Genomic DNA, 72,089 nt, shown 5'->3' with positions numbered 1-72,089 from the left:
TTGGTTGATAGGCTTCTGACAGCATCTTGTATTTCATCACTTGGAATTGATCTGTTTAAATTGCGTATATCTTCCTGATTCAATTTGGGCAAATCATTTGACTCTAGAAATTTGTCGATGCCTTCAATATTTTCTATTATATTGCAGTATAGGTTTTAAAAGTAATTTCTAATTGTCTTTTATATTTTTGTAGTGTCTGCTGTGATATTTCCTTTTTCATCAAATATATTAGTAATTTGAGTTTTCTCTCTCCTTCTCTCTGTTAGCATGGCTAATGGTTTGTCAATTTATTTTTTCAAAGAACCAACTTTCTGTTATGTCAATTTTTTGACTGTTTCTTTCATTTCAATTTCATTGATTTAAGCTCTGATTTTAATTATTTCTTTTCTTCTACTGATTTTGGTGTTGATTTGTTCTTCTTTTTCTAGGACTTTTTAGATGTGATGTTAAGTCATTTATTTGTTGACTTTTTCTTCTTTTAAGGAATGAACTCCATGCAATGAACTTTCCTCTTAGTACTGCCTTCATAGTGTCCAGGAGATTTCCATACATTGTATCTGTGTTCTTATTCACCCTAAGAATATTTTAATCTCCTCCTTGATGTCTTTTGCAATCCATTATTTATTCAGTAGCAAATAGTCTCCAGGTGTTGGAGTATCTTTTATTTCTTATTTTATAATTGATTTCTAATTTCATTCCATTATGATCTGATAGAATGCAGTGTAATATCTCTATATTTTTGTACTTGCTGAGAGTTGCTTTGCAGCATAATATATGGTCTATTTTAGAGAAGGATACATGTGCTGATGAGAAGAAAGTATATTTGCTTGTTGATGGATGAAATATTCTGCATATGTCAGTTAAATCTAAGTTATTGATTGTTCTATTGAGTTCTATAGTTTCTTTCTTGTTCAGCTTTATTTCGGAAGTTCTATCCAGTGGTGAAAGAGGTGTGTTAAAGTTATCCAGAATTATTGTGTTGTAGTTTAACTGACTCTTCAACTTGATGAGAGTTTGTTTGATGAACATAGATGCTCCATTGTTTGAGGCACATATATTTATAATTGTTATGTCAAGTTGGTGTATGGTTCCCATTAGCAATATGAAATGCCTTCTTTACCCCTTTTGTTTAACTTTGGTTTGAAGTCTACTTATTTGATACAAGATGGAAACCCCTGCTTATTTCTCCATCCATATGAGTGGTATGTTTTCTCCCAAACTTTAACCTTCAGTCTGTGGATGTCTTTTCCAATGAGATGAGTCTCTTAGAGGCAGCATATTGTTGGATTTATTTTTAAAATCCAATATGCCAGTCTATGTCTTTTGATTGGTGAGTTTAGGCCATTAACTTTCACAGATAATATTGAGACATGATTTGTATTTGCAGCCATTCTTGTTTATTTTTGGTATTTGTCTGACAAGGTTTCTCATTTGATTAGTTTTTCCTTTAGTGTAATACCTCCCTCTGCTGATTTTCATTATTATTTTTCATTTCCTCTTCATGGAATATTTTGCTAAGAATGTTCTATGGTGCTGACTTTCTAGCTATATATTTTTTAAATTTTGTTTATCATGAAAGATTTTAATTTCATCATCTTTTCTAAAGCTTAATTTTGCTTGATATAAAATTCTTGGTTGACATTCATTTTCTTTCAGAGCTTGGAATATGTTGTTCCAAGATCTTCTAGCTTTCAGCATCTGGCTTGAAAAATCTTCAAATATCCTAATTGGTTTCCCCATATATATAATTTGATTCTTTTCTCTCATGGCTTTTAAGATTCTCTCCTTATTATGTATGCTAGGAATTTTCATTATAATGTGCCTTGGTGTGGATCTGTTGTGATTTTGTACATTCGGCTTCCTGTAAGCCTCTTGTATTTGGTTTTCCAATTCATTCTTCATATTTGGAAAAATTTGTGATATTATTTCACTGAATAGATTGCTCATTCCTTTAGTATGGAAGTTGTTGCCTTCCTCTGTCCCAATAACTCTTAAATTTGGTCTTTTTTTATGTTATCCCATATTTCTTGTATGTTCTGCTCATGGTTTCTTACTATTTTCTCTGTGTGATCTCCATTCTTTTCGAGATTATATATTTTGTCTTCGTTGTCTGAGGTCCTATCTTCCAAGTGGTCTAATCTGTTCATGATGCTTTCTGTTGAGCTTTTAATTTGGTTTATTATTTTTATCATTTTGAGGATTTCTGTTTATTTTTTCTTCAGAACCTCCAACTCCTTATTGAAGTAATCTTTTTCTTCCTGTATTTATTTATGTAGCGTTTTATCAAAATGGTCTTTTACTGCCTGTATTTGTTCTCTTATATCATCCTTTAATTCACAGAACATTTAAGTATATCCTGAACTCCTCCGCTGTCATTTCTTCTGTTGTGCTAGCCATGGATTCTAATAATGTAGTATCTTCATTTGTTTGGGGCACCTTTCTCCCCTGTTTTTTCATACTGTTCATGTGTATTTACTTCTAGCCCTGAGGATCCTCAGAGTTATCATTTTTTATGCTTTAGGCTTATAGTGCCTCTGCAGTGGTCCAATACCTCTTCTGTTCAGCTGGTGTTCCAAGTTGGGAGTTGCCACAACTAAAGGTGGGGATGATGGTGTCCCAAGATGGAGGCGGTTGCTTGCAGGGATGGAGTGTCAGGTTGGGTGGAGAGGCCTGAGTGTTGGTTTTGGGCAGTGTGTTCAAAGATGCAGCTTGGACCCAGTGTAGGCTCTACAGTTGTTGGTGGGGCTGTCCTGGGCCTGCCTGGGCTCCACACGTCTATAACTGTGTTTTGATTTTGACATATCATATGAGGTCAGATGTGAAATTTTTCACTTAGAGCATCATGTAGGTGATCACAGAGTTGCAGATCTTGGAGCATTTCCTGTTTCATATTTTTGGATTAGAGATACTCATCTATAGTAAAAAATAAAAGCACATTGCTAAGTTCTACTGTCATCTGAAAAGTAATCTTATCTTCATTTCAACATATTTCTCTTATTAAATACCTTTCATAATTTTTATTCCTATTTCAAAGATGGGATCAGAGACGCACCACATAGGAGCCAGATTGCCTAACCTATTATAAGTTTTAGTAATCTTTACAGTACTTCAGATTATCTTATTTCATGCCTTAGCATCAGGAGAACATGGTACTCAAAATTTGATTCTTTTATTGAGAGTATATAACTGTTATTTCTACAGGTTCCACATATGAACCTGTATCATTAGCATTGTTTTATGCAAAAAAAGTAAGTAAAAATACAGAGTTTCACATATCTACTGCTATAGGACAAATTACAGTCCTTCCTCTTTGTATAGCCTTTGGCTATAAAAACAATGTGTGATCTGACTGAAAGTCAATTGAAAAATTGCTCTTTATTGTTTGTTGAATGTGGAATTAGTTTAGCACTTTTTATCTGTTTAATAATAATCCCAAGAGGAAGTACAGTAATCAGTGCCTTCTGCCCTGCACCATCCCAATAATTCTCTGCACACCTTCACACTTGTTTTGCTATGCCCATAATCTACCTTTTAATCTGTAATGAACAAGTGTTACTCAATTACCCCGAATATGTATATCCTGGGGGATATTTTAAAGATAATATTTTTCATGTGGTTTACTTAACTAAAATGTCACTTTTCCATTTTAAAGTGTTTTAAATTTTACATATTAAAACAACAGTAAAATTGAGTATGAGATAATTAGTATTACATTTTATAACCTCTTTTTTCTAGGTATTAAAGTACAATGGGTTACCATGAAAATCATCTTTTCAAATGCTGCCTGTCTTATAGAAGTGCACTTATTTATTTACTTACTTATTTTTGTGTGGTGCTAGGGGTGAAATCTAGGGCCCTGTGCATGCTAGGCATAAATTCTATTACTGAGCTATATCCCCAGTTCCTGAAGTATACATTAAAAAACTCAGTTTGGCATTGTTGGAAGTGACTATTTCCATTATTTCTTTGCTTTTCCTAATTTAGATTCTGACTGTTGTGTCTGAAATAATTTATTATTGATTATTTTACTATGGAGATCTAAAATGAAAATAATAATGGATTTTTCTATGAGAATGGAAAAATGCTAATCTTCATAAGAATGAGAAAAGAAGAAATAAAGTCATGGTATTCATCCTAAAGTCAATTATAAAGCAAAAAAAAAAATAAATTTGATAGCACATTTTACCAGATTATTTTGATTGTGTTAATGACTTTAATATTATTAGGTGTTTTTCTGTTTCTATAAGTCTACCCATGCTTCATAGATTTTGCTGACTTGCTCCTGCTGTTTCTGGAAATAGCCACCTGCTTTTAAATGTATCATAATCCACTATCATATTGCTTAAATTTAAGAAAAAACAGAAGAATAATAAAAACAGTAACAGCATTTAAAACTAATTTTTCTTCTTGAAGAGAATGCAGGGTGACTATCAGAAACTATATCAGATATACCCAGGTTTAAAAAATCATGGAATATAGACAAAAGCTTATTTACTGTAGATCCTTTCTAGATTAATAATCTTGCTGGCATCCTTTGGTGCCCTTGCTTTATGCTGGGCCACCAAGCCTGCTCACTCCAGAGATCAGCTGCAGAAACTCTGCCTTGGTGGCCTGATGTGATAAACAAAGATAACTTCAGCATTTTATTGTTAGTAAGTATAATGTATAATGATATATTAGGATATAGCAATAATTGTAATATATTCTTCAATCATAATTTGGTAAACATTAAACCAATCATGATATTATGTGTTATTTAATTTACCACAAAAATTCTAGAAGGGTTACATAAGTCTCATTTCTCCAATGAAGAAACAAGTTAAGAAAGGTATAGCAACTGGCCCAAGAATGATGTACTATAATGAGTTCCAGACCTGGGATTTTAATTCAGGATGGTGCAATTTGCCAGAGGCCACATAGCCATTAAACTGTGTTATCCAGGTTTAAATCATTAAAAAGTTTTCTGACTTTGTTGAGATTCTTATCAGCTCACTTTCACTCTGAAACCTCTAATTTATAGTTCAACATAAATGAATTATAGGGGGCTGGGGATATAGCTCAGTTGGTAGAGTGCTTGCCTCACATGCACAAGGCCCTGGGTTTAATCCCCAACACCACAAAAAAAAAAAAAGAATAAATGAATTATATGACATACTTTCTCCTAAATCCAAGGAATAGTTCTTTTTGCTTTGTTCCTGAGTGGTCTTTTATTTTTTTCTTCCTGCTTATCATTATCCTAGCATGCCAATGTGTGCATTTGATGCAACCCATTCTGCAGTACTTTTGATACTCAGATAGTTGTTGACATTCAGGCTCCTGGTACAGTAGTTCTCCCTGGAACTTAGGAAGTTTGGGAAGTAGAAGAATGTGTGTGCCTCTGACAAAGCAGAATGCATCTTCCTTGTTCCCCATTCCCAGCTGGGAAGGCCATTTCCTCAGGTTCCAACATAAACTCAGCCTCCACAATATAAATGATATCCTAGACCTGGTAATGTAGAGGTACTCTGAAGTCACTGGAGGTGAGAAGAATGTATTTTAGTGAGGGAGATGAGATGTAGCAATTTTATTTTTTGAGTTTTATTCATTTTTTGTGAAGAAAAATATATATTTCAATCCTTTAGAACAATAATCACCATAACCTTAAAACAAAATAATAGTGATGCTTTACTGAGTATAGGTGTCCACTATATGCTAACCACTTTAAAAGGATTAGCTCAATTCATGCTTAAAATGGTCAATACACAAGGCAATATTATTGTTCCCAGTATACAAATGTCTCAAGTCATTTTCTTTATAAACGACAAGACTGACAGTTGAATCCATGTCAGTCTTACTCTGAAACTAATGTTTGTAACAGAAAGTAAAGATGCTGTTTCCTCTATAGTGTTAAAGTATGCAAACTCATAACTTTCATAACATCACTTAAAAATGAATGGATTCTGACACTTAATGAGTTTGGGAAATGTTAACTGACCTCTCCTTAATTTCATTGTGAATTTACAGACTTTCTCAAAGAATAACTTTAAAAAAATAAAATTCCAAATGACTTAAAAAATACATTGATAAAGTAATATTTGAAAACTTAACAAACTGACATAACAGAAAATAAAAAAGAAAATAGAAACTTTGTAAAAGCATAAAGAAATTGAACTGAGCTTCAAAGGGATGAAGCAAAGTACTTTAAGAGTACCACCAAGATTTTATTAGACCACAGTGATCTGCTTTGGAAGCCTTTGAAGTTAAATACCCCTAAGAAACTTGAAAGTATGCAGCTTAGAACCCAGAATAAAACTCCTTGCGGCCTCTAATCATCTACTTAGACAGCTTTTTGAATTACAAAAGAAAATCACATTTGGACCTGGCATGTATACATTACTCAGAATAAACCACAGAGAATTGCTAAATTATTGAAAATATTGATCTCTCCATAAACAAGCTAATCTTGATTAGATAAAACATTAACCATCTCCTTAAGAAATGGGGAAATGTGTCAGAAAATTATGGGTTTAAAACTTGACACCACCGCTTATTGACTATGTGGCCTTAGGAAGACATCTTAATCTCTTATAGTCTAGAAGTTCATATCTGAAATGAGGCTACTAATCTCCACCTGCTAGTGTGGATAGTGAGAGTGATATTAATAATGTTAAATGTTTGTTACAGTGATAAGTATATAGTATGTCTTCAGTAAATCCTTATTATATCAAATATGATTTTTCAGATTCTAAAGTTTAGGTACCAAATCAGAATTTTGGAGATGCATCAGAGTCCAAAGGGAATTCACCTATAATTTTAGAATTCTTCCTTACTCAAGAATTATTTTTTACCCTAATATAATCCATCCTAGTTAAGGCATTTTTCATTTCTTTTATTCTCTAGTTTATTAAATTATCAAGCATAGTTGGAGACACAAAGTATATTTTTACTTTACAAGCTCTTCGTATCTACAGTTTAAAATTTGAAAAATAGAAGAAAAAGTGGAAATACTGATAATCCCATAAACAGCCACTTTCAAACATGTTTTAAACTTTTCATTTGTTTTTCTTTACGTATTTTCACAAGAGAATTCAATGAATACTTGGTTAACCTTAAATACACGTTAAACTGGTACAGTCATTCAACATGCTGTATTAACTCCACATTTTCACAATATAATTCAAGGCTTGCCTTTTAATTGACATGGTTACTTACAATGTAGACACATGGATAAGGTATATTTCTTGCACATAGTTAAAATTCCTTTTGTTTTCATCCTTAACCAAGTAAGACTGATTTACTTTGGCTTTTTCTTTTTCTTTTAATTTTTCTATGAACTGTCTTTTAGTGGTGATTCTCCTTGCCCCAGGTTCTGTGGACCTGGGAAATTCTGAGTGCATTATCTTTGTCCAGCCAGCTCAACTCCTTCTTCTGATCAACTCAGGTACTAGCAAAAAGCATGCATTTAATTAGCTAAGGCCCGATTCAACTTCCTACAAAACCTGTAGAGTCTCTGAGATTCCTGAGTACATTTGGAAATTTTACCCTTGGTCTTTTTTGTTTCTTCAATGGTACATTAATGGTACATTAATGATTCACCTCTGTCTATTTAGATGAATGCAAATAGTTATACTCCATTAAAATTGATCTAACCAAATTTCATTTTTTCCTCCAAAAGGTTTTTACCTGAACCTTGAGCAAGGGAAACTTTTATTCTGCTCAGACTAGTAATTCCTCTGTTTGCAGCCAAATACAATCTCCCCTCTGGAAATATAGTATAAACCCTTATCCCCCTGGTATCAAAATCAAGGAGCTTTATAGAAAATGAAAAGGAGCAGCTGGGGGATCATAAATGCCAAGTTTAATTAAAAATCTTTTCATTTTGTGGTACTTCATATACATGATTGTGTATTCCGTGCAGATTGAGAGGGTTCCTAATTACTTTGCTCAGTAATGTCGGGAAGGATTAGTTTCCACCTGGAAATGCAGGCACCAACCCAGTTGCTGTTGTTCTACTGGTGAGAATTATAAATCTAGTGCGTGATAGTTCTGTAAGGTAACGGTTTGATTCACAAATCTGATTTTCATATAGATCTTACAGACATAGTCTTACTTGCTGAAAATGTATATTTGGGAAAACCCTCTCATAACACATAGACTTGGGGTTATAATTTAATAAAGAGTGCTGAATTATATGAACTCTAAATATTCATAGTTCATGGAACATAAGTATTGAATGGAAACATGAAGACCATCTGTTTCCCCCAGGATCTCACAAGGAAAACTCACATATTCATAATCACAGAAGGGGTAAATGGTAAAGCTGGGCTGTAAACTCAGATTCCCACATGGTATTAAATTCCAGGTCTAGTGTCTGTGTCTCCAATTTGATTTGTTTTTATTATATTGCCTTTAATGTAAAGATTCTGGGAATTATAATCACTTATATATCAGAGATGGCCTTAAGACAAGTAGACCAGGAAAATATATCTAACTGTATTTAGTATAAAAATTTTCTGGAGAGCTAGAGAAATGTTTTGTACATGGGATTTGTATTAATGAGACACCATGGCATAATGAAAAATTAAAGGGTGATAACTGGAAAAAGTTTACTATGTTTAAAATAGATAGATTACAGTTTCTTCAAAATGCCACATGGAGGTATATGGATTTAGTCTGTGATGACATTGTCCAATAATTTTTGAGACAGCCTTAGAAGTATCTCAATTCATGGGTGTGATCACTGATATTTCAGCAACTCTATACTACCATGTAATTATAAATTGTACTTGTTAAGTAAATAACCTTCATAGCATTCATAGCCATTTATTTTATTTGATGTATCACAGGTAAGTTAGAGATGTTTTTATTTATAGAGTAAAAGAGCCAAGCATGCTTCCTTTATTGTGTTTAGAGTTGGATCTTCATGAGGTGTCATAGTGAATGTTCATACAGTACTTTTGACAAAAATTAGTAGTTAATTGAAGTATTACACCATTAGGTCAATATTAACTTCTAAGTAGTCTTGATTGGTTTACTTCCCAGGCACTTTGTTAGATTGACTAGTCTAGACCTACTTCTGTGGATTTTCTTATTTTATGCCACGATGGTATTTGTTAGAGCCCCCTAAGAAATGTCTGAGAATCTTAGCACATTGAAGAACTTGTATGGATCAGATGTGAAAGGATTAATTAATTCTCCCTACCTTTCTGTGAACATCACTCAGGCATAGACTGCATGCTGCATGTGGAAGAGGTAGCCAAATATCTTTCCATTGTTGGCTCCTTACTTAACATTGTGACCCAGATTCCTTGAGCTAGAGGTAACACTAGACAATAGAAAGTAAGAAATTGACATTGAAGCCAAGATAGGGTTCAAATTCCAGTTCTATTTGGTATTTAACATTTGGCTTGAAACTGTAGTTAACTCTTCAAACCCACAATAATAATCACAGCAATTTCTTAGGAAATTTTAGAAAGATAATTTAATGCATTAATCTATGCAAAATACTTAGTACATGTATGGAACAAAATAAATGAACAATTACAGTCAGATGTAATGAGGATAATTATGATAAGTAAATATCTTCCTATCCTTAACCACTGAATCCCAGAGAAATCAGCAGGTTAAAACCACCTTTTCCATTCTGGTGTGTCTCCTAAAAGGAGTATCCAGACCAAAAATAAAGGAAGGTTGAAAGGAGAGGAAAGAGATTGGCAAGAAAAAGAGGAGAGATAGAGAGAAAGGGATTTATCAAGACCTTTTATAGTAAGGCTGCCTGCTTGACTCTTGATATTTCTAAATATTTCTTCACCCTAGTTGAGAAAGTTATATATCTCTAGAGAATTCTACTGTGGGTAAGGATTTTAAAAAATATATTGGAGTGACCTTTCTGCTTCTAAAGAAAACGAGAAAAAAGAAAAAAAAATCCATTCGTCATAGGCTGCAAAGCAACAAACTCTCTGTATCTCTCAGTTAAATTGAAAAATACAGTTTATAAATCTTTGAAGGGCATTCAAAGAGTTGAAAAGCTAAACACTAAAATTTCATCCTAAAAGGGACAAAAGATTGGGATGTAAAATACTTTGTTAGAAAATGCACTCTGATTGCTCATAATTTCAACAAGGGCAAGAAGTTACATATATTTTATAAAAATTATTTATGTGAACACAGAGACTGAATTTAGCCAAATCAAGGTTTTATTGAATATTATTTGTTATGTGCAAGGTTTATTAGGAGGGAAACCTCCAGATTTTTTAAGTGTTCATTTATTGAGTGTATAAGAAATGCTGTTAGATACCTAAACACAAAAATGTATAAGCAAGCCCTTGAGCAATTCACCTTCTGTGGGAGCAATGCACACAGTTCTCCCTGAGTACTTTGCAGGAGCCTATTTTCGAGCACTTGTCACATGCTATCATCAGAAAGCATTCATGTGTCTGTTGCAAACACTTCACACTGAGTTTTCTAATGCCAAGTGTTGTGCTTTCCCCAGTGTTGTTTCTCAGAACCTGGCACAAAGAGCTTCTAAATAAATCTTTGTTGGGGACCAAAATAAATAAATAAATACTGAAGGAGAAGCATTGAGCTCTGATAAAAATATGGAGGGTTAAAAGTCTGAATGAGGACTTCTGCTTCTAACTGTAATTGAGTAATGGGAACTCAATTTATGCTTTCACCTGAAACAACTAAAAGGACGAGATAAATAAAGCAACAGTTCAAGACAATGAAGGATGGTGATCCTTTTGAGCTGAGTAATAAATGGAATGGCCATAGGATTAACCAAGGTCATAGCCTGGGGAAAGTTCCCAGGATGCAGTATTGGGGGATGGAAGTCCAGTGGACTCTGGTGTTCTCCCTGAGTTGAGGAGATAGATCTAGAGAATGTGTGATGGAAGCATTTTCGTGTGACTCTAGGCTTTTAGAGTACAAGTCACAGTGAGGACAGAGGCACAGAAAACTCCCTTTAGCACTCAGCAGGGTTATGATTCGTGCTTGCATCTGGGGTGTGAGGAAATGAACCCAGGGCAGAGGAGGAACTGTCCAAAATGATGAGAGAAAACTATCCCTGCTTTTCACATTGGATCTGGAATATTACCTATTCCCATTAGTCAGAGTGCAAGACCTGACAATTCATAGGGAATCAGATAGCATGTTCAAAAGGGCCTTCCCTCAGCTGATGGATAAATTAATCATCATTAAAGTACTTTTGCAAAATAGTGTATTTATATGTTTATCTTCCATTTATATCACTAACTTAACTTATAATTACTTTTTTAAAACCTTGGAGCATCAATGGTTCATGGATATTAGACTCCTTTGAAAGAAAACAAAATAATACTGAGGCTTAGAGTTCTAAATCAGTAGCGAATGGAAGAAACCAGATTTTAATTGTGCATTTTTAATAAATATTGTCATTTCTAATAGTTCTTTTTTTAAAACATATTTTTTATTAGTTGGAGGTAGATACAATATCTTTATTTTTTTGTCAGTTTATTTTTATGTGGTGCTAAGGATTGAACCCAGTGCCTCATGCAAGCAAGGCAGGTGCTCTACCACTGAGCTACAGCCCCACCCCTGTAATAGTTCTGATGTTAGTGTTTCCTAACATGATTTACCTCTGTCTAGTTCTGATGTTAGTATTTCCTAACATGATTTACCTCTGTCTTATTCACAGTTCCATAACGAATAAGTAATTATCAAAGTTTGCTTTTATAATCTTGGATGTTTAAGTTGTTCAAATCTACCTACCATTATATCACTAATTTATATCTACATATATGTGGGTGTGTATGTATTTATATAATTCTAAAATGCACTGACAGAATTATGTCAGTGTCTGTGTTTTGCTATTTTGTATATTTGCCAATACCGCAGGAAAATACTACCCCAATCTAAATTAGCACATACAAAGAAAGAAACCAAATTTTTGATGCCCTAGAATAAGTATTATACAAGACTTCATAAATTTTGACATTGTGGATAATCTGATATAGATGAATTTCCTCATCTATAAATTGATTATATATATATAATCAACTTTAAAGATGATAGGGTTTTTTTTTCAATTGGGCACTTTTTACATACATTTATTACTTGGTGTTGCTGTTGAAAGTGTAAACTTACCAGGTGAAATCCACCAATGAGTGCTCTCCTTTGATGCCACATGCATCACAATTTTCTCTTCAGACGCTGTAAGAAGCAACACAAGAGCAACAAGTAAACAAGATTCTTCATTATGTGTCCCTTATCAAATAGTTGTGCCAAATGTGAAGCCCTTAAAAATGAAGACTGTAGTGAATTAAAATATTTCCATATTTCCAGCAAATTAATATAAAAAATTGACAGGGAAATGTGGTATTTAGCACAGTAACTTCAATAAAATAGCTATGTTTCTTACTGAAACATAATAGCTATGTGTCTTCTTTAGTCTGGAAGCAAAATCAATATAAACCACTATTTAACAATAATTCACAGACCACCAAACTTTATAGATTTGCAATTGAAATTTTCTCAAGTAAGCAATTACGAAATAGATTTTATTTTCAATTAGAATAACATGTTCATTACTGAATAAGTAAAGGATAAGAAAAATAAGTTAATAAATGAAATTAGATACCTGGTTGTAACTGAAGTTTATCCAATTAAAAAATAAAATGTGTTATTTAATATGTCCCTAGTGTTTAGCCAATGCTGAATTTGGAATATTTAGGAAATCATCTTTATGGTTCTCTTCTTGGTGTAATTTGAGTTGACAGTGTAGAGCTTATACAATTCTCATTCAGTGAACAATCCAATATCAATATTAGCTGTACAGAGGCATGAGCCATAACCATACTCAGAGCTAACCTCAATTCTTGTAGAAAATTCTTAGAGGAAAAACATTCAATTATTTAATTACCTACCATACTCCTGCTTTTTCAGTGTTTGCACTGCTCTTGTGGAAATTAATGTTCTGGTAACAATCTTCACTATGGAACCAACAGTAAGAAGGAACAAATTTAAAAGCAAGCATTGGATCAAAGTGTTGCTAGTCATAGCCAAACACAACACTGGAAGCAAAGAACCTGTAGTGAGAGGCAGACTGATAGGATTCCTCTGTGAACACCAAAAGTGCATAGTTTCTGTTGCCAAGAAAATTTGGAGCCCTATAAAATACATGTTGGAATACATGAAAATAGGTATTTTTTTTCTTTTTGGTTTTGCTTTTACTTTTGCTTTCAAGTGACTTGTGTTTTAATGGTTAAGACTCAATTAAGTTTTGAGTTAAAAATCATTCTAAGACATTATCCTATTAATTCCATGCATACTTATTAAATACACATGTTCAGAGAAGAGGCAGTATGGAAGAGATAATGGCTAAAGATTTTTCAAAACAAATAATTTATACTTGCTGATACTTGAAGCAATATCAATATCAACAGAATACATAAAAAGAAACCCACTCTAAAACATTATTATTTAGAGAATTAGAAGTATATCTATGATAAAATTCTTAAAGTCACTAAGAGAAAAGACAGATTATCCCAAATGAACAATGTTTAGTATAACAAAAGACTTCAAAGAGAAATAATAAAGGCAAGAAAACAATAGAAAATTATTATTTTTTAGAGACTAAAAATGAACAAGAAGAAATAGCTTAAGTTAGAATCTCATATATAGTGGAATTATCTTTTGAGACTATGGAATAAAAGTGCTTTCAGATAAGTAGAAATGGAGAGAGTTAGCCATCAAAGTACTTTATTGTAAGAATATAATATATTTTAAGGAAAAAATAAACAAATCCCAGAAGGATGATCTAAGATGGAAAAAGTAAAAACAAGGAAAAAATTAAGTATGTGTTCAAAGTTTAAAATAATACTAATTTCATAAAATAAATAATGTTTAATTGTGACATTAATAAAAATTATAGAATTAAAGTATAAATACCTTGCTCATTTAGGTCAGGAAATAAATGATTACACACTGGTTATATTCTTTTGTGGTCCTTACATTATTCAGAAAAGTTATGATATTTAATAATCTTATAAGTCTATTAAATTGGTAATGGACTTTTAAGGCTAACTTCTAGAGGCATACAACTCAATACAGAATTTTCAAAGCAGTAGGTGGAACAAAGATATAGAAGAATGAATGTTAAAAGTAATAAAATATGTTGATAAACATAAATATGTACACATAACCACATATATAACTATGTATGTAATTATGCATATGTAATATAGCTAGTGAATGTATACATGTACCTAACTATCTATGTACAATGATACTTAAAATTTTATAAAATTATGTATATGATGTGTGTCTGTTTGTACATATGTATGCACAAGAAATATTGAAAGGACTGATCTTTCCATTTATAAGGGATGTTTGAAATGAATCTTTTTTTAAAAAAAAAAAAGAGGTAGAGAGAGAGAGAGAGAGAATTTTTTTAATATTTATTTTTCAGTTTTCGGCAGACACAGTATCTTTGTATGTGGTGCTGAGGATCATCGAACCCGGGCCCGCACGCATGCCAGGCGAGCGTGCTACCGCTTGAGCCACATCCCCAGCCCTGAAATGAATCTTGAAAGCAAAACTATCTTCAGTTTAAAGAACAATATTTTAAGAAAGCAAGTAAATAGTTTAAAACTTTTTTAAAAAGAGAGAAATATGATCTAGAAAACATTAAATAAAAGAATATGACACTATTGAAATAATGTCTGATAACATAGATTGGGACCTCCCAAAATTATTACTCCCCAAATTATTAGTGATAAACTGATTTTTAAGGAAAAAATGTCTCATTTATTGAGAACATTTTAATGTACTCAATAAATATCTTCAAGTATATTAAAGGCAATATAAAAACCTCCTAAGAGGTGATGAATCAACCATCATCATGTTTGGGTAAATAGTAAAACACTTTTTTTTACTGATAGGCTAAACAATTTTTGTAAATATGTAGATTTCAACTAAAAATTTAGTCTTTAAAATAGACATTCACATAAATTATTACTCAGTAGCATATTAGAAGTCTTAAGCACATCTTGAACATTTACAAAAATTGGCTGCAGAAAAGGACAAAGAACCGTTCTCAACTTTGAGAATGATATTATGCAGTCCATGTTCCCATTTCCCACCAGCAAGACAAGACATAACCCTGTGATATTGATATAATAAGAAATATATATGTATATATGTATGTATATACACACAACGTGTGTGCACGTGTGTGTATTCTATCTCTGCCCCTGGTTCTTGACACAGAGCTGATATATCCTTGTAATTTCCTAAGTGATAGAGGTTCATGATGCCTCTTTTGTTCTATTTAGTCTTTGACTTGGGTTCCTGACAGAAAGCACCTAATTCCTTGGAATTTCCTGGGTGATAAGCCTGGTTTTCCTTTTGCTTTGTTTTAATAATGAGGCAATGCTTGGTGGGCTCCTGGATCTCCTGGATGGGGTTGTTCATCAGAGACCAGTTCTTTACCAGATGCATGGAACTTTCAGTCCCACTACACCCCTATTCTCTGCAATAGGAGAGGGGTTAGACATTGAATTAATGATGTAGTGACATGCCTCTATAAACCCCCTTCACAATAGGATTGTGAAAGCTTCTAAGTGGATGAACACATATTGAAATGTGGAAGCTTCAGCTTCTTCCCCCATATCTTGCCCCATGCAGGTCTTTCATCTGGCTGTTCATCTGTATCCTTTGTAATATTCTTTATAATAAACTAGCAAATATGAGTAGAGTGCTTTCCTCAGTTCTGTAAGCCACTCCCACATATGATTCAGACAGCAGAAGAGGTCATGGGAATCCCAATTCCTAACTTCAGTACTTCAGAATGACTGAAAGCCTGGGCTTGTGATTGGAATCTAAAGTGGGACAGTTTAGTACAAATGACCCCTTAACCTATGGGGTCTGATGCTAACTCCAGGTAGATAGCATCAGAATTGATTTTAATTATAGGAGATCTAGCTAGTGTCCACTGGAGATTTGAGGTATGGGGAAAAGTTGTATGCACACACACACCTGGTGTCGGAATTAAAATATTGTGAGTGTGTTGAGAACATAAAACAATTTTATTTTTTTCTTATAGATCAACATATGTTTAAAGTTTTAAAAAACATGTAGGGAAATATACACTTAGATACTGTTAATGGTCAAATAATAGCATCGTGATAAATTTTAAAAGACTTAGAACCATATGGAAGCAAAATTTTCAAATTTGCATAATATAACAAAAATAGTATTTTGGAGAAAAGATGTAGCATCCATGACTATCTACAAAATGTAAAAAATTGAAACTGAATTTTATAATGGTACATATTTAATGTTCTCATTGAAGTGAAATTCATATAAATATATAGTTAAACATGTTAAAGTAAACAATGCAGTGCCATTCAGTACATTCACAGTGTCATGCACCCAATACCTTCATCTAGTCCTAAAACATCTTACTTCCATAAGAAAACCCATACCCATTAAGCATTAGTCCCTATCCTCCCTCTACCCAGGCCCTGCAAACTGCCAATCTACTCTTTGTCTTGTTTGCTGATTCTGGATATTTCATAAAGATGTAATCCTAAGATTCATGACTTTGTGTGTGGTAAATTATTTTTAAAAGAGTAACACAGCATAGCAAAGAAATTAGAATAAAGAATATAATAAAACTAAAGACTGAAATGGAATAAAATGAAATCAATATTATATGAAAAAACTGATACAATGAATCAGGGAGGGAAGTAGAGAGAAAATTAGAAATAATTACTGTTGCAAACGAAATTATAAAATTAAAAGTTAATGAGGTTATATGAAATTTTATGTTAAGTAAGTCAGTACAATGAAAAGAAGCTCAACTTCATTAGTATTGCAGAAGATGCCAGTAAGACTCCTGTGAGAAAAAAACTCAATAAGCAAAATGAAGGTACCTGACTTTGCTAGTGGGTGTGTAAATTAATCTAATGAAAGTAGAAATTATTTTAACATTATTTTTATAATTGAACTTGTACATTGTTATGGTCCAGATATTCCTTGTTGGAAATATACATTTATTATCAAATTTATTCACTAAGAGAAATAGCAAAAATGTTCATAGCATCACTGTATGTAATAGAAATGAGAAATAGAAGGAAAATGGAAACATTCTCTTATAGTACAGTCATACATATTAAATAGTTCTGCAATTGAAAAATGATACAACATATAAAATGGCTATGGGACGGTATTCTTAGGTTAAAAGAGCAGGTCCCAGGAGATAACACACAGCATGCTGGCCCACAAAATTATATATGCTGGTTGGAGATGCACACATCTGTGTTTTAAAGATGGCAGAGTAGTTCTCAACACAGAGCTCACCTCTGGAATTTGAGGTGAAGGAGGGGCAACCACAAGGTAAGGGTGGAATGCTGTTGCTTTGATTTTAGACTCCTGAATATTAATTTCATTACTCCAATTCTTTTTTTCATTGGTTCTTTTTAGTTATTCATGTCAGTAGAATACAGTTTGATAGAATTATACAAGGATGGAATATACCTTATCCTACTTAGGACCCCATTCTTTTGTATTTGCGTGAAGGTGAGAGTCATGAGGTATATTCATTATATGTACAAAGGAAAATGATATCAGATTAATTCCACTTTCTGTCTTTCCTAGATCTCTCTCTCTTCCATTCTCTTCATTCCTCTTTGTCTAATCTTCTGTATTTCTATTATTTCCCTCTAGCCCCTTATTGTGGGTTAGCTTCCATATATCATCGAAAACATTTGACTTTCGGCTTTTTGGAATTCGCTTATTTCACTGAGCACAATAGTCTCCAGATCCATTCATTTAAAATGGCAAATGTCATAAAGTCATGCTTCTTAATGGCCATTATGTATATATACCACATATTCTTTATTCATTCATCTGTTAATGGGCACCTAGGTTGGTTCCATAGCTTAGCTACTGTAAACTGAGCTGCTATAAACATTGATGTGGCGATGTCACTGTAGTATGCTGATTCTAAATCCTTTGGGTATAAACCAAGGAGTGGGATGACTGAGTCAAATGGCAGTTCCATTCCTAGTTTTCTGAGAAATCTCTATAATGCTTTCCAGACTAGTGGCATCAATTTGTAGTCCCACAGGCAATGTATGAGTGCTCCATATTCCCCACATCCTTGCCAACATTTATTGTTACTTGTATTTTTGATAATTGTCATTCTGACTTGAATGAGATAAAATCTCAGCGTAGTTTTAACTTGGATTTCTCTAAATGAGAGATGTTGAACATTTTTTTATATATTTGTTGACCATTCATATTTGTTCTTTTGAGAAGTGCCTGTTCAGTTCCTTTGCCAATTATTGATTTGGTTATGTTTTGTTTTTATTTTATTTATTTTTTTTTTTGGTGTCAAGTTTTTTTTGACTTGTTTATATCTCCTGGAGATTAAAGCTTTATCTGAACTGCAGGAGCAAAGATTTTCTTCCATCTGTAAGCTCTCTCTTCACACTGCTCTTCATTATCTCCTGTCTGTGAAAAAGTTTTTTAGTTTGATGCCATTCTATTTATGGATATTTTTAAAGAATTTAACCTTTATTTTATTTGTTGTTGTTTTTATGTGGTGTTAAGGATTGAACTCCGGGCCTCACCAGTGCTAGGCAAGCACTCTGTCACTGACCCACAACCTCAACCCCTACTTATTGATTCTTGATTTTATCTCTTGTGCGTTAGGAGTCTTGTTGAGGAAGTCAGTTCCTAAGCTGATGTATTGGAGTGTTGGGCCTACATTTTCTAGTAGTTGGTGCTGGATTTCTGGTCTAATGCCTGGTTTCTTGATCCACCTGGAGTTTTGTGTAGGGTGAGAGATAGGAGTTAAATTTCATTCCACTACATATGGATTTCCAGTTTTTCCAGCAGCATTTGTTGAAGAGGCTATTTTTTCTCCAATGTATATTTTTATTTAGTCAGGATAAATGTGACTATGTTGTATCCAATTTGACCTATTTAAACATTTAAGTGATAACTCTCATGTTTATAGGCATTCATGAGACTTGAAATAATGAAGAAAATGATTTTAAAGTATTATATAATATATGACCAGTAAATATTAGCGATTACTGCCTTTTTTACTCAGTGGTCTAAAAAATTTTATATGTTAGTAAAAGCTGTTGCACACATGGTTTTAACATGTATTTATCTCTTGATCATGTTATGCTACTATTTGCAGTAATTATATCATACCAATACATTATATGCCTTACACATATATACAAAAAGATAGTTTAAAAATATGTGGAAAGATAAGCAATATTTTAAAATTAATAAGCTTCCTTAACGGTACACAGTCTGTAGTTACAAATATAATTTCATATTTTGAATGCTACTTTGTTTCCCTGGGTTTAGAACCTTTTCTAAATATTCTTTAGTAGAATGAAGAATTATCATTTTCATTTCACAATGTGATGGACAAAATTACATCTCAAAGAAATGGCAAAGCATCCACTATGCCTTCTTGCTTTCATTTGTATTATTAGAAATTATTTTAAATATTCATATGTAATATTTAAAGCTAATTGTTCATTTGAGAGGAGTTAATTTTATTAAGGTAAAAAAAGTATCCATAAGTCTACACAATGGTTTGCAGTTTACAGTGATATGCTGGAAACACATGGCAGTTTGAGGACCCCAACTACCTTTCTTCCTGAAACTAATGGGACATCTGCTCATCTGAAAAAGAGAAAAAATCAAGTGCCAAACATAATCTTAAATATCAGAAGCTTATTTTCCTTTTCAATAATGTGGATGAATTATTTCTAAGTTCTAATATTTTCTCTATATACCTAAATGATAGTTGTGCGGTGCACCCTCACTTTGGGTTTGCTAATTTCATAAGTAAGCCTAGTTGACCATCAATCCCAGCCTGCAATCTCAGTAATGGCATGTTTTATTTTGGGGATATCATTTGGTTTTCTTCTAAATATTAAAAGCCTATGAGGTGGAGCTCATTTGGTTAATGTGTTGATTTACTCAACAACTATTTATCAAACCTACTGAGTTCAGCCTATCAGACTTACTCCCTGACTTCAAGAAGCTTTTGGCCTAGTGGAGAAGGCAAATGAGTAAACAAATATGATGCAGTTTTCTAAGTGCTATTTTGGAGATATTCCCATAATGCTATGGAAGTCCATTTATCTTCACAACACTCTGTGAGGTCAGAGGGGCATTAATATTACCTCCATTTACAGATAAAAACAGGTCAAAGGAATCACACAAAGCCCACAAGCCTGTCATGTGCCTGTGCTAACACAGCAGTTCCTTTGGGTTTGTGGCCCAGGGTCTCTTCCAGTGGCTCATGCTCACTGCATTGATTTCCTAAACCTAGACATGGCTGAGAGAATGTTCTGCCCTTCTTTCAAACTTCTACATAGTTTTCTCTTCATGAGAACCCAAATGTGAAGTTTAGTATAAAAAATCTATAAATCTATGAATTTAGTATAAAAATCTATGAAATAAATGAATAATGTTGATAATTGGTGATGAATTTATGAGGATTCGTTAGAAAATTAATTTACTTTGTAGTGCTATGAATTTCCATAACAAAATGTTTTAAATTATCATCTCCAGGAAAGGTACATGAGTTCTTTTACTTTTCACAATTTGACCAGGCCATCATGATATTGTGTCACATTAAATATTAAGATGTTAAAAATCTCTCTTGCACCAGCAGGGAGAAAAACCTGTTAGGCCATTTTATGTGTCATTTTTATGATTGCAAATTGTGCATTGTCTATATTCTCCACCACTGTTTTTCACACTAGTTTGGACAATATAACCCTAATTCAGAAGCATTCTAGTTAGAATTTTAAAAAGAAATTGTCAATCACCCTAAAGATATTGCAATAATTAATTCGAATGAAAGATGATAGTAATGAAATTATCATAAAATTTAAAGAGCATGAAAAGCATTTCAAAACATATTTTATAAATTAATTTGAAGCACTAAAGGGTAGTGATGATTTCCTATTAAAACCTAAAGCTCTTTAAATTTGAGTATAATCCTTTCTTATGAGCTACTGATTTATAGTCTGTATAAGATATTTTCAAGAGAGTATATTTCATGGGCTGTATTTAAACATTTGAATTTCTAAACTATCAATCTCTTCTTCATTTTCTCACATCATTTGGTAACATTCATAAATCACCCCAAATTTTAAGCTTATCTTACTATGATCTAATGAATCACCACTGAAATATTTTTTCCCCAAAATTTCATAGAATTTTATTGAATGAAGAAAATCTGAGAAGGGAAAGGCCAACCAGCCTTTTGAATTAGGTTACTTAGGATTTCAATGAAATATTAGATCTCTGTTTCTTCCCTTATACTTGCCAGGAAGGAATTTAGGAGCTTAACTGTAAAGTGATTAAGGTCAACATAGCAGATATGAAATGCTAAAATCTTTTGGTTGTTTTAGTAGTGAGCCTGTTGGAGTTAAATTTTTCCTTTTTTTTCTGATATATATATTTTTTTATTGGTTGTAGTTGTTACTCTTCCTTTCTCATCCAAAGAATAAAATACCTCAGTCACATTGAATTCCTCATGTCCAAAATCTTACTCTGATACCAGATTTACGAAGAAAAATCTGTGTTCATAGAGCCATAATGTCAGAGAAATCTTAGAAACCATCTCTTTTAGTTGCCTTTTTATTAAGTTAGGGAAGATGACCCTAGGAAAAGAAGTAACCTATTGCAATCTCACTGAGACTTGAGAAAAACTGGGATGAAAACCCAGAACACTTTTAAATCTGAACACTTTTTACCAATTTTATTCCTTATCCTGGTACTCTTATGATTCACCATGGAATAAAAAGAGAACAAACAGAGCCTGCAAATATTTTTTATTATTTTATTTTAATTCTTCTACGTCTTTATTATCATGTCATAAGTAGATATTCCTTGTGGAACATTTGATATAGCAACTGGGGGAGGGGTGAAAATTTGTTTACCTAGACCTTTCATTACCTATCAATAGGAAATTCACCTGGATTATTACTCTATACAATAAACTCATTCTCTTTATTTAACCACCCACCCCATCACACAGAAACATATAGAGGGATTCGCTAATACCAGAACCCTGTGGGTCAAAAACCAACCCATTCACAATATCAATATTCTGCAAAGGGATCTAAATATCTGAACGTTCTAAAGTTGTTTTAGGAAGTGAAAGAGATGAAGCATAGACAGAACACAAAACAGAGGCAGAATCAGATTGTAAAACTACAAACATATGTGCTTATGTGGGATGTTAAAAAGCCAATTTGTGTAATAACCATGCAGTTTAAGATGACAGAAGCAGAGATGTCTTCTGCTAGCCTCTTATTTAATCCATATGTCTTTAATTTTCTCAAAGATACAAAATCTCACAGAAGCTTTATATACTTTTGAAGTCTTATCAATGATTTTTTCTGATTCATCTCTGCAATGGATCGAATATTTGTTTCCCCAAATTTATATACAGAAAGCTAAATGAAAAGTCGATGGGATTAACAGGTAGGATGCTTTAGAGAATTCTTTCGATCTTAAGTCATGAGGGTAGTGCTCTCAGGAGTGACTTCAGTACCATCAAGAAAGTGACCTAAGAGAGTTCCTTTGTATCTTCCACCAGGGGAGGGCCCAGAGGGAAAGCACCATATAGGAATCATGCATGAGCAGGGAAGTGGACCTCATCAAACATTGCCTCTGCTGGTGCCTTGATCTTGGCCTTCTCAGCCTCCAGAACTGTGAGAAACAGATTTCTATTGTTCAAGAGCTAAACAGTTTATGATATATTGTTATAGTCATCTGAGTGCATTTAAGATAATCTCATTAAAAGGTCTAGGAATGTAGCTCAGTGGAGTTCTGGCCTAGCATGCAAGAGGCCTGGAGTAAAATCCTGGGCACTGCCAAAAACAAAAACAAATCAAACCAAACCAAAAACCACGTTGAGTAGCCTAGTACTACCATGTAGAACTTTTGCATTGTGGCATGAATGTGAGGTGCATGACTAGTGGGGGTGACATTAAATCTAGACAATTATGCATCACAACTCATTTCAAACTTCAGCATTGATGGCAGAAAGAAGTCATGACAAAAATAAATATTTTAGAAGACATATTTAAAATTTCAATCTTATCTCTATATATTATATTTCATTTTCAGCTTAGTTTTCAAGAAAATAGCACTCTTAAGTCCAGAAATCATATTTTATTATGTTAGTCTAATTCTTTCCATTGCAAAGCTAACAACACACATTTCATAATGTGAAATCCTTTAAAAATATTAGCATGCAGAAAATGTACTTTACTATTTGAATTAATATGCCTGTCTTATTCTGAATATTCAGATCCACTTTCAAGAGGTGTGAAATAGTAGAAGCATAAATAAATAAAAATATTCATTGTTGCATTTCATTAGAGCTCAAATAATGAACAGATAAGGAAATTTCCATAAATTGATGTGTTGAATTTTAAGATCATTTTTATATTGAAGCCTGTAATTTTCATTTGAATATTCCTTTGATCAAATAATTCACTTGTTTTTTTAATAAGGACCAAATCTGGAACAAGTGTGTGTGTGTGTGTGTGTGTGTGTGTGTGTGTGTGTGTGTGTGTGTAAAATGTTCTTTGTTCCATAGAAAAGGTTTTCTTTATGGTCTGAGGTAGAGATTATGGCATGGAAGGTACTTGAGACACAAAGAGATCCCCTGTAGAGCTGCTATATCTAGATGGACCTGGGAATTGGAAAAAAAAAAAAAAAACTAGAAAGGAGTCCTTGCTTTCTTTGCTGATAGAGTGGATTCCACTTCAAAGCCGGAAGTGTATTCCCTTCCTACTCCCCTTCCACACCTTTTGCTGGTTCTTCTTGTTAGCAGAATTAAGAAGACAGCTGGCAAAGAACCCAGTGTCCCAACCCCATAAGTATGAGATGATTATAAAATGGTGAAATTAGGTCTGTGCAGTATTAGGGAAATGGCTAGCTTAGTGTTTCCAACTCATGTACAGAAGATGTATGTAGATAATGACCCACATTGAGATAATTAAATAGTGGAAGCAACATGAATGTTCAATAGGATAACAAAAAATAAGAAAAGAGTAAATTAGAATATCATGTAGTGCATATAAAAACAAGTTCTTAAAACATATAATTCATTTTTATTAAGTAATATCACAAAACAAAAATGGCACTGTATAGATGTTTATGAAACAAATCAGTAACAAAGACGTTTTCTTCTGGGTAACATGGATGTGAATATAACTTAAAAGGAATTCAAAGGAGAGTTGCTTGTATCTTTAACAGATTGTTTCTTTAAAAAATATAAATGGAAGAAACATGGCAAAAATGATGACATTATAATTGAGTGGTACAGGCATTAATGCTGTTAATGTTACCCATTATTTTTTGAATATTTAAATTATCCCAGCATTTCTAAAAGGATGAAAATTTAAAAAATGTGAAGTATAAATCAGTCTTGCTAATTTCTAATGATTATAACTTGGTCAGTCACTTATCATTTCTGAACCTCATTTTTCTTATTTTAAATTTCCCACAGTGTCCTTGTGAGGACTAGAGATAATGAATGTAAAGTATCTTTCACTGGAAGGCCCTCAATAATGGTGACTCTTTTATTATTATAATTAATAATATTTTGTTCCACATACAGCACCCATTTATTAAGATAAATGAAAATGATTGACATCAAGCAATTGAAAAATAGATTTTGTTCTTATTTTTCATATAGTTTTTAATTCTTCACTAATGCTTAAAATGTAGTTATTTATTTAATAAGCTTTTTAATTTAAATTAAATTCATACATAAAAACTTTAAAACAGAATATTTATAGGATATGTGAAATTTTGATACATATGCATTGTATAATATTTAAATCATAGTAAATGTCTATCTCCTCAAGCACCTCCTATTTTTTGTGAAAATATTTAAAATCCTGTCTTCTAGGATTTAAGATACATAGTTTGTATTTCAGTTTCATGGATAATAAAATTGATGCTCAGACAAAGGAAACAAATTGTGTATGTTCACCCATCCTTGTCTGTAAAAATATGCCATATTGGATTCTTTTACCTTTAACACTTAACCTTTTACAAAATAAGAAGGCAAATGAAAACGTAGATTATATTAATAAAACAGAATGCAGATTAAGAAGGACAGGACATACATCTTTCTTTGCCAGGGGTAGACTTGTTTTATTACGATTGTCTCAGTATAATTAATAGAACTCTCTTTTATTCTTGAAAATATCAGTGTGAATGATAAATTATATGTTCATCTCACAGATTCAGTAAAGCGATAGACTAGCTTTGGTTCATGCTGGCAACATCATTCTGATGTTAAAATTCTAAGGAGAATATTAACAGAATATAGTCAATCTGAAAAATAATTAGAGACCTAAAAATTGTATCGTTGAAGTCCTCTTTAAAAAAAATTCAAGCATTCTTGCAAAGGAACAGATTTTGGGAAATGGTACAGGGTATTTTTATTCTTAGTGCAGTTTGGGGGTGTATTATGAGTTTACCACTGAGCTACATCCCTAGTCAGTCAGATATACACACACACACACACACACACACACACACACACACACACACACATATACAGGGCCTTGTTAAATTGCTGAGGGTCTCACTGAATTACAAGGGTTGGCCATGAACTTGAGATCCTTCTACCTCAGCCTGTTGAGTCACTTGGATTGTAGGCACAGGCCACCATGCCTGGCTTATTTTTCAAATTCTCAAAGAACCATCATGCAGAGGAAAATTCAGATGTATTCTATGTGGCTTAATGGAGCAAAATGAAGAACATCACTGGTTGGTAAGGTGATACACATTTTATGCTCAAAAAGAATTTTTTGTGTGATTTTTTTATTGATCTTTAATATATCATCTCAAATAAATTATCTGTTGAAATTGTTCCCAATGTTTTACTAGGTTTCTTCTCTTATGATTAATTTCTTCATATTCCCTATTAAATCTTTTGACAGTTATATATATATATATATATATATATATATAATACATATATATATATATATATATACACACATACATGTGCATGTAAATACATACATAAATATGTATGTATTATAAGGACTAATTTCACAAGGCTTTGAATTGCCTTTTAATTTTTATTATAATGTCTTAAAAATGTTTACTAGCACCTCATAATTATACTCAGTAGTGAAGTTCAATTTAACATATTCATACATGTGTAGAATATAAAATGTTCCATTTTAATCCCAGTAATTTCATTTTCCCTCACACACACCTGCTCCCCTTCCTTTACTCTGCTTATCTTACTTTTGTATACTTATTGTTTTTTAATTGGTACTTTACAAATATACATATATATTTGTAATATATATATTCACTGTGGCATATTCATATATCTACATAGCATAATTTTGTCAATTTCATCTCCAATCTTTTCCCATTGCTCCCCCACCTTAAATCCCCTTCTTCTGCTACACTGATCTCTCTTCTATTTTGATGACTAAACAAGACATTTTTCAAAAAAAGAAATGCAAATTTCCAACAAATGTATTTTAAAATGTTCAAATTTCAAGTAATCAAGGAAATGTAAACCATAGCAACACAGAGATCTCATCTCACTCCAGTTAGAATGGCAATCATATAGAAAAGGTACACTCATACATTGTTGATGAGTTTGCAAATTAGTATGACTTTGTAATGCAGTGTTGATATCCCTATGGAATAACCATATGACCCAGCTTTTTCACTCAATGGTGTTTATAAAAAATAATTAAAATTAGCATACTACAGTGATGAAGGCATGTCAATGTTTACAGTATCACAATTTATAATAGCCAAGTTATAGAAAGTTATAGAACCAACCCAGATACCTGTCAATGGACAAATAGATTTTTAAAAAATGACATATGTATATTACATATATGTATATGTAATGGAGTTTCTCTCAGCCATAAAGAAGAATGAAATTATTGAATTTGTAGTTTTTGGTAAATGGAGGAAGCTGGAGAACATCATGCTAAGTGAAACAAGGCAGACTCAGAAAGTCAAAGGTAAAAAATTTTCTCTCATATGTGAAAGCCTGAATGAAATTAGAGGAAAGATAAGTGGAAGCGATTTCATCAGAATGTCTTTTAAAAGTCAAATGTTATAAATTTTGATGATGTTACTCAATATGGCATCCTGTACTTCTGGGTGCAAACTTTACTTACTGTTTCCTATAAAATCATAAACTTCTCATATTTCCCTTATTAAAGAGAAGTCCTAAATGTTCTATTGCAATCTCTGGAGCCTCCTCTTTTTGCATTGAGATTTTTATAACTCCAGTTTCCTGTAAATTCATATTTATACTATTTTCCAGTTATTATGCAGAGGAGAACTAGGGGTGACTTACATTTTAAAAGTGTTCTTATTTTGTGTACAAGTACGCATTCTTCCCTACCCCCCCTTCACACACACACACACACACACACACACACACGCACACACACACAGGAGTTCAGACTACATTGTCTTCATTATTAACCCCTTTTCAAACTTTTATTTGTTCCTCTAGTTTCATCAACACAGGGAAATTATCTCATTTGTTCTTTTCACAATTTCTATGAGATAGTAAAGGAAATATTTAGTTTTAGCTCTACTTTAAAGAAAAATACTCAGAAGAAATTTTCTTGCTTAAATAATGTTTTTTTTTTTTTTTCAAGTGCTAAGGGTTGGAACCAGGGCCTCATGCGCTTTAGGCAAGAGCTCTACCACTAAGTTACACACACCCCCAGCAGAAAAGGTAATTTTTATTGGTAACGTGGGAGAAAAGGAATAATTTTAGTGAAAGATGGAAACATTTTATATATCTAAAATAAATATAGACTTTACATAATCAGTGCTATTTATGTCATAGAAAAAGCATCAAAATTATCATTTTTATTTTACCAAACTATTATTTTATTTTTTGTTAAACTTATGGTTTGAAAATGAGGTATCCTCAAAAGCTCCTGTGTCAATACATAAATATTCAAAGGGGAAATAATTATTATGACAATGTAACCTAATCTACCCATCCAAGTTTGAATGGATTGAGGGGGCTGTAACTGTAGGCAGGAAGGTCATGACTGAAAGTGGTGGGTCACTAGAGCCATGCCCCAGAAGGGTACATCTGCTCTGCACTCCTTCCCTGTCTGACATGATCCAAGCAGTGTTCCATCACCATAAACTCGCACTACAAGTTTCAGCCTCATCCCTACCTCAGAGTGATGGAGTCAGCACTCATAGTCTGAATCTCTGAAACTGTGAGCCAAAATAAACAGTTCTTCCTCTATGTTGATTTTTGTCACAGCAAAGGAAAGGAATATAACACAATTAGCATATTTTAATTGTATATGTTGAATTTCAATGCAAAATTTCAACAAATACACATACATGTATTCATCAAATTCAACATCCCTTTACACATCTTTCCCTCCACTAGCAATCACTATTGTATACTCAGATCCACTTTATTTTTTATTTTTTATATTTCTTTTTTATTCTAATGTGTTATGTATGATAGAAGAATGCATTACAATTTATATTACACATATAGAGCACAATTTTCATATCTCTGGTTGTACACAAAGTAGAGTCACTCCATTAGTGTCTTCATATATGTACTTAGGGTAATGATGTCCATCTCATTCCACCAGCTTTCCTAACCCCATGTCCCCTCCCTCCCCCTCTCTCCCCTTTGCTCTATCTAGATTTCCTCTAATCCACCCTTGCTCACTCCCCAAACCCCATTATGAATCAGCATCCTTATATCAGAAAAAAACATTAGTCATTTGGTTTTTTGGAATTGACTAACTTCACTTAGTATTATATTCTCCAATTGTATCCATTCACCTGCAAATGCCATAATTTTATTCTCTTTAATGCTGAATAGTATTCAATTTATGTATATATACACCACATTTTTGTTATCCATTCATCTACTGAAGGGCATCTAGCTTGGTTCCACAGTTTAGCAATTATGAATTGTGCTGCTGTAAACATTGACTTGGCTGTGTCCCTGTAGTATGCTGTTTTTAAGTCCTTTGGGTATAGTCTGAGGAGAGGGATAGCTGGGTCACATGGTGTTTCCATTACCAACTTTCCAAGGAATCTCCATACTGCTTTCCATATTGGCTGCACCAATTTGCAGTCCCATCAGCAATGTATGAGTGTGCCTTTTTCACCCTCATCCTTGCCAACACTTATTGTTTTTAATATTCTTAATAGCTGCCATTCTGACTGGAGTGAGATGAAATCTTAGAGTAGTTTTGATTTGCATTTCTCCAATTGCTAGAGATGTTGAACATTTTTTCATATATTTGTTGATTGATTGTATATCATCTTCTGAGAAGTGTCTGTTCAGTTCCTTGACCCATTTATTGATTGGGCTTTTTTTTTTTTTTAGTTCTTTATATATCCTAGAGATTAGTGCTCTATCTGATGTGTGTGTGCTAAAAGTTTTCTCCCAAAATGTAGGCTCTCTGTTCACCTCACTTATTGTTTCTTTAGCTGAGAAGCTTTTGAGTTTGAATCCATCCCATTTATTGATTCTTGATTTCAATTCTTGTGCTATAGGAGACTTATTAAGGAAGTTGGGGCCTAATCTGACACGATGAAGATTTGGGCCTATTTTTTCTTCTTTTAGGTGCAGGGTCTCTGGTTTAATTCCTAGGTCCTTGATCTACTTTAAGTTGAGTTTTGTGCATGGTGAGAGAGAGGGGTTTAATTTCATTTTGTTATGTGTGGATTTCCAGTTTTCCAAGCACCATTTGTTGAAGAGGCTATCTTTTCTCCAATGTTTTTGGTGCCTTTATCTAATATATCAATTCCACTTTATTTAGCTTCTACATATAAGAAAGAGCATGTAGCTACTTGTCTTTGGTGTCTGGCTTATTTTGCTTAACATGATATCTTCTAGTTCCATGCATTTTGTTGCATATGTCAGGATTTAATTCTTCTTTATGGCTAAATAACATTCTTTGTATGTATACCATAGTTTCTTTATTCACTCATTTATTGATGGGTGCCTAGTCTGACTTGGTGTCTTAGCTGTTACAATTTTGATTGACTCACTCATGATCAGAAAGTTAAAATTCAGAGGAACACGGATTAATATTCTTCCCTTTGTGCTGCAATTATTCTTGATAAATATTTTTATTTTGGAAAGCGCCAATGCATTTTACTTCAAAAAGATGAATGTTAACATTGTAAAAGAGGAGAAATCATCTGCACTGGAACCAACTCAGACTTATCAGATAGCCAAAGAAAGAATCAAGTATATGTGTATGTGTAGGAGTGTGTGTGTGCGCATGCACGTGTGTGTAAGGGAGCTGGAGGGGAGAGAGAGAGATATGGGGTGGGGAAGTTGTGCAGGGTTTGTTCATAAACTGTATGCACACTTTTATTTATGATCCAAATGAGCATTGCCATAGGAACAGTAGTAAAATTATCAATGTAAAAATTATATTAAGATTCCTTTCTCAATTAAAGAGTCATTATACCAAGAAAGATTTGCTAAGGGGATTACATGACTTTTATATTCTGGAGATCATTTAAAAGATAAGAAGAAAGTAATTCAGATGGTTTTAAATATTAGATATACATTGAATTCTTCAGATATATATTCATATATATTGTGAACTTTAATGACAGAAAAAGAGCTAAGAATCAGCAAATGAATTCTCAGTCATCTGCTGGTATAAGGTAGCCTATTACATAGTAATGTTTATATGCATGGGCACCTTAAATTTTGATGCTGATTTATAATTATAAATCCTAGTGAAATGAATTTCACACAGTTCAGTTATCATGTATAGAGAAACACAGATGTGACAAGTAGCTCTACAGTTTCACTTATTTTGTAATCATCTTGACCAGCTAGGTATTCTTGATGTCTCTACTTTAGTGATTATCAACCCTGTCTGCACATTATTGTTCCCTGAGGAGCAATTTTAAAATAGCGATGCCAGTGTTTTATGCCTAGAAATTCTGGAGTTTGTCTGGGATGAGGCCCATGTCATTTTAATAAGGCCCTCAAGTGTATCTAATGTGCAGACAAGATTGAGGCCATGGCTCTTTTTAACAAGACCGGTTGTGTTAAAAAGAAAAACAACGTCAAAAAAAGACCTGTCCACTTCCACATTAATAGTTTATCTTTTAGTATTACTGCTTAGTTGCAAGAGTGGTTCACTTTATTTAAGAGGTTTTATATTAGATTTTGAGGTGGAATAAATGAAATTAGATTTATTTCTATGTACTTCAAAGATGGGAGGAGAAAATCTGCAGAGTTGAGAGGAATAGCATATAGAAAAGAAAAGGTATCTTATGAGAAAAGAAACAGCTATTTCTAGGAGTAATGGGATAATATAGAAAATACAAATTTGTGAATCTAAATATTATTATACACTTATATTTAGATTATTTGAATTTATACATTTATATTTAGATTCTTTGAATTTTCTTCATAAGGGAGGTTGTCTCATAAAATTAAGTGTGGTCATCTATTGAAAGAGTACTTCATAAAGTTTTTTACCATCAAATTATGGAATCAATCTAACTGTATCTCCAAGTATTTAAACTTTCAAGATAATGATTTCTTTTATTTATGGAATCATTGTGAATTAAGGGAGTAAAAGCATCCATTCCTAGAGAAGATGCAAACAATTTATTTCACTCTGACTTTACAATGTGCTTCTGAAAACACACAGATCAAGATAAAGAGTAACATTTTGAAAAACATTAATCCCAACATCAAGAAATCTTTTCTGTGCGAGATCCATTTTCTCCACTAGGAGTGTCCAACATTTTTATTTTTGAACAATACATCTAAGTGATTTTGGAGGGCAGAATCGTTGCTACAAGCCATCTTTGCACTATGTATACTGTCATACAAATGTTGTGAACTTTTCCTCACATTAGTACTTTGAGAAGATGTTTAGTTATGGGCTTCTATTATATCTGAATACTTTAAAAAACAAACATAATGAATTTAATGAAGAATAGGAATGGGGTAGAGAGAGAAGTTGGGAGGGGAGGGGAGGGGGGATAGTAGGGGATAGGAAAGGTAGCAGAATACAACAATTACTATTAGGGCATTATGTAAAATTGTGGATGTGTAACCGATGTGATTCTGCAATCTGCATTTGGGGTAAAAATTGGGAGTTCATAACCCACATCAATCTAATGTATGAAATATGATATGTCAAGAGCTTTGTAATGTTGTGAACAACCAATAAAAAAAAAAAGAATAGGAAGTCTTCTCCTAGCACTTTGCACTAAAATAAACTATCTTCCTCAACCCATCCACATAAAGTTGTCCAAATTAGCATTGCTCAAGGATTTTGTTGTTATAAAGATTCATGCTCCTCAATCACTGGTTAGCTATTTGTGTACATAGTCGCTTTCTTAGACCAGCACACTTCAACGGAATAAGTGAGACATTGTGTTCTAATTATTTTTCTTCTTATCCTACATTATATCAATTTAGATAATCATGGGGAAAATATAAGCATACACAGAATACTCATAGGTAGTTCTCATTTATTTAAATTATCTATGTTAACTGATTATGTAAAACAGCTTATTTTTCTTTTTGTACTAGGAAGATATACCTTTAAAAATAGTGAATCATTTTATTTTCCAAATTTTTGTAATTATAATGAGACTGCATTTAGGGAGTAGCTAAGATCAGATTACCACTCCACAGTATCAATGCAAAGAAACACAGAAACCATTTTGCTGATAAAGGTTTTAGTAGAGGAATAAAAAAAGAGAGAGAGAGAGAGAGAGAGAGAGAGAGAGAGAGAGAGAATCAAATGATCAGAGGTGAAAGCATTTTTTTCCCCAACCTGGCTCCCTGTGGATTTTCTTTGTGACAAAGTCTGGTGGGTAGGAGGAACAGAGACAGAACTAAAATGAGCTGTAGCTACCTTGTCAGGCTACGTTTTACAGCTTCCTTCCTAGTCTGCCATTTGAGTTGGCCTGGCCAAATATAGTTTTCTTAGGCTTTATCTTCGCAGAATTAAAGAAAGGTGACCTCATTTACACAAAAATACTGGTAGGAAATAAATTTTCCCTGAACAGCAGCCTATTTGCCCACTACATAAACCCTATTCAGAAAGAACTGTGCAGGGACAGTTGAATCTGAATGTGACATTATTGAATTGAATGCTTGGAACCTTTTTGACAACAGAAGTTTGAAATTTTTTTAAATGTATTTTTCTTACAAATAGTTCAGATAAATGTTAAAATTGCCATTTCTGTGAAAGACTTAGTCTTATCAGAGGATATTATTTTATGAATTTTTAAATCCTATTCATATATTTTAAACAGAAAAGTAGAAACAGGTACAATCCTCATGTAGTATCTTTAAATAAAGATACTTTGTAAAACTTTTAAATAGAAGCAGTTAAAAGAGTGTCAGGTTTAAGATAGGGCTAGGCTATATTAGCAATTAGTATTTTTAGAGTTGTTGGAAATCATCCTTTCCATGAGTGAGGATTAATTTTATCGAAAGAGAAATAGATGAAATTTGGCCAATGAGACCCTGCTCAGAGACAAAATTTTGTACAATAACACTTGTCCCCAAAGCACTAGCAATGGGGTTGCCAACAGGAGGACTGGACCCACATCAGAATCACATTGAATTCCATTTCATCATTTTGCCTGGCCCCACTTTTTTTTTCCTACTAGTAGTGTTTCTTAGAAAGCATGGAAGATAATTATTAACATCAAATTAATGTTCTATACTTCAAGTGAAAGTGTTAGTGGTGGTAACATAGGTGTTTTTATAATTAGATAGTAAAACACACAAAAAAATGATTTGAAGTGAAGACTGATGAGACAAAAAAGGTCCTTTTTCTCTTGGAGAAGGCTGAAAGCAGATGTTCATGCATGACTGATTTAAAAGAGACTATGATTGAAGGCACAATAAATCCTACTGAGGATGTCTGGAAGCAGCCATCTACCAAGGCATGGAGTGGAGTGTGTGTCTATGCAATTTTAAATAAATATATCTTTATGGAAAAAACTCATTTTTTTTCAAGTTTTGAATTTGAGTGACAAAATATAATTGATAATGTGTGTTTTTTCTATGTCCCTGAGGCTTAGAGAAAGTTCAACATGAGAAATATGGAAATTTTTAGATTATTTCAACATCTGATGTGTAAGAGGGAAAAAAATGAGGCAATAAAATGTGGTTTAGGGAATCTTGATTGTCCTGAACAATACAGAATATGTGGCCAAGGAACTCATTGTTGGCACTTCCATGCAATGGAGAAAGTATTATGGGTTAACTGGAGATCAATCTAGTTTTCAAAAATTATTATGATTCCTGCTTAGATTATGGATATGGGATTGAGTCATATTTGGCTTTCTCAATTTTGTCAGTTTTAAACTGTCAGGAATTCTCTAGTGAAACATTTGCCTTATGCAGTCAGTTAATACTTCCTCCAAGGGGGCTTTTTCTGTAGGCTCTCTGGAAGTGGTTTACATGATACGGCTCATTACAGGAAAATATGTTTCTTCCTTGACCTAGTTACAAAATTCTCTGGAAGGAATTGATTAAAATTGCATTCCATGTCTGACAGTGATGTTTAAATTCCTAAATATACTACCTGATGTCCTTGTAATATTATGTACCACTTTAGAGGAACTTACACACATTTTGCTAGGAACTAGCTGTAAAGGATGTACAGTTGATTGGAGTAAGAAAATTTGTAAAAGACTAGCTAATTAACTGTAGTTTATTAATTTATGATACAATTTCTATGAAGACACCAGGTATTTGCCACCATATGTGAGTGATTCCAATGAGTAATTAACAATTTATTCAGGGTTATTAGTTCCAAATAATAGAAACCAATGCCCGTTAATGTGAAAAGAAAAAGACATCTAACACAGGAGCATTGTGTAAATGGTGAAATTTACCTCTGTGCTAGAAAGCTATGTTTGGAAAGTACCCTGATGGAGAATAGGTAAAGTCAAAGTCCTGCAGCTTATGATGCCACCATTAGAACTGCTGCCAGGACATAGAAGTCTGTAATGCCTGAACACTTGCTGTCCTGCCAGATGACAAGCCTTGATTCCACCATTTTCCCTGGGAATCATCTCTACCTGATTCTTTGAACCTCTGCTTGACTCTCTTAGGACTTAAGTGCCCAATTCTCTTCCCTGACCCCCTCTGGCAGCTATTTCATATGATCTCATATCTCCCCCAAACCCCTGTGCATTAGATAATTCTAGCTTTCATTTGATAATCTTACCTCAAACTTCCCAGGTTTGAACAAACAAAACAACAGCAGCAGCATTCAGAAGAGAACTTGGATGTCATCATACCACCAAATCTATGCACTGATAGTCATGTATCTGAATCCATCTATTCTGTCTCACTTAAAATTTGAAGAATGGACTCTTCTATTTATATCAAATCCTTCCAAATAAGCAAAATACTTAACTAATTCATTCTTTAACAATGTTTTGAATTTTCATGCATCTTTCACCAGGGTATTTTCTCTTCAATATTCCTTTATTTTCTTTCTGTTAAAGTGCTATCTATACTAATAATAGACTTGTTATTGAATTATATTTTTCTTTTAGTAGTACAGCATAATATTCTAAATTTATATGAGTGATGTTAATAATATTTATGTGACATGATAAAAGAATGAAAAATCCTGCTGATCTTAAACTGTACAACTAAGTTAATTTGATTGAAAGATAAAGTGACTTCTCTAAGATAAAGTGATTACTCGAGGTACATTCAAGATTGTCCAATGCTAAAAGTCATCTTCTTAGTGCAACTAGTGCTCATGATATTTCTTAGCTTTAATGTTATTGTCCCCAGTCTGATGTTGTCCAGTGTCAGTTTCATAGTTAGTGAAGTCTATGATAATAGAGCCATGATTCCAAAGATAAGAAACCAGAACAGTTATGAGGACTTCAATCACTAGTAGTATTAGTTTGTAAACATTATATCATCATATATTTCTGACTTATCTAGCTGATTATGCATCTTTTAGAAGAGAGAAGAAAACAGAAAAACAGTTAAGAATATTTATTTAACCTAGTTAGAGAAATCATATTGAAGTAGAAGGAGTAGAATATTTTGAGAAAACGAATTATTAATGAGAGTTAAAAAATAGATGAGTCTGATATGATATTTACATCACAAAATAGATTAATAATCTATAATTAATAACTTTATAAAATTAAATGTATCCACCCTCTATTTAATATAAAAATTATGTAGTACTTAGGTTTTTTAATTTGTGCATTGATCACTTACACAGAATAGTGAGTTTTATTGTGGTATAATTGTGCATACATTAAAAAAACAATTTGATCAGTTTCATTTTCCGTTATGATTTTGAGGTAAGTTCCTTCTGTTCCTAGATTATTCAGGGGTTTTATTATGAAGGGATTTTGAGTTGTATCATAGGTTTTTTTCTGCACCTATTGAGATGACCAGTGATTTTTGTCCTTTGTTCAGGTGCTGAATTGCATTTTTTGATTTGCATACATAAACCAGCCTTGTACCCCAGGGATGAAGCAAACATAATCATGGTGTTCAATCTTTTTAATATGTTGCTGAATTTTATGTTAATATTTTATCAAGGAATTTTATATCTGTGTTCATCAATGATATGAGTCTGTAGTTTTCTTGTTCTAAAGTGTCCTTATCTGGTTTTGACAGGGTGACAATAATTTGAGGAGTATTGGAATTAGATTTTCTTTTAGACAGTTGGTAGAATTCAGGTATGAGTCTGTCTGGCCCAGGATTTTTCATTTTTGGGAGTCTTTCTATTACTATTTTAATCTCATTGCTTTATATTGGTCTGTTCAGATTTTTTATGTCCTCTTTGTCCAGGTGTGGTAGTTTGTATGTATCTAGAAATTTATCCATTTATTTTAAATTGTCCAAATTTTGGAATATAAATTTTTAAAATAGTCACCAATAATTTTCTGGTTTTCAGTTGTGTTTGTTGTAGTTTCACTGTTTTATTCTCCAGTTTCACTAACTTATATCTTCTCTCTTTCCCTTTTGGTTTGTCTAGGAGTTTATCCATCTCATTTTTTTTTTCAAAAGACTAAGTCATTGGAAGTCATTGGTCCTTTGTATTGTTCCTTTACTTTCTAATTTGCTAAATTCAAGTTCAATATTTAATATTTCTTTCCTCCTAGTTTCAGGATCTGTTTGCTCTTGTTTTCCTAAAACCTAAAGATGCATCATTAGGTTACTTACTGAAGATATCTGACTTTTTTTTTAAGTAGGCACTCAGAGCTACAGTGAACTGTAGCTTAGAACTGCCTTTTCTGTGTCCCAGATTTGCTACCACGTTGCATTTCTATTTTTATGTGATTATAAGAATTTTTAAGTGTCTTTCTCAATTTCTACACTGACACACTAATTGTCTCAAAATCTACTCTTAATCACTATGTATTTGAATAATTTATATAGTTTTTCATTTCAAGTTTTACTACATATGGTCTGAAAATATTCAAGAGAGTATTTTAACATTTTTTCCCTTGTATTTTCTAAAGCTTGTTTTGTGGCTTAAAATATGAACAGTTTTGAAGAAAGTTCTAAGTAGTTGAGAATAAAGTGTATTGCATTGTTGTTGAGTAAAATATTCTATAGATTTCTGTTAAGTCTACATTAAAGTTTAAGTGTGATTTCTTCTTCCTCCTCCATCCCCCCCCCCCTCCTTCTCCTCCTTCTTCTTGATCTAGATCACTTGTCTGTTAGAATGGTGTGTTAAAATCTCCCATTCTTATTGTATTTAGGTCAATTGATCTCTTCATATCAAATAATGTTTGCTTTATCTAATCAAGTACCCCAATTTTCAGAGCATAAATATTCACAACCATATCTTCTTTTTCACTTGTTCCATTTACTAGTATGTAATAACCTTCTTTGTCTGTACCTGTTAATTTTAGTTTGACGTATGCTTTGTCTGATATGAGAGTGGCTTGTTTTCAGATTCCATTTGCTTTGAATATCATTTTCCATCATCTCACAATCAGTCTGTGAATAGCTCTTCCTGGGAGATGTGTTTCTCAGGGAGAATTTCCAACTGGTTCTTGATTTTTAATCAACTCTGCTAGTCTGTGTCTTTTAAGTGGAGAATTAAGATAATTTACCTTTCAGTGTTAGTATAGAGAGGTTTATTTTGCTTACTGATATTTTGTCTTATTTTTAATGTTTGAATTTTTGCTAAGTTTCATTTGCATATTTATTTTTCTGACATGACCTGTTCTTGCTCATGCTATCTTGGTTACTTTTCATCTTTCTCTTAGATGTGTAAGATGCCTTTAAGTATCTTCTGCAATATGGGTTTAGTATCAAAAATTACTTTTATTTATACTCATCTTGGTGGGTTTTTATTTTTCTTTCCATTCTGAAGGATAGCTTTGCTGGATATAATAATCTAGGTTGGCAGTTGATTCCCCATGCCTCCTCATGGTTTGAAATACATCACTCCATGCCCATCTAGAGTTTAGAATTTCTGTTCAGAATCCTGCTATTTTTTTTTTTGATGAGTTTTCCTTTATAAGTGTCTTGGTACTTTTGTCTTTTAGCCTTGAAAAGTCTTTCTTTTATGTTGAATCCTTAGCATTTTAACTATGACACGTCTTGGGTGGTTGTTTTCTGGTTCTATTTGGAATTCTAAATGCCTCCAGTACCTGCATGTGTTATTCTCAAGATTCAAGAAGTTTTTTTTGCTATTGTTTACTGCAGAAGTTTTACATGTTTCTGTATCTCCTCTTGTTCCTCAAGACCTATTAGTCCTATCTTGGCTTTTTAATATTATCCCAGAGCTGTTATATATTCTGTTCATAATTTCTTACTCATTTTATTTATTACTATCTTTGCATTCTAATTTCTGCACCTTATCTTTCAGTCCTGATATATTTTCTACTGCTTGATCTAGTCTTCTGGTGAGATCCCCCACTGAGTATTTTATTTTATAATTTTTTTTATTTCAAAGATTTTTTTTACAATATTCTCTTTATCCAAATCCTCTTTTATATTCTGTATTTTCTCCTTATTTCATTCCTTAGATCTTCTTTGAATTCATCAATCATTTTAGTATTCAACTTGTTAAAGTTTTTGTCCATCTTTGCTGTTTATGAGATCTATTCTTGGAGGGTTATGAACTTTTGGAAACATCTGGTTGCCTCATTTTCTCATATTTCTTGTATTTCTCTCTTTTTTTTTCCCCACGGCCGAGGTCCAAACTCAGGGCCTTGCCCATGCTAGGCAAGTGCTCTGCAACTGAGCTAAACCCCCAGTCTCTATTTCTTGTATTTCTATGTTGACATTTTCACATCTGCTTTAATGGATATCTCTTCCACTATTATGTGAGGGTTTCTTAGTGCTTTCTCTGTGCCCTGGGCTTGGAGAATATCTTATTCAGTGTCAAAGTACCTACTTGACATGATTGAAGTGCTATGATCAATCCCTAGCATGACTTTGAGAGGAGACAATATTCAGAAATAACTGCAGTCACTTCAAAGCAAATCATATACCAACAATTCATAAATTACTGAAATGTTCTTCAAAATTTCACTTGTCCAAAATTTTAAAAGGGGAGTAATATTCTAGGATAAGCTGAAAAAATAAGTATCAGAGAAAGTAAAATCACTAAACTATATATGAACATTAAAAGATAAAAAGGAGAAAGAGAAAAGTGGAGGGGAGAGACATTAGCAGATAATTTAGTAAGAGAATGTATAAAAAAAGATAAAATAAAGAATAAATTCACTTAATACATTGAAACATTAAATAATATAAAATAATTGGATGAAAGTATGCAGTATCAAATAATGGGGGAACCTATCAAATGAGAGAGTGGTTGGGCATGGTGGCAAAATCCTGTAACCCTAGTGATTTAAGAGGCTTATGGTGGAAGGATTGCAAGTTTGAGGCCAGATTCAGAAACTTAGTGAGGTCCTAAGCCATTTTGTGAAATGAAAAAAAAAATAAAATAAAACCAAACAACAACAACAACAAAAAAGCAAAACAAAACTGGACTGGGGATACAGCTCAGTGACAAAGTGCCCTTGGGTTTAATCCCCAATACCAATAAACAAATATACAAATACATCAAACAGAAGACAGTACTAATGGGGGTGGGTGAAATTATTATTAAAGAGTCAAATTGTTCTTTGCTGAGCTATTTGAAATAGAGAGATTTCCTACTGGACCTTACAGATTTGGAGTCCATCCTGTTTGGGGAGGCATAGTAAATATGTATACCACTTTGGCTAGTCCTCTATGTTTCTCTAGGAGTGGAGACAGCAACCACACCAGCCATCTCTGTGGTGGTTTGAAGAGCTGTTTAGGTCTTCCCTCATCTAGCTCAGTTTTCTGCTTTAAAGAAACCTCAGGGTTTGGCATCTATCCACATTGACCTCATTCTGCTGACTTTCAGTGGAAACCTAGTTGGCTCCTACAGTTACTTTGTATATGTAGGCATCTAATAGCTCTCTGGAAAGTCAGAGGAAATGGTTGTCTGGTATATTGGTCACATCTCTCTCTGGCTGGGACTATAGCCTATATGCATACTGTATAAATACCACATATACCGGGGGCCATCAAAGCAGGTTTGCACTCATCTGTGCAATTTCTGGGATATGCAGAGCATCACAACCTATGGCCCTTGGTGTCATAGGCCCTTGGTGCCAGTGTTCAGTGGTCCTCATCATGGATGTGTGCTTTTCCCCAGGCACCACGTTCCCTGGCAGTGTCATGCCTTCTGTACCACTCACTCCACCAAGTTCCCCTTATCAACAGCACTGGGGGAACCTCAGAGGCTTCAGCTTGCAGTGAAGGTTTTCTACATTGTTGTTCAGAAGGCACTTTTCAAAGGCATTCCCATGATAGTATTTGCTGGTGTCTCTAGGTGGGATGAAGCAATGGGGATTTAACCCCTTCCAGAACTGTAGGCTTAAGTGTGGTCACTACAAAATGACGACCCACTACAGTTTTCTGCTGGCAAATTGAGAGAAACAGAACACCTCTTATTCACCAGAAGAGTTTCCAGCTCTGTCCTGATTCAACTTAGCCTGACTTGCTCTCTACCACTGTTTATAAACTATGCTGACCTCTCCTCCTCTTTCTCCCTTTATTATACCTCCTGATAGACCTGCCCTGAAGCTGCAGGAGTAGATTTAGGGTCAACAAAGTGTTTTCTCTTTTATGTTCCAGAATTTCTGAGTCCCTCCAAATCGCCAGCAGTTCAGTGTTATGTTTCAGTGTGCTTTCTCTGTCACTCACCTGTTGGATCCAGTTTTTTCTCACTGCTTTGATTCCAAACTGCAGATGAATGAAGATCTGCTGCCTATCTCATCTCTGCCATCTTGGTGCCTTCTGCAATTCTTAGTTAACAATACTTCATGTATTTCTATTTTTAAGTTATTACTTATATATAGACATGAAAATGATCATTAAAAATTCTAATGCTATCCTATGTAAGTCTGAATTAATGTACAGAGAAGATATAGACAATGTAGGGGTTGTAAGCACATGACATTATTCAGAAGATTCTGAGGAAAGGGATGAATCTCATTTTTACTAGTGCAAAGTAAGGACCTCTGCAAAGGACTGAGAGAAGATGGGGTGCTTTATAATGAAAGTACTTCTCACCACTAAGAACTTTGATATAGAATTGGTTTCCAAATGCACGGAACACTAAAAATGTTGATATAGAAATTTAGAACATATGTCTTTCTTTTAGGTTCTAGGAGGCATGGTGGGAGGTGGTATAAGTAACATTCAGTGAGTGGAAGATACTTACCATCTATCAGTAAGCTATCATAGTAATGATGGAAGAAGATTCTGTTATCTCCATTTCATCAATGGCAAAACTATGGCTCAGAGAAGCTCAATAAATGTTTAAAGTTTCTCTAGCCGGATGTGTTTAGCTCTCTACCCTTTCACAAGGCTTGTCAGTGTGATCTTTTAATCAAACTGCAAATATCTACATCTGCCTTATGGGCCAGCTATCTTTGACACCACTTACAGATGTCAGCCAAATGTGTTGAACAATTATCACCCTGGTAGAACTCTAAGCCAATACTTCAGGTTACTTTCTATAGAAGATTATCTGAGGCCCTTATTTTGTATCATTAAACAGATCTTGCCCAAGAAATTAATCTCCAGTCACCCTTTGTAATAGGAGCTTTAACAATACATTCTTTATCTGGTGTTTCTGAGAACTCTACTGCCTCACTTCACTTCCAGTGTTCTCTGTATTTCCCAAATATACCACTTGCACTCAGACTGCTATATTACAGTCTCCTTCTGAAGAAGCCTAACTGTCAGATCATCACTTGACATCACATATGGCCAGGATTTAAACCAAAGCCTAGCTCCAAAATCTGTGGCTACTCTCTGGTGCTGTATTATTTTCCTTTACATAAATGCCTACTAATGCCCCTTTTCACTCTAATAAAATTGTGTGATTCTCTGTATTATATGTTCTTTTTTTAAAGTATATTTTTAGTTGTTAATGGATCTTTATTTGTTAAATTATTTATATGTGGTGCTGAGAATTGAACCCAGGGCCTCACACATGCTAGGCAAATGCTCTACCACTGAGCCACAACCCCAGCCCTATATGTTCCTATTAATGATTTTAAATTTCTCTGACCAATGAAGAGGCTAACTTTGCTGTTTAGTTCTCACTATTTAGAATAAGTTGATGTAAACTAATAATATTACCAATGTAAATAATTAGAAATTCTTTATGATCTGGTTCTAAACAAAGGAAATGTTTGAAAACTCGGTAGAGGTATTTGTTTTTTATTTAAGTCTCCTGTATTTAATATTCAGAAGAAATTGTTTACCCATAAATCACCTATTATTATCTATAATTGCTGGATATTATTAGGCATCATTAGCATGCTTGTACAATTATTTTATTTTTTGTTTTAAAGACATTTATGCTTTCATATGCTTGAAAACCCAGTAATATAATATATATTATATACATATTGTATATGTATATAAAATAATACACATACATATAATTTTTTCAATTTATTTCTACTGGTTCTTTTTAGTTTTACGTGACAGTAGAATCCATTTTGATATAATTATACAGGCATGAAATATATCTTATCTGGGTATTTAACATGTCTAACCTTCAAATCCGGGTTTTTTTTTTTTTTAAATGGCTCTCTTGAGCTCTTTTATTAATAAATGCTATGAAATTTGTCTTGATTAAAAGAATAAAAACAAACATGGAGCCAATTCATATTATAGGCATGATTTTAGTCATGCTTTATATTGATTTAGGTCATGTGAAGCAAAACACAAAACTGGAGCTATATGATAGCTGTCAGTGAGATGCGTTAAAAGGCATCTCTCTTTGGAGAACTCTGAGAGAACAGAAACAAAAATTAGAATGGATCATACTTTATCAAAGTTCCAGAGTTGGAAAATATGCCCATTTTTATTGTGGTTTATCTTTTGCACTCTTTTGGGAGTGTTATATAGCACTTTATGAGATGATATTCCATAGGTTATACCCCTCCTATACATCCATGCAAACTGGTCAACCATCAAAGAGAAAAAAAAAAAACTTACCTTATGAAACAGATTTTGAGACATTTGTATTTCTTGAAATTTCTTTGTTATGTTAATGTGGTTTATTTATTTATCATGAATTGGTTCTATTTTTACTATCTGGAACAAATAGGAAAATAAAACAATGTGTCATCCCTAGGATCAACGACTATTAGTTATGTAAAGCTGACTCTATTTTTTTCCCAAAGCAATGGCGGTTTTATCCTCCCAGTTAAATATTAATGTCATAGGAAAATGGGCTATGAGCACCTTGGCATGCTTCAGGATAACCTCTTTTACTGTTCCTTCTCATTTAGAACTGTAGAGTTACTACTCTTGGAAAGAACAAGAAAGGCAAAAAATTAGACAAAATATGTGTTAGGAAGAAAATAAATATTTTATATAATTTTAAGAAAGAAACTGAAAGTGATATTGATTAAATAAAGCCATGCAAGGAAGTATTTAAAGAAAATAACACATACTGATGTGTGATCTGCCATTCAATATCATAGGATTTTTTTTTTTAATTCACCCTACAAATTGCACTGTAGTAATTCTTAATGCTTCAGTAGTATTTTCTTAGGGAATATACTAGAGTGACCATTTGCAGTTTCCTTCTAAGAATTATCCTATGCCATTGTAATAGGGCAGAGCTATCTATCTGCCCTGGGAACATAATATCAGAATCCAATGGTAATATTTCCTTGCATGAATAGTATTAGTTTTTTATTCTCCCATGTCTATAAGCCAGGAAGAGCACCTGACATTTAATTGATGTGTTTCAATGTTGTTGAAAAAAGAAGTAGATCATGGATGTTTGTTAATTTAAGCTTTACTCTCTAATGCCATTGGCTCAACTCTTTGCTGCTTCTGAATTTTATGTGAGGTCAGGCCTTCTCTCATCTAACACCTTTAAGGAAATAAAAAGAGAAATGAATGAGAAGCAGATGTGGGAGACTCAGTGTTTGCTGATCATTTATTACAGTTCTTCCCAGCACCTCCTGGCTTAAAAGGGAGAAAATCTTTCCATTTATAGAATGGATTTGGATTCTGTCTTCATCATATTTTCCCAACTTGAGAATTTGAATTGTCGATGGAATAAGGATGTTACTCTGATGTTATGATAAAATATTCATTAAAATTATCTAAACTCACTCTTTCTATTGCCTTGCTTTCTATTTTCTTCTGAGGCCATAATAATCAGAGTGTCCTCACAATTACACTCAAATTTACTTTGAATACCATCAATGACTTCCATTTTGATGTGTGTGTGTGTGTGTGTGTGTGTGTGTGTGTTATACTTGAGCCTCATCTTGCCCATTGCTCTCAGAAATGAAGTCTGCATCTACTCTCACCTTTTGAGAGGACGTCATTAGCAACTGCACCTAAGATATATACCCCATAACTTCATCCCATCATTTCACTCTATTTTCCCCATGGTTTTATAATTATCTGTCCTTTTTCTCTGCTTCTTTCCTTTGTTTTATCATCCCCCCCATAAAAGCCTACCAATTCTTATCAACCAGTGCATATATTCAATATTATTAATCAGTTTCCCCCCAAAATAATCTGTATAATTAATAGAATCCCAGGCAGACTAAATCTTCAGATTATGTAGAGGAGAAAAGGTGAAAGAATAGAAGGGTGGGGGGTGGGCAATAAAGGGAAACAAAAATGATTAGAAAACAAGGTATATTTCAAAATTAAAATGATAGAAGTAGAATGCCAGTAACAAAGGAATAAATAATGACAATATATTAGGAACTCTTAAATAGCATCCAATGCATAAAGTTTTATGATATGTTTTAAAATATAATACAGTTTTAAAGCAATAAAAAAGAATGAGTGAGTGATCCATTTGAATAACATAAACTATATTTCTAAATTATTACATATTAAAAAATTCATACTGAGTAAATAATTAGATGTAATAAAATAAATATTGGCATATTTTCTAAAATATTTGGGTTTAGGAGGTCTTCCAAAGTAGAATACACAAAGGCATCAAGGAATATAAAAGTTTGGCAAAGTAATGATAATGGTTTTAAACTTTTGTTTATGAAGAAAGATACCATCAGTCAAATAAAAAGATAAGTCCTAGCATGGTAGGAAAGAGAAAATTAAGATTAGTCATGCCTAAAGTATTCCTATAAGTCAGCAGGGTAAATATCAACAATCCAGCAGAAAGAAATGGTCATTAGTAAATAACTGACAAAAGTAATGATGTGCCCAACCTCACACATAGTAAAGTTCACATGAATTATAATAGCACTGAAACCTTATTTATCCATCAGATTTATAAAATTAAAAAAAAATCTGAATTTTCTGTTGAGAAAAAATATGAGCAAACTTTTAAATAGTGACCAGGAATCATTTTTAGAAAGTAATCAACATTTCTATCAAAATTAAAATGTGAATACTTTCTATCATTCTCTCTTCACCTGCTCTATATATTTGCACCAAAAAAGTTTTTACAACATCAACTCTTAGGAAATTTTTAAATTAGTTAAATACTTATCCATAAAGAATGGTTAAAAAAAGTTACTGATTTGTATGATTTTATAATCAAATCAGTTACCAACAGAAAAAAAATGGGAAGACAAATATTTTTGGCCATTTACCTCTGACAAATTTTGTAACTGTTACCTATTAAATGATATGCAGCTTTCTCTCTTCACATATGTGTGCTAAATATGTATGTGAATATAAGAATAGTGAAAAACTGCAAAGTGTTGAGGAAGTTTGGATTAAACCATATGTATTTCTTTGTCATGGAGTCTTATTTTCACTTCTGCGTGGAAAGATTTTAATTTTGAATTTTATATATCAAATATTTTTAAAATCAAAATTTTATGCTAATAATTTTTCAAATGAGGATAAAGAAATAGCTCATTGGTAACTCTAGTTATCTTGTATCTGTGAAAACTAGAATTACCATGATGATCACACATAATGTACTAATTGCTGTACATATTCAATTTTAATTTTATAGATGAAAATATTCAGATAAAAAATTTCCAGATTTATAGAATTGCTACGTGAAAGATCTGAATTGAACTTTTTTTTAAGATTCTTTCTATACTGTACTGCCAAGTTATCTCAAATATAACTGCTAGTAATAGTTTGTTTCTTTAAAAGTTAATACTTAAAATATATTTAGATATTTAAATGTAATCTATTATAAATATAGAATATGAAACTATTATTAGAAAACTAAAATACATCAAAGAGATTAAATAAATTCCTTTGATTTCCTAAGGACTTATTTTGTCAAACAGATTATTTAGAGTTGCTCACAAAAGAAATTGGGAAAGCTATAATTTTTTTTAAAAAAGTTTTATTTGTACTTTTTAGTTATATATGAGATTGGAACATATTTTGATATATTATACTATTATACATACATGGAGTAAAATTTCCCATTCTAGTGGTTGTACATGATGTGGAGTTACACTGGTTGTGCCTTCATATGTGAACATAGGGAAGTTATGTCACACTAATTCTACTGTCTTTGCTATTCCATCCCACTTCCCTTACCTTCATTTCCATTTGTCTGATAAAATAAACTTCTATTTTTTCCTCCCCCAACCCTTATTCTGTGTTAGCATCTGCATATCAGGGAAAACATTTTGCCTTTGGTTTTTTGGGGATTGTTTGTTTAATTTAGAATGATAGTCTCTAGTTCCATCCATTTACCAACAAATGCCGTAATTTCATTCTTGTTTATAGCCAAGTGATATTCCATTATGTGTATATACCCACATTTTCCTTATATATTCATCTGTTGAAGGGCACTTAGGTTGGTTCCATAAGCCTAGTTATTCTGAATTGAAATGCTATAAATATTGATGTGGCCTCATCACTAGAGTAGGCTGATTTTTTTAAGTCCTTTGGATATATGCTGAGGAGTGGGATGCTGATTTTTTTAAGTCCTTTGGATATATGCTGAGGAGTGGGATAACTGGATGGAATAGTGGTTCCATTTCAAGTTTTCTGAGGAATGTCCATACTGCTTTCCAGAGTGGTTAGACCAATTTGCATTCCTATAATCAGCAATTTCTTTTTTTCCTACATCCTCATCAATATTTTTTGGTATTTATATTCTTGATAATTGCCATTCTGACTGGAGTGAGATGGAATCTCAGTGTAGTCTTAATTTGCATTTCTCTAATTGCTAGAGATGTTGAACATTTCTTCATATATGTTTTACTGATCATATTTCTTATTCTGTGAAATGTCTGTTCAGTTTCTTTGCCCACTTATGGATTGGGGTATTTGTTTTTTTGGTGTTAAGTTTTTTTGACTTATTTATATATCCTGGAGATTAATGCTCTGAGGTGCAGGTGACAAGGATTTTCTCCTATTCTGTAGGCTCTTTGTTCACATTGTTGATTGTTTGCTCTGAAAAAAGCTTTTTAATTTGATACCATCCACTTATTGATTCTTGATTTTATTCTTGTAATTTAGGAGTCTTGTTGAGGAATTCAGTTCCTAAGCCAACATGATGGAGATTTTGGGCCTGCTTTGCCATCTAGTAAGCTGAGACCCTCTGGTCTAATGCCTAAGTCCTTGATCCACTTTGAGTTGAGTTATGTGCATGGTGAGAGAGAGGGGTTTAATTTTGTTTTGCAACATATGGATATCTAGTTTTCCCAGCATCATTTGTTGAAGAGGCTATCTTTTCTCCAATGTATGTTTATGGTGTCTTGTCTAATATGAGATGACTATATTTATGTGGCTTTATCTGTGTGTTTTGTATTCTGTAGCATTTCATGTCTATTTTGGTCTAATACCATGCCATTTTTATTATTTTAGCACTGTAGTATAATGTAGGATATGGTATTGTAAACCCTCCTGCTTCACTTTTCTTGCTGAGGATTGCTTTTGTTATTCTGGGCCTGTTATTTTTTCCAAATGAATTTAATGACTGCTTCTCCTATTTCTATGAAGAACATCATTGGAATTTTAATAGAAATTGCATAAAATCTGCATTTTACTTTTAATAGTATGGCCATTTTGGCAATTAATTCTGCCTATCCAAGAACATGGATATCTTTCTATTTTCTAAGTTCTTCAATTTCCTTCTTTGGTATTCTGTAGTTTTCATTATAGAGGTGTTTCACCTCTTTTGTTAGATTGATTACCAAATATTTTATTTTTTTGAAGGCTCTTGTGAATTGGATAGTTTTCTTAATTTCTCTTTCAGTATTCGTCACTGATATATAGGAATGCAACTAATTTATGTGTGATAATTTTATATCCTCCTATGTTGCTGAATTCATTTATTAATTTTAGAACTTTTCTGGTTGAGTTTTTGGTCTTCTAAATATAGACTCATGTCAGCAACATACAGAGATAGTTTGAGTTCTTCTTTTTTTCTGATTGCTCCTAGGGTTTCAAGGACTACGTTAAATAGAAGTAGTGAAAGTGGTCATCTCTGGTTATTCCAGTATTTAGTGGGAATGATTTCAATTTTTCTCCATTAAGAATGATGTTGTTCTTGGGTTTAACATATACTGCTTTTACAATGTTGAGGTATGTTCCTACTATTCATAGTTTTTATTGTGTTTTGAGCAAGAATGGATGCTTTATTTTGTCAAATGCTTTTTCTGCATCTATGGAGATAATCATGTGATTCTGTCTTTAAGTCTATTGATGTGATGGATTACATTTATTGACTTCCACATGTTGAAACAACCTTTATCCCTGAGATGAACCCCACTTTTTCATGGTGCACTATCTTTTAAATATATTTTGGTATGTGATTTGCCAGTATTTTATTAAGAATGTTTGCATCTATATTCATGGGAGATATTGGTCTGAAGTTTTCTTTCTTCAATGTGTCTTTGTCTGGCTTTGGTATCAGGGTGATAGTAGCTTCATAGAAAAAGTTTTGAAGGGTTTCCTCTATTTCTATCTCTTGCAATAGTTTTAGGAGTATTGGGGTTAGTTCTTCTTTGAAAGTCTGGTAGAGCTTGATTGATAATCTTTCTGGAACAAGGTATTTCTTTGTTGTAGGCTTTTGAGGACATCTTCAATTTCATTACTTTAAATTGATCTGTTTAAATTTTCTTGTTTATCAATTTTATTTTTTCAAAGAACCAACTTTTTGTTTTGTTGATTTTTTGAGTTGTTTTTTTCCTTTGTTTCAATTTCATTGATTTCACCTCTGATTTTTATTATTTCCTGTCTTCTACTACTTTTGGTCTTGATTTGGTATTCTTTTCCTAGGTCTTTGATGTATAATGTTAAGTTATTTATTTGGTGACTTTCTATCCTTTTAATGATTTAGCTTAATGCAATGAACTTTGTTTTGAGAATTACCTTCATAGTGTCCCAGAGATTTGGATATGTTGTATTGCTATTCTCATTTACCTCTAAGTATTTTTTAATTTCACCCTTGATTTCTTCAGCTATCTATTGGTCATTTAATAGCATGTTATTTAGTCTCGATTTGTTAGAGTAGTTTGTATTTTTTATTTTATCATTGATTTCTAATTTTTTTTTCTGTTATGATCTGATAGAAAAATATTGAATGTATTTTTTTTTTGAATTTGCGAAGAATTTCTCTGTGGCCTAGGATATGATCTGTTTTAGAGAAGGATCCATATGGTGCTGAGAAGAAAGTTTATGTAGTCACTGATGAATGAAATATTCTATATATGTCTATTAAGCCTAAATTAGTAATTATATTTTTTAGTTCTATAGCATCTTTATTTAGATTTTGTTTGGAGAATCTACCCAGTGATGAGAAAAGGGTGTTAGATTCACTCAGTAATATTGGGTTGTGGCCTATTTGATTTTTTAAATTGAGAAGGGATTATTTAAAATATGTCAGTGCTCCATTGTTTGGAGCATAAATATCTGATTGTTAAGTCTTGTTGATGTAGAATTACTTTAAGCATTATGAAATGTCCTTCTCTGTCTCTTCTAAATAACTTTGGCTTAAAGTCCACTTTATCTGATATGAGGATAAAAACCCCTTGCCTCTTTATGAGATCTTTATGAAGGATATTTTTTCCCCATCCTTTTATTGTCAGTCTGTTGTTGTCTTTGCCAATGAGGCGAGTCTCTAGGAGACAGCATATTGTTGGTTCTTGTTTTTTAATCCAATCTGCTTTTGATTGTTGAATTTAGGCCATTTACAGTCAATGTTGTTATTGAGAAATGATTTTTATTCCCTGCCATTTTGATTTATTTCTGGTTTTTAATTTAAATTAGTTTCTCCTTTGATTAATTATTAATCTACTATAGTTCCTCTCTCTGCTGGTTTTCACTTTTATTTTTCAATTCTTTTTCATGAAATGTTTTGTAATGAAGGCTTTCTTGTTGTGAATTCTTTTAAATTTTGTTATCATGGAAGGTTTTCATTTCATCATCAATTCTGAAGCTAAATTTTGTTGGGTATAGTATTCTTGACTGGCATCCATATTTTTCAGAGCTTGTTATAATTTCACAACATCCTAGATTTGAGGATCTAGATTGGTTTCCTCTCTGATCATAACCTCTCATCTTTTTTCTGGCAGCTTTTAAAATTCTGTCTATATTCTGTATAGACATTTTCATAATAATGTGCCTTTGTGTGAGTCCATTGTAATTTTGTATATTTGGAGTCCTGTAAGCTTCCTGTTCTTTTTATTTTCCATTTCATTCTTAAGGTTTGTGAAATTTTCTTATATTATTTCATAGAAAAGTTTGTGAATTACTTTGTTTCGGATATCTGAGCTTTTATCCTAATACATCTTTTTATATTGTCCCATATTTTTAGAAGTTTTTTTTTTTTTTAAAGAGAGAGAGAGAGGAGAGAGAGAGAGAGAGAGAGAGAGAGAGAGAGAATTTTTAATATTTATTTTTTTAGTTCTCGGCGGACACAACATCTTTGTTGGTATGTGGTGCTGAGGATCGAACCCGGGCCGCACGCATACCAGGCGAGCGCGCTACCGCTTGAGCCACATCCCCAGCCCATAGAAGTTTTATTCATGGTCTATTAATATCTTTCCTCCATGGTAAACTTTATTTCAAGTCTATATATATTTTGACTTCATTGCCTGAAACTCTGTTTTTCAAGTGGTATAGTCTGTTTGTGATGCTTTCAATTGAATTTTTAATTTGTTTTTTTATTCCTTCATTTCTAGGATTTCTGCTTAAGTGTTTATTTCCGAAACTCTATGTCTTTATTGAAGTGATCTTTTAATTTCTATATATTCTCTATAATTTCCTGTTTGCATCATGCTTTATTTACAGATCAGTTTAACTATGTATAGTCTAAATTACTTTTCTGACATATCTTTCCTTGTAATGTTGATGGACTCTGTTATTAAAATATCTTGGTTTGTTTGGGACAATTTGTTACCTTGATTTTTTATGTTGTTTGTGTGTATACCCATATAACAGTATGGATCTGAGGTAGTAGAATTTCTACTCTGGACTTATTGTGTCATTGAAGGTTTCTCTTGCCTGACTATTTAGGAGAGACAATAACAATCAATGCAAACATTATACAGCATTAAATCAAATAGTTCCTGCTATGACATCTACAATGTTAACTGTCATAATAATCAGAAATAATATAAGTATTGCCTATAATAATAACAGTAAGTTCACAAAAGGATTTACAATTTTGAATGGTGGACAGTGATAGAACAGAAGTGATGTACAATATGATGCTTATGAGGGAGTAAGAGAATAGATAGAAGTAAAAAAAATAAAGGAAGACTGAAAGAGAACAATTGAGATTGGCCATTAGCACAAGAAAAGAGAAAGACAACATAAGCAGAACTCCTAGAGGCAGGGTTTAGGCTTCATTTGAATCTAGGAATGCCAGTTTCTCTGGAGATTTTTCATAGGTGCAATTCCAGGGCCCATCAATTACTGGTCCGTGCTGAAAGCATGAACCCCAGAAATCTCCCCTGGGTTCCACTCATGTGATAAAGGAGCCAATACTTGGTCCACTACATTATCTGCAGATCCCACATTTCCTGGTCTTGTATTTAGTCTCCAAACTCAATCTCTGTTGCTCCTGCCCTTTTGAATTCCTGCATGGTGCATCTCTCCCAGCCAGTCCTGCAAATAACCCAATTGGAAGGGACAGGGGGAGCTGCATGGGTTTTCATGACCAGCAGTTCCCTGTGTAAATCTCTCTGATCACTTAGGCACACTCTATGTCATGCAGTGTGGGTTTTGCAGGCCTGTATTTTGGGCCAAACTTGTGTTTGCCAGGAATTGGCTCCCCTAGCTGCTGGCTTCTGCTTCAAGGCTGCAAAATTTTTCCTTCTTCTGTTCTCCATAAGCAGCCAGGAGAGAGATGGCTTCTTTCCCACACACTTATATTGTGCAGAAGACTTTCAGTGTAGTTGGGCAATGTCTTTGATCTCTAAATTCTACACATGGACTTGTCTAAGGCCTCCTAAAAATGTGGGTTCCTTTATCCCTCCACTTTGCTTGTAGGGGGACCGCTCTGGCTGGTGCCTCTGTTGATGGCAGAAATGATGGCATGGGGGATTCCTTCCTTATTTCATTTCATCCAACCTCCTTATTCTTGATCTGCTTTGAATGTCTAGTATTAAATTCCAGCAAGGTACCCACTCCTCCACCATAATTTTTTCACCCATCTTACTGAGAAGATGCCTATCTGCTTTCTTGGTTTCACACCACAGAGCATCCGGAAAAACAAGCTTTCTTTCCTATTTTGCCATCTTGAAAACCACCCCAGAAGGTCTGGGGTTATGGCTCAGTGGTAGAGTACCTGCCTGGCATGTGTGAGGCACTGGGTATGTTCCACAGCACAAGAAAGAAAGAAAGAGAGAAAGAGTGTGTGTGTGTGGAGAGAGAGAGAGAGAGAGAGAGAGAGAGAGAGAGAGAGAGAGAGAGAGAGAGAGCTATTTAAAAAAGAAAAAGAAGAAGAAGAAGAAAGAAAACCACCCCAGGGAAGCTGTCTTAGCATAGAATAAAATAAGCAATATGTGTTCTCCTAAATACAATCCCACTATTAGAGGTTATTTGAATTCACCATTGACACTCTATAGTTGCTTTAGATACCAGGGTCTATATGTAAAAAAACAAAACAAACAAACAAACAAAATCCAGAATATCTATAGGAATTAGACCCAATATGGATTTCTTTGTATAAGAGATTCTTTGGAGAAAAGTGCTTGTGAAAAATAAAACAGGGAGAGCAAGAGTAGGCAAGGGTTGCTGCTAGAGCTGGATACTGATCTGCCATGTATGGAAGGAGAAGAAAGAAAAGAGGAGATTATGTTAGAAAAAGCCTCAGATTGTGGTGCTGCTCAGAGAGTCTCAGTTGGCTCATCAGGAAGCTTTGGCACAAGATTGTCTCTGAGAGAGTTAACATTAAGCAGAAATGGCCAAATTCCTAGTACATCATCAGGCTCAGCTGTGTTCTGGGAGCTGCCAAAGGTCATGGCCTTAGCTTAAATATCAGAATGGCTTCTGAAGGTGCTGCACTGGAAGCTCTCAGCTGACTGCTCCTATTGGTGGCTGGTCCACTTTTGAATCTGAGCAGCTCATGTCTCTGGCTGCCACGTCACATAACAGGTATCTTTACAAGAACTTTAAATGTAACTTTCTTAGAATTGCCTGTTGACTGTTTAACCCTGTGTTATTGTACACAGTTTCCTGAGATCAGGATGTAGTTGTATTTTATTTACATTTTCTATTCAACATTAATAAGAATAGATGAACTAGTGACATATTACAGATTCATAAGAGTAATTCATCCCATCCAGCACCCTTTCCCTTTTAAACCACAGAGAAGCAGGAAACAATGTCCTGGAGGACTTGAATCACATTTCCCAAATCACTTGTCAACAGCATGCAGAAAGTATCTAAATCAATGAGCCATGAGGTGTTTGAGAAGGTCAAGAGAAGTTCACTATGCAAATGTAATTATTTTCCTAATTGAAACAAGGGGCAAGGGGGAGGGGGAAAAGGGGGGGAGAGAATTGAACAACAGCAGAGGAGGTAGAGAGGGAAGATGGGAGGGGAAGGGAGGGGAGGGGGGATAGTAGGGGATAGGAATGGTAGCAGAATACAACAGTCACTAATATGCCATTATGTAAAAATGTGAGTGTGTAACAGATGTGATTCTGCAATCTGTATTTGGGGTAAAAATGGGAGTTCAAAACCCAATTGAGTCAAATGTATGAAAGATGATATATCATGAGCTCTGTAATGTTTTGAACAATCAATAAAAATGATAATAATAATAAATAAAAGTAGACAAATTGATTAAAAACAATCATTTCAGATCACTTGAAATGATCACAGACAGGACACTTCAGACATTTGCCATGTTGGTTTGAATCCTTTGTACATACACAAATAAATAATTGGAGCTGGTTATATTTACAAAGACAGGCTCTCCTATCTGTGTTGACCTGCAACTTGAGTATTCACTCACTCAAACTGTACTGACAGATCTATTTCTATATCAATACATATTGCTCTTTTTCTTTTTTTTCCAGCTGTGTACAGTATTGTTGTATCATTATTTACTTATTAAATTCCTTTTTTGACTTAAAGAATGTATATGAAAAATGTGTTAGATTGCTAGCCACTGGAAACAGATCTCTACATTTGTGAAAGTTGTCCTATCTGATCACATCCTATGATTGATTTTAGAGATGACTAATATTTTAATAACACTGAGAATATTTTTACAGAAAAATCATTTCAATAAGTATATAAACTAAAGTATAATTCATTTATTTTAGCCAAAAATCATTTCTAAGAATAAGTCATATAAATGTAAAAGTTGAATTTTTTTACTTCATAATTATCCATTAAATATATTTATGGGTAATACTTCTTAAAGTGTTTCAAAACATATTGATCCATATCTCTTCCTCTGTGTTTAAGACAGTACCTCATAGGGAGGATGATCAATAAAAATTAATTAAATGAGTGAATAGTTATTTCAAATATATAGCATACTCAGTGAAACTTTTACATTCCACTGATATCCAAAATATATTGGGATTCAATATGGTTCAACTATTTCTTTCAACTATGGAATTCAATATGGCTCAACTGTATATATGTTTTTACACACATACGCGCACATATATTTATAGTTTATGTCTTACTTACATTGGATATTGAGAATAGTTTGTCATTCACATCCTTTATGCATTGGTACCTTGGTACCTCTTTGGTGGGTAGCCGAATCAGCAATTTGCAATGGTCTTCACAATACAGTGCTCCAGGAGGAAGCCTACAAATGACACATTCTTTCACCTTTCTCATAACTGTCTGTTGCTATTAGTGTCACTAATTAATACTGTGCCATGGAATCATTAGCATCTTTCCGAAAATTAGTTCTCTTATAAAGTTTAGTGTAAAGACAATTTAATGGAATGAAATGATACTGTGGTAAGTTGACCCTGTATGTCAGCATTTCATTTGTTTTACATCTTCTTACCAATGGGTAATTATGTTTTTGTCTTGTTCTTTTCAAACCCTATGTAGATAATCTAATAATCATAAACACTTGGTGGTGTTTAATTGGAATTCATCGACTATATTGACTATATTAAATATCCATGCTGATAAATTGTGACACAATAAAATACAATTACTTTGAATATAAACGTAGTGTTTATTATATGTTAGGAATTATACTGGGAACATTATTTTCTCAGTTAATCCTAACAATGTAAATGAGGACTAATTTTTATTTTGTTGATGAAGAAAATGAAAGTAGAACGTGTAGCAGTAATTTCTGAATAAAATTTGTAGAAGAATTAAAATCTTGTCTAACCCTAAAGTCTACATTCTCAACTATTAAGGTATAGCCCCTGAGGCAGCAAAGCAGTTTGGAAACCTACATGTATTGATAGTGACTCCGGCCTTGTTGACCACAGAGCATTCACCCACCAACTGATGAACAAGAGAAGCTCTTAGGTACTTTATTCTGACTCTTCCCACATTTTCCCCTTCTGTACTTCCGGTGTGCAGCCCTGGATATAAACCTTGGCTTATTGCTGAGAATTGAGTGCTCATTCTGTTCTTGGCTCTCTTGTGTTTGTGCTTGGCCGTCTCAAAGTCTGGCAGATGGCCATGGATGTGGACATGTTTCTAGGTTTGCTGGGGGTTCAGGGTCCCTGGAAGCCCACTCAAATGTTGGTGAATTGAGGAACCTGCCAATCAGGTTTGCCAGCCTCCCCTCCAACGGGAGTATTTAGAGACAAATTTGGTCTGTTTATTATTACTACTGTATTATGAAAGAAAAGGTCTTTGTAAGAAAGAGGCTAAGGTGGGTATTTTTTGCATTGGCAGGGTCTGAATTGGCTTAACAATTTGTCTGTGGACTCCGCATCTCTAGCTTTTTCCATTAAAATGTTTTCTTAAGATAAAGCAAGTTTCCCATGAATGCTGGGATTCTATACTTTAAATTCACCATGATTTGGGGTTCCATTCTTTTGTTGGTGGGTATTTCTTCCTAGATTCCTTGTCTGGGTAGCCTCTGACTGGCTACTATGGTTATCTTCAGGAGAGTAAATATTTTGAATTCATATATGGGAGAGGATGATTTACCTTCTTGAAATGTACCAAAAGAAGATTATTGTTTCTTCATTTGGTATTAGTTAGAACAAAACTCCATGAAGATGTTCTGGAGAGAGATTTCTTTTGGCTCATTTCCTAAAATTCTTCTTTAATAGGGGCACCTTTCATGTTAATGGGGATCCACTTCGTGTTTGGAATATAAACCTTGCTGCTCAACCCCTGATAGCTTAGTTGAAAATTGACATGTTTACTGTCCTCCCTCCTCTCTCTCTTCCCCTCCCCAACCATGGAGAAAAGAAAGATTAACGTTCTTCCATTAACTACATAAGAGTAAAGAAACACTCAAGGATGTAAGTTAAACATTAATTAGATGTACTGATAATGATACTTGTAAGAGAACCCTTGTGTCTCCCTTGGTTAAGTCTTGTGTTTTCCCTGGCAGTTAGGATGGTAGCCTCTGTGACCTGAGTCCATTGCCTTTCTCCTTTACTAGCAAAGCAATAAAATTTTTTTTTGTTTTCTTCAAAACCATGTGCTCATTATTGGATCAGCATAGTGGACAATGACCAAGCTTTTTATATCACTTCAGGGAATGTTTGGCTGGTAAGCACTGGGTTAGGAGCCAACAACGTCTGGTTCTGGGATTTCAAGCTTTCTTGAATTTCGGAGCCCTTTGAAGGCCACAGTCACGCCTTTCCCCTTCTTAATAGCATTCACTCTCTTACCTCTGTTGCCCGACATCACATCAGGACTTTCCAGCCCATGTGAAAACAATGAATGCAAGGCAACGCTCCTGTTTCAGAAAGTGTTGTGTGAAGAGCCTGTGCCTCAAAGAACCACTGGCTTTAAGACTTGTGGCGTCCTTGCAGACCACAGAAGAAAGGGTATAACTCAGAGTTTATGACAATCCACTGCTGAGTTCCACATGGACTTTCACCATTGCCATGGAAGCTTGTGTGGATCCACTTTACCCATATTTGCCATATTCCTCCAAAAGAATGAAAAATTCCTTATGATATGCTTACAGTGGATACCGTAGGTAGTCAGTGTGTCATGCAGAGTCAAGTGCTGTGGGGGTTCATATTTTACTTTTATTTCTCTATACTTGCTTTTCCATTCTTTCTCTGCAGTGTTCCCACTTCAGGAGTTTTAAGCTTCCATGAGGCCCTTCTCCTGCTTAAATTTTTATCACAGCCTAATGTAGTCTATGCGAAAGTTCATTCTATTCCTCCTTCCATCTGATTCCCTCTCACCTAGTTGTTAGAAGGAAAGCCAAGATTAAATTCATTTCAATTTACAAAAACCTAAGAGTTCCTTAAAATAAATTTTTCTTTATATTTAAAAAGGAATTACCACACCACAAAAGACAAAATTAGAAGACTAGTAAAAGGGGGTTTTCTGTTTTGTGATATTCCAGATGTTTGAGGTCAGGCACATACTTTAGAGAAGAACAGCCTTTCCAAATATTCATAATCACACTACAGAAGTGCCTACTTCCTTTGCTTACCTTTGTGCCCATAGACTGTATAGTCACAATATTAAAACAACACAAAACACGAACCTTTCAGTTTTACCAGTTCATTTTCTACTAAAGGTCAATTGCCAATTCCCTGGTGTATCTTTATATATTTTTCCACTTTTACTTTTGTCTCTGCAGTGAAAACTTTGTCTTTAACCCCAGGAATTTTAATGATATTCTGCTGTTTTGGGAATGGCTTTGTTTTGAAAGTTAGTATTCTGAGAAACTTCAAAACCATATAAATCAAACCTTAAAATGTCCATTCAGCATTTCTTTATGAACTGCCATTAAAAAGCTCTTAATCCTCAGCTATTAGAGTAAACCTCCACCCAACCTAAGGGAACACAGTGTTTAAAAACTTAGCACACTGTCTCCCTTTTATTATTGACAAAGCAAATGATAATACTCTGACCAGAACAGATCAGGGATATGTTGTAATGTTCTTAAATCTCTCTTCCCAAATCACCTTCCTTCTTTTCTATTCACAATGCCAGAAAATCGTGTTATTCTTCCTAGAGGAATCATTCTAATTGGATGCAAATTCGAGTGGAGATAGGTCAACGTGGCTATGACAAAAAGGTGCCAGGTAATTTCATAGAAAAAACACTTAGGAGAATTCTGACTGGTCCACAAACCTCTCCTGGTCAGTGAAATGGGAAGCAGAGAATTGTCTCCAGAATGAATATCTTTTTCGTGCATTTAATTATACTTGTCACTTTTCCACCAGGCTCTTCTTTCGGTTCCAATATTCCAGTCAATCTACAAAACCACTCTTTCGATTCATTTTTACTCTACTTCCCTTTCATTATTTTTGTATTTTCCCTTCCCTTTTTTTATACCAAGCTGTCTATTGGCCAAAAGGTACAACCTGGGCTTAAGGGATACATTGATTTTTCTATGCTTAGTCTTAATGCATATGGCCTTAGTTGTCTTTTAAAACTTACCTGAGGTCTTGTTGAAATGTCTACTGTTATTTTCCTAGTTTAATAATAAATGTTGAGACTCAGAATATTAAATACATTTTTCAAGCTCTCAGCACAACTAGAAGGTTTCTGAATTCAAAATCTGTGATCTGAGCGAGTAAAGTATTTGTGGGTCGTGTGATGGGTTCTGGGAAGGGAGAGAGGATGACTTACTCTTTATCTAGATAGAGATGACAGTGCATCTTTGCTGTTGGGGGGCTCTGCTTCAACAATAGAATTTATAAAGCTGCTTTACCTTTTAGAAAGACCATTCACTTTATCTCTCTTGAAGGATGAGTTTCCAGTCTTTAAATCACTGAGAACAAGAAGGCCAGAAGGGTGTGGTATGCTGGGGAACTGAGTACTTAAAATGAGATTTGAATGATCAACCCAAAAGAGCCAAAACAAGGCCTCCTTATTCTCTTCTGTGACACCAACAGCTGGCAAATGGTAGATGCATAGTGGATATTAAGGAAAAGGAGTAAGTTATAGGAGATGATATTAGAAATAAAGATGTGCCCATGAATGTTCAAGATTTTAGACTCCCGGCAATATAATGGCTACCTTTTCACACATGGTGACTTGTGGTTGCATGAGCAAACTCAACATTTTTCTGAGCTCTTTGGTAAAATAATAGCTTATTGAATGCAAGCATTAATATGAGAGTTGTAATCGCTTGAGTGGCTATTGGAAGAAGCAGAAATATGGAATGAATTGGTTATGGGAACAATGATAAGTTGCTATATGAGTTTCATACTAAATTATACCCTAAGGCAAAGACAGTATAACAGCCTTTGGAAATATTAAAAAACTAATTAAGAAGGATTATATCTTTAATATTAAGATTTTACCAAATATAAAAGTAGTCTAGGACAATATAAAGGATTGATTTAAGTGTATATTTACCCCTTTGCCTCCTAAAACCCTGGATAACATTCTTGCTACACCATACATTCTACTAAGCAATTTGCTGTTTGAGAATTTCAGCTAGAAAGTACTTAACCCTAGAATACATGGAATACTTTCTCAATGTTTCTTGGGTTATCAGACTACTAGTGATGCCAAACTAATTTAGACTCTAGATTGATAAACATTGATTTTTTTTTCCAAATTTAAGTTAACAATTTCCAGTTTTGGAGGAAAAACAGTGTTTTAGATATACTTTAATTTTTAAAAGTTGAGTATATAGGAAACAAAATTATATGTTACTAGTCTTCAAAAACACATTTGTATTCTTTCTCTTAAGGTAAAAGAAAGTCCACCTTTCCTCAATATTTTATACCACAATGCAGTGATAGAAAGAATGCACAGATATGAATTTCATATTTATCTATAAATAAGAGTTGGTAAATTTCACTGTAATGATTTAATAATGACTAAAAAGAAAATGATATGCTTAGTTTATTTATTTATTTGCAGCACTAGTAATTGAACACAGGGCCATGTACATGCCAGAAGAGTTCTCTACAACTGAACCACATCTCTGGCTCTGCTTGCTTGCTTATTTATTTATTTATTTATTTATTTATTTATTTATTTCTATATCAAAAGTTCAGCCATCAGGATTTATTATGGATGGATGTACTCTTTATGTACAGATAGCATATGTACATATGGTGGTGTTTATCCAGGGCTAAGAATAAAAACTAATAAGGCATCCTTTTTCATGATTTTACATGTTCATTTTATGTCATTTTAGCAGCAATACTGTGACAGAGATAGTTTTATGGTCACAGGGATAAAAGTACTGGGCTTCACAGGACTGAGTTCTCTACAGCTCTCTGTTCCTTTTCCTCATGGTGGCAAAATACCATGAAGCTATAGCCATTATATTTGTGTTTCTGACAGCAAAAGAAGAAATAAAAAGAGAAGAAAGAGTAGTGCCAATTTCAGGAAGGAAAAGGCTTTCTCTGAACTCTCTAGCCTGTTTCTATATAGACCTTATTGGCCATACCTGGGTCCAGTTGAAATCCAAAGGCTCAGATGAGCCTGAGAAAGTAAGATTTTGTACTTTCAAGTGACTACTGTAGAGGAAGGTAATTCAAAGGGGATTGGGAATGTAGATAAGAGAAAAATCTGTAGGGACGGCAACAATTGTAAAACTCAGTTTTGAATCTAGAATAAGAAACCTTTTTCCTTTAAAATATACTGTCTTTCCAAAAGGTTTCCTCTGAATACTAATTAAAACAATAAAGCAAAATTACATCATTGCTATCCAAAAATGTCATGTTTTCCCCTTCTGTGAGTAATTAATTATCTTCCATGTATGATTCAACAATTATATTATAGTGGGCTGGTGATCTTAAGATACCAGGAGTAAGTTACTATTATAGATTATTATTAGAAAAAGTGTGTGCATGTTTTGTGTGGCTGGATCTGCTAACTGATCACAATCCTGTTTCTCTTTTTACTGGTTCCACAACCAGATCCTTTTGATAGGTTTTCCTTGTCATTAAGTGTGGCTATATGAATATATTTGAGCTGGTAGAAGTTGTCCAGAGGGATTTGTGCCATTTCTCACATACTAATGTTCCCTGTAGGTCCATGATGTTGACCACCTGCCAACTGTTGCAGCAGACTCGATGGGGCTAGGACATGGAGTAGTCACATGACTGAAGGAGTCATCACATAAAAGGCAATGCTTTTTTAGGTAAGCATAAATATGCATTGTCTTAAGACTGACATTTCTTAGTTTTGTAGTTAGAACATTTATAACACTGCAGAAACTGATAATTTTGTGTAAGTATAGAAGGTAGGAAACTCATTTGTAGTCAGATTTGTCCTTGGTTCAGCTTTCCACAAGTCATGAGAAGAAAGCTGTCCTCTAACTCAAGACTGGGGGCATTTATTTAAGTGGTAAGAGATATTGGAATGTCTCTATTTAATTCAGTCCATGAATAACTCTTAAGTCTGTCTCATTGGAGCGTTCTTTAAAAATTAACTCTTCTTCACAACCACTTAAGAAAATTAATATAAAAGTGCAGCTCAATTGTATTTTCTAAGCAAGAAACTAGACACTCAAAGTCTATGAGCAGATTGAAAACAAAACACTTTTATGAGTAATTTTTGTTGCAAATGTCTAGCGAGCTGATGTAAAAAATAAATGTCTGATATATATATATATATATATATATATATATATATATATATATATATATATATATATATCTTTTAGTTTCAAATATGTTATGGCTTTATATTTTCTGTAAAAATTACATGATATGTAGACAGATTTAAGCCACTACACACCAAATTAAATGCCATTGTGATAAAATGTTTTTATCAATTTCTTTCTGAATAAGGCTTCCTTGGATTGATTTCACAAAGAGTATTAAGTTGAGATTTGTATTATATTTCCTTGGTTTGGCCCCACCACTCTTCACCAGACTTTTATTTCCTGGAGATGAGCAGCCTCATTTTATTTGTCTTTGTATTCTGAAGACCTGTATTAGTGCCAATACCCATAGCAAACATTCAACAAACTCTAACTGGTTAAATGAATACATAACTTAGAAATGGGTACAAACTGTTACAACTCTTTTAGGAAAACCTAGTGTATAAGAACTGGCTGTCAAAGGCAGAAGGTACTGAGAGACTGAAGAAAGAGGTAGACAAATGCAGGGTTACACAGCGTTCAATTTATTAAGGATTTAAAGGTAAAAGTGTGTAATAAAGGGCAGCAGTAAGGCAGGAGGTTGTGCGCAGGGGGAAGAGTTTCTACACCAAGATAGACAAAGGTAGCCTGAGGCCAACTGGAACATATTAAGCCTTTTTCACAAACTTTACCATATCCAGCATCAGTTAAAACACAGCCCAGTCATCAGTACCCAGCACAAATGCTCAGCCATTTAGCCACATTGTTCATCCTGTTGAGTTAGGAATGTGTGTTAGAATCATCGAGTGAGCAAGATGGTGGTTATGTCCAACCAGGCTGTAATTGTGTCAAACTGGATCCCTGCAGCTGTTTGTGATTTGAAGTTTCATTAAAAAAAATGTTTTCCTAAACCATTTCAATTCAAAGTTCAAATGCCAAAATTCATCAATAAAATATTTTGTGATGCTGTTATGATTTAATTGTGTTGATATCTGTATTGATCATAAATTCAATGCGATCTGAAAAGAAACAAATAGATAAAATAAATTAGGATGCCTAGGGAGCAGGGAGTGATGGTAACAAAGGAATGAACCTGTCAAATTTTATTCCTGTAATCATCAATGTCCTCAAGTGCCACATGAGATTGGTTACTTCTGTTTCTTCTGACCTAGATCTTGGATATAGTCTTGCACAAGGAAGAGATGAAGATATATGTGGGAAAGGAAATCTGAAAGTCCCCCACACCACCTGTCATTCTGTTAATTGTCCTGCCAATGTGCTATTGCCTAACTTTTTTCAGATGCTATTTCCCAAACTCAATACCCAACACTCCAGTCTCAGAGTGATGTGTCTCAAGAGCACCAAATTTTTCATTTTTCAGCATTTACATCTTTACCTATCACAGGCTGTTGATCTGCTGAGTTCCTTCTTTAGGGGACTTAGTGCTGACTCTACTCTGAATCGTTTCCAGGGTTGTCTTCCTTCCAAAGTATGGAAGGTTGTTGCTTGTTGAGTCATATTATGGTCTTCTCATGTTCTTTATTACATTCATTCCTTCTGTCCATAGTCATGTATTTATCTGAGTGTCTTTATCGAACTGTGAGGTCTTTGAACTCAGTACACCTCTGGGTGTAGGTAGTCAACTCATCGGAAAGCAGAAGAGTGAGTATGATTGAAGAACAGTTCTAGGTCAAGATGGAGTGGAACTAGTACCTGTGATCGCTTTATGATAGGCTTCTAAGTGGAGACAATGATAATCAAAAAATTCAACAAGAACGTATTGCATCTGGGCATCTGGGCTGAATTCAGAAAAAGGTTTTAATAATTCATGGAGCTTCTCAAATACTTTTATGTTCTCTAATAATACATTCAACACTTGACATCTTACCCAGAAGTCTTTGCTCACCTTTTGAATTAGAGTACTTTAGGAATAACTGTATGTATGACAAAGGCTGCTGTGATGGACATCATTACTTTTATTCTTTCAAAAATTCCTTGCATTTTTTCCTTGAAATTTCTGAGAGTGCAGGGACAACACAGATCAAAGGGGTGTTGGCCTTATACAGCGATTTCTGCTCTTGTCCCTTGCTCATTTTTCTGCTATCAACTATTACATCAGCAGCCCAGAGGCTTCATTCTTCCCCTCCCAGGCAGCATTGTCAGTGCAAGGCAGAGCATCCTCATGCCCCACCTCTCAGGACCCAATTACCTCCGAATTTTGATATCGGCCACAGTTTGAGTCACATGTAACTTGAAGGAAGGCACAATTTTTAGATGTCAGAATGTTGTTTGTATCTTCTGAGATGACACTTTGAAATATGGCTCCTCTGAAATTTGACATGAAAATGTGACCTACAGAGCATTGGAGGTTTATTATTTGTTTTTTAACTTAGTTTGGTCCCGTGAGCAGGGTAGAACTGAAGGTATGAGTGGCATGTGTGTTAACAAGCACTCTATTATCTTACTCTCTCTGTGAACATTTTATTTTCAAGGGATTTACCACATATATTTAAGGTTCCTTAAAGTGCCTCTAACACTGTTCTTTATAATAGAAAATTCAGATAGATCTGAATCGTGAAGCAAGGTAAATGGAAAGTAGAAAGCAGATTTTTAGGACCACGTTTATTTTTTTTAGGATTATATTGGGCATGTCTTACTGGCCTCTGCTCTGTTTTCCCTCCTTAAAAATGTTCATATGCAGGATTGGTCTGGAAATGGGAGGAGAAAGTTCTGCAGGATTTACCAGAGGGGAATCAGTTGAAGTGGCTGAGCTGACTCATCTGGCCCAGCTGTGTTTGGTATTTGACGTCCAGAGCATCACATCAGAATAGAAACAAGATCCATTTTATCTTCATTGCCTCTATGGTGTGTGTGTATGTGTGTTCATTTATCTGTCATTCCTGTGTAGTCAGAACATAGGACATTTCCTTGTTGAGCCTTGAAAAGTGATTCACCCAGGGTATGTTGAAGTCTTGGATAAGGAAGGAATAAATTTCTCACTCATATTTCTTACTTTTTGTAAAAATGAATTCTCTTCTTTGTTCAATTTTTCTTAGCCCATGAAGAAGCTTATTCATTTCTGTGATTCATTCATTTCTGTAGGATAAAGAAAATTCTAAGAACTTCATTGAAGCAGTTCTTCATTGCTTTTCTGGCAGAAACCCCTAATATCCAGGTTTCTAAACTAGTTGCTCATTCCCTCCATTTGCTGGCTTCATTCTGTGTCTGACTTTGTATTTGAATTCTTACCATGCTGTTGATGTATCATAAGATTTATAAAATACACAATTGGGACTCATTTGGTTGAAGGATTATATTGTCACTATGTTCCCCTATGTTCATGTGTACATAATGTATGTAGGTAGCTATCCATTTTACATTTTGGTTTTGAAACGTTCAAAAATCTCAAAAGATACCTGAGTTGGTTCTGCACTAAGAAATATCCTCACCTGTGCTGTGTTGATAAGTAAAGTTTCTCCTTCTAATGAGAAAACTCTCCCATCAGTATCAGGGTGAAGGGTGGGTATTTTTTTTATATAGTAGCATAATCATCCTCCCACTCAATCCCAGATTGGTAATCTTCAGCATTTGGCTATCTTTTTGAGCCTTTATTGTGGCACACATTTTATTACCATGAACTTATTTACTGGGTGGTGTCCTCTAACACTCTTACCCACTTGGGGGTTGCTATGGAAATGTCTTCTAACCTTATGCACTAGAAACTTGACCCCCAGTGCTTCAGGAGTTGAAGCCTAGCAGAAGGCATTTGAGCAAAGGAGATGGAGCCCTCATGAGGGGATCAATGTTATTATGTAGGAAGGAATGAGTCAATAGTATTGTTACACAGTAAATGTGCCCCTGATGCTTTGGCTCTTTGACGAACACTGACTTGCTCACTATGTTGTAACACCACACTAGGCCCTTTCCACCTGTGTGCCACATCTGAGTTCCAGCTTCTTTTCTTCATTATAGCAACAGAATACAGTCTAAGATAGAAGCCTCTCTTTGCTTTCATATTGCCTCTGGTATGATGGCTGGCCCATGGAAAGTGCTGTAATGAGGCTCATAATCACAACATTCTCTTTGTTCATTAAAACACAAAGCATCAAAAAGAAACCATGAGATAAAACTTGTTCAATTTTCTCTTAGTTGTCAATAGTGAGAAGTTAAGAAAAGTGCTTTACAAAATAAACAGGTAGCCCAAAAGACCTCTGTCAAGCATGGCATTCAGGATGGATTCCCTAGTGCCTGTGAAGCAAAACTGACGTGCAGTCAACCACCACTTTCAAAATGTCAATTCTTGTTCTGGAGCAAGGATCTTGTTTACATCATTTAAAGACAACTTCTGAAGCACTGTAAGCTGAGTAGCCTATTTCCAGAGCAAGATCAACAAATGTGTGTACAAGGTGAGAGAGAAGCAATGGAAAGCAGAGGCAGAACATTTTAGCAGCTTCCCCCATTCCCCTTTGGTTAAATCAGAGGTTGTTTATTTTGAATAGGAATGTGCCATGCTTTTGGACGGCCATGATGCCAAGCAGCACTGTTCCAGAGACTGGATCTCATAATAATTTTGTCCCCAGCTGGGAAATACCACTGAGAGTGTCTCCTTGAGGTGCTCCTCCCTACATATGTGCACTGTAGTTCCCCAGCAGAATAAATTCCAGTCAGAGCTAAGCTTTTTTGCACTCTGACCTCTCCTTAACCTAGAAAGAGGAGTCTTCTCATAGCTGGTAGGTGAAAAGGAGTTTAAAGTCAGTTTTTACTTCCTAGTGATGACTGTTTTCATTTGCTCATCTGTTTTTATTATTCTTTTTATCCAGATGTCTCATTTTCTGCTGCGACTGCTTCCAGCTGTATCCTCTGCAAATGGAAACAGAATGCCAGCAATAACAACTATTCAATGTATAGGCTGCTATTTAGTGTCCAGAATCCTAGAGTACTGCAGAAATGTTTTTGGCAGACAATCCCTTTGAGTAATAATAATGCCTAATGATAATGAAACATTTGTGTTTTTTGCTGGGCAGAATTGGGAATGCATTGCAGATAACATCCTGTTTAAAATCCTCAAAATAATATGATGAAAGCACTACTATTATCCCCATTTCACAGATAAAGGAGCTGAGGCACAAGAGGAGTCTGGTAAATCATCTAAATTAAGAGAGTTGAAGATGCAGAATTCAAAACTAGGTAATACACATATCAAAAGATAAATATGCAGTGTTGTTTCCTATTGGAAAATGCATAAGATGAAATGGCAAAACACACAATCTTTCCCTCCTTCTTCCCTTCCCCTGCTGGTCTCCCTCTCCATCTCCCTTTCCTCTCCCAGTCCTCTTTTCCCCCTGCTTTGTCTTTCTCTCCATCATTTCTATTATCATCTTGACCTTTTTAAAGTCTCATACCATTTATTCCTTTAGATAAAGGAATGTGCTTTTAAAAAATGAAATACATAAAAAATAACATGTTTTGAGTGTTCTAGACCACAGTCAGAAACTTGATGTGTTTTGTTTTGTATAGCCTGTACATTTTTAGTAAATAGTGTCAGGTCAGTTTTAGAGTCAAACAACTATAAACACAAAGGGATTGCTTGCTTGCCTGCTCTGTGTCGGGTTCTGGATCTTATTTGTGGTTGCATATTCTCCTTAGGCAAAGAAGTGCCATTAAAAATATTCATATGGCAAAAATAATCTTGAGCTTTAGATTTTATTATTGTAATTATCAAGTGAGGCTTTAACTCCTGAACACTGGAGACAGGGCAGAATGACTCGGAGTTTCCCTAACTTAAAACATTTTATACACATACTTTTAAACATTTATCTTGTAGCTCTTAGAAGTCCTTAGGCACAAACAATGAACATTTCTTGAACATTTAAAAGGACTCTGTGGTTAGCTCATTATATGCTAGGCAGAAGCACTTTAACTGGCTCCATTTCTTTAATTTACAACCCATGCAAATAATGTGCCTTATTTCACTCTCTTCATATAAGAAAATAAATTCTAGCCTACTATGGAAAGAGGATGATTATCACTGGGATACATAGTGTTGGTCTGTAGAAGATGCAGGGAAATATGATATAATACAGATGTCAGGATCAAGAAGGGACACGATCCTAGAAAAGCTTGTATGATAAAAATATTTTGAGAGCATATTTGAATGCCATAAATAGATCAAACCATACTGGATTTAGTCTTAACATGTGAGTCAAATTTATTTATTTATTAGAGCTATATGGCTTAAAATTAATAGACATTAATCTGATACCACAAATTCTATTACCTTCTCATCCAGTTCCCATTATTTTGTTTTATTATTGTTAAGTTAGACTGTACAATTTGGAAGTGAACAGCCAAATGTGGATGTTGAGCAATTAACAGTCAGTTTCAGAACTGAGATATTTTGAAAATACACCCTGTATATCGAAGACAGAATGAAAATAAAAATGAAAGATTTCTCAATAATTTTACATTGATTGCAGGTTCATATAAGATTTTGCTCTAGTAGATTAAATAATATACATTATTAAAGTTTCTTGTTTCTTTTAATTTTTCAATGTGGATACTAGAGAATTATAAATTACATATGTGGCTCATACTATTTTACTTAGGCAACAGAATTTTTGATTTCCTCCTTCTTCTTGTGTAGCTGCCTTACACATTTTTGGGTGATAACTAGAAAGGCACAAAATGATGTGGGTCAGTGGATCAACTCATTTTATTTGACTACTTCAAGAAAAACTTTTAAATATTTGTCCCATTGATAGATGGAATGTTTGATCTTTGTATAAAATAAGATACAGACATTTTAGCCAAGATCTTGAATGTGACTTTAATGTAACTAACTCCATATATATTCAAAGGTTTGAACTGCCATATTTATACATATTTCTATTTGAATTAGGACTTTCACATCATTATAAGAAAAGTTTTAGAATAAAATTTCAGATTAATAACAGACATTGAAATTCATAATCAAAATATGTATTAAAATGTGTTGACGAGGGGCATCCTTAAAGAATAAAACTTTTGAGGCTTGTTGTTATGGCACCTCTGGAATGTAAGCTTTTTCCTTTGGCTTTTTTCCTTGTTATTCAGGATGGCTGCAATAATTCTGGAAGTCATCTATGTTTAGGAAAGGAAAGAGGCCATTGGATGCAAAGAAGCCATCTCTATTTCTCCATTTCTTTTTTAAAAGCAAGGGTACATTCAGTAGAAGCCATGCAGTAGACTTTATCTTACATTTTATTGGTTAGAATTCTTCCAAGTGCTCATTATGAAGTGAGTCATTGCCAAGGGATAGGGTCTAACCACAGACATCTAGAAATATTAGTACACATTGTCAAAAAAATCTCATCTACCTACTCATAGGCACATGGCCGATAAGGGAGGAAAGAAAACTGAGCAAATCAAAGTTCTGTAAATAAAGAAAAGGAGACGGAGATAGGCAGAGATGAGTGCTGAATAGGTAAAACAAAAGTGATTGTTAAAATTGTAATTGAAACTTTTTATGATAAATAAGCATTTTGAATTAAAAAATGCCATTCCCCAAAATAAGTTCAGAATTATAACTGTTGAAATAGAAAACTCTTATGATTTCTTTTTAATGAAGCTTAATTTTTCAAGGTCCATGGTATCCTTGATTTTACCAAAATTAGTTGTATGCTGATATTTTAGTAATTTTTAGCTCAGCCATTTAAATATCACTCATGACATTTTACATTTTCCTTCACAATATAAGACAACCAAAGCAATTCAAGAAAACAAGCAAGCAAAGTCCCTGAGGACCCCATTCCCTATGTTCTCTTCCTACTATCAGCATGGTAGTTAATGCATTTGTCACAGAGCATGTACCCCAGCAAATCACTTCGAATCTTGGTTGTTTAAAGATTTCGACTTTCCTTTACAACTCTGTTACGTTCAGTGTGTTGAACATTGTATCATTCAAGTATTTGGTCAATGATGATTTTGAACAGAAATTTAGATAATACTATAGATTACAGATGATCAGATCCTAATCCTTTCCTTTGACAAGTGATAAACTGAGGTGCAAAGGTCACACCTGTACTTAGTGATATCCATTCATACATTCAGTGAAAAAAAATACTTAATGAGTGCCTACCATGCTAGTATGAGCTTTCACTCTGTAGATGACAAGTATTGTGATTAGCATTGGCAGAAGGGCAGAGAGGAGAGACAAACAAGCAGAAAGCACAAATTAAATAATTGCCGAGTAAGCAAGATAAGGAAAACAAAATTAAAGAGAAAAGGGTGTCAGATGGTCTCTCAGACCTCGTGGATGAAAAATGCCAGATCGTCAGAATGAAAGAGAACATTTTGATAAGGGAACAACAAATACCCAGAGGACAGAAAAAGACCTCATCTGTTCAAGGAAATCACAGATGTCAACATAATTGAAGTAAAGTAGAAAGGTGAAGGTGGGAAAATATCTGAACTAATGTCTGGGAGGTAGGCTACCATCACACCACAAAGGCTAGTTTTAAATATTTTAATTAAGGGTATCATGTTATTTATATTTCATTTACATGTTTTTTACATTTTTAAAAGATCCCTGTAACCCAATGATTGTTTAAAGTAAATTAAAGAATGGCATCAGCGGGAATGGGATCACTTAGGAGGCTATTGCAGTAGTCTATGGAAATGTCATGGTGACTGGACAGTTATGGCAATTGTGCAAAGTGTGAAGTCAGTCAATCATGTCAATCAATCCATAAAAGATTGCATTTTTTTTAAAGAACATGCAGGTCTTACTGAAGGATTGTATAAATGGTATGGACAAAATGAATAAGTAATATATTCTAGTTTTATGAAATTACTGAGATGAATAAGATGATGTACAAATCAGGCACAAGGATGCATTCCTAACTGAGAAGCCTGTGACAGAACCAAGAGCCACATAAAGATTACAAGTAGGTGGTTGGATATGTGAGTCTTTGTACTGACAGACGAGGGGTTCAAACTAACACCCTGAGATATGTCTGTCACTTTACAGATTGGGTAGAGAAGACCAGGAAAGGAGACTAAAAAGGAGAATTCAATGATGTAGAAGATACTAGGAATGTGTGGGCTGGTGGAGCTAAGAGAAAGGGGATCAAATGTTGATCTAACAATGTAAAGATTTGTTTTGACCTTTAACAAGTCAATTTCATTGAAATGGAAAGGTCAAGTCAGACTGCTGCAAACTATAGAAAATGTTGGAGGTGAAGGTACGGAAACAGTATCTGAAGACAATATTTTCAAGAAATGTGGTGACTGCCATGAAGCAGAGATTTAGGATTATAATTGCAATAAATTACTGAATCATAAGAACAAGATAATCACATCTTACACCTAGTGCATTCCTGATTCTGTTACAACACAAAGCTTTAGGAATAAGCTCCATTTGGTAGTTTCTTG

This window comes from Spermophilus citellus, assembly GCF_964194105.1.
Source record: "Spermophilus citellus genome assembly, chromosome: 2".
Taxonomy (NCBI): domain Eukaryota; kingdom Metazoa; phylum Chordata; class Mammalia; order Rodentia; family Sciuridae; genus Spermophilus; species Spermophilus citellus.
This window is presented reverse-complemented; position numbering follows the sequence as displayed.